Source organism: Myxine glutinosa, chromosome 4, assembly GCF_964187855.1.
Source record: "Myxine glutinosa chromosome 4, kmMyxGlut1.1, whole genome shotgun sequence".
In the NCBI taxonomy this organism is placed as follows: domain Eukaryota; kingdom Metazoa; phylum Chordata; class Myxini; order Myxiniformes; family Myxinidae; genus Myxine; species Myxine glutinosa.
This window is the reverse complement of record NC_136264.1, coordinates 187,581,049-187,646,002: the sequence shown is the minus strand read 5'-3', so window position 1 is coordinate 187,646,002 and position 64,954 is coordinate 187,581,049. Positions and strand designations below refer to the sequence as shown.

The 64,954-nt window shown below is 45.7% G+C and overlaps 1 protein-coding gene across 1 annotated transcript; it reads right to left on the bottom strand.

Moving 5' to 3' along the window:
* Window positions 1–14,017: 14,017 nt before the first annotated feature.
* Window positions 14,018–40,705, bottom strand: LOC137414172 (dual specificity protein phosphatase 6-like). Its single transcript, XM_068114127.2, has 4 exons — window positions 39,846–40,705; window positions 31,107–31,301; window positions 28,862–29,200; window positions 14,018–15,794 (listed from the first exon to the last, which is right to left on the bottom strand). Exons 1-4 carry the CDS (start codon window positions 40,309–40,311, stop codon window positions 15,490–15,492), a joined length of 1,305 nt encoding a protein of 434 aa, XP_067970228.1. The 5' UTR covers window positions 40,312–40,705; the 3' UTR covers window positions 14,018–15,489.
* Window positions 40,706–64,954: the final 24,249 nt, after the last annotated feature.

Sequence of the window (64,954 nt, the reverse complement as noted above, 5' to 3'; positions counted from 1 at the left end):
CACTACACCAATAGACACGAGACAGGCCCATTAGAAACACACACACATACTACTTAACCCCCCCCCCCCCCCCAACCCACCCAAATAAAATTCACTGGAAGAGCAGGCAAGAAGCGCCCACACATTGCGCCGGCATGGCGATGAAACATCGAGCAAGCAGGCAATAGACACGCCCACAGGGGCAGCGATTGGACAAGACACCACCAATCGGGAGACGAGGCAGGATGAAGCCCTCCGATTGGTAGAGGGAGGGGCTAGAAGCTTCCCGCGGATTGGTGGAGAGAAGGCCGAGAGGGAAGCAGAGGACTGATTGGCAGGGCACGCCATTGACGTCGAAAGGTGGCCTGCGGGCATTAGTGGGGAGCTGGACAATGAAGGGAATGGAGGATCGACAGAATGAAAACATGAAGGGAATGGAGGAGCGAATGAATAACAAAATGGATGGATTGAATAAAAAAATGGATTCCCAAAGGAATGAATTGAAGGACGAAATGAGGGGAATGAAAAGCGAATTGAAGGGAGATATGAAGGAAATGAGTGAGCCTGCGGGCATTGGTGGAGAGCTGGACAATGTAGCGGTGGCCTGCGGGGGTTGGTAAAAAGGACCAATGACATAACACCACGAGCGATAAAATAAGTTGCTGGCCGGCATTTTGTCTTCTCGTTTTGGATCCCTTCGTGCCCGGACCTCTTTCCTCTGCTGCCTCGTGATTCCTCTCCCTCGACCTCTTGCTCCTCTCGCCCACCTATGCCCTCGACCTCTTGCTCCTGGTGCCTGCGTACGAGTGCTGTGGGTGAGACGGGCTGTACAGCGAGGCCTGCTTTTGCGCCAACGCTGGGTGGTTTTCCCACCAACCGGAGCTACAACCAGAGCCCGCTTGAGCTTGCAAAAAAGCACCTAAAGGACTCTCAGACTGTGAGAAACAAGATTCTGTGGGCTTTCATGTGTCTTTCACCAAGGAGAGGCTTCCGTCTGGCCACTCTGCCATAAAACCCAGATCGGTGGAGTGTTGCAGTGATGGTTGTCCTTCTGGAAGTTTCTCCCATCTCCACACAGGATCTCTGGAGCTCAGCCAGAGTGACCATCGGGTTCTTGGTCACCTCTATTACCAAGGCCCTTCTCCCCCGATTGCTCAGTTTGGCCCGGCGGCCAGCTCTAGGAAGAGTCCTGGTTGTTCCAAATTTCTTCCATTGAAGAATTATGGAGGCCACTGTGCTTTTGGGGACCTTAAATGCAGCAGAGATTTGTTTGTCGGCTTCCCCAGATCTGTGCCTCGACACAATCCTGTCTCTGAACTCTGCAGGCAGTTCCTTGGACCTCATGGCTTGGTTTTTGCTCTGATATGCTTTGTCAGCTGTGAGACCTTATAGAGACAGGTGTGTGCCTTTCCAAATCATGTCCAAACAATTGAATTTACCACAGGTGGACTCCAATCAAGGTGTAGAAACATCTCAAAGATGATCAAGAGAAATGGGAGGCACCTGAGCTAAATTTCAAGTGTCATAGCAAAGGGTATGAATACTTGTGTCAATGTGATATTTCAGTTTTTTCTTTTTAATAAATTTGCAAAACTTTCTAAAATCCTGTTTTCTCTTTGTCATTATGGGGTATTGAGTGCAGATTGATGAGGGGAAAAATGAATTTAAACGATTTCAGCATAAGGCTGCAACATAACAAAATGTGAAAAAAGTGAAGGGGTCTGAATACTTTCTGAATGCACTGTATATATGTTTGTGTACATGTGTATATATATATATGTATATGTATGTGTGTGTGCACCTGCGATGTGGTGTGTGAAGAGGTGGTGTGTGTGTGTGTGTGTGTGTGTGTGTGTGTCTACATGTGTATATATTGTTGCGGATATGGGATTTGCATCCATCCATATCCGCTTGTAAATATTCCCTTATTTCCTCAATACTTCCCAACTATCCCCAATCCCCCATTCCCTAGTCCCATTTTCTGTAAACAACACTCCGTAGACCCGACCTCCCCCTATTTCCACCATTAAATGTCGTGCCCAGGTTCACCGCATCTCATGTAAGACAACTATAGGACATCTTGCTAGTTATTCTTAGTCTATGTCAGTTAAGGAATCGTTTCCATTAATTCTGACCCTTCGTTGCACCAGAATGTGATTGTATGGCACCGTTAGGAAGTTTAGGACCTCCCAATACCTCCCCGCAGCTCTTCCTCACGGTTCAGCAACAACAACAACAACAACAACAACAGCAACGGCGTGCACAGGGAGTGCGCGTCCTCTCTCCGGCTTGGTTGGTAGGGGGTGTTGGGAGGGCATGAGGCCTTCCCAGCGAGCCGCCATCGAACATGTGCTCGACGGGGTTACCAAATAGGGGCTCCCTGTCAGCTCCTCGTCAAGGGCGGAGCCCGGTAACCCCCGCACCCAATGGAAGCGGCGGACCGGTCCCATCTGGGGCGGAGCCAACCAGCCGAGGGCGTGTCACTCCCCGCTGAGCATGCGCAGGAAGAGGGAGGTGACGTCAGATGCGCGCTGAGCTTGAAGCAAGAGAGACGTCCCTTCCGAGCGCTGTGACACCTCCCCGCATCTCTGGACTGGACCGTGCTTTATCCTGTCCCTGAGCCAAGGTGCATCTTGTGCTATCGACTGCCTGTCCCTTCCTGCCATCAATCCCTGTGTAAGTCAGCCTTGTTCTGTTTGTCTGTGGTCTGTCTGGGGTAAGATAAGATTGTATTTAAGTGCCCATCTCTTCTGTGTCTTTTACCTCACTCTACCTTGTAATCTACCCCTTTTCTCCACCACTAATTATACCCTCCTCCGGAGGTCTTGAGAACTGTACCCCTGGCGTCGTTTCATTTATCCCAGTCGTTGTGTCCTTTCCAATCATTGATTTAGCGTAGCGCGATTTGGCCAACGTTTGGGTGGAATCGGGTGAGTTGGGGAAGAATCGGGGGAACTGTTAGGTCGCGGCAATACCACCGCTCGGTAAATAACATCTAAACCGCGATCCGTAACAATTGGTGTCGAGGAGTGAGATACGAGGCCCGAAGCGCGCTTAACGCGCTCAAAATTACAAGCAGTTGGAAATTGTTTTGTTTTACAAAAAACCCGAATTTTGAAAGTCGCGCTATGGCAGATCAAGACGGCTGGGTTCCGGTAGAGGAGAGTGAGGCAGGGTCGATCCAGGACCAAATTGAGGGACAAGAGGAGAGCGAAGCAGTGAGGGCGGCAGGTTCGCAAAATGGCGTCCTCGCGCACGAGGTTTCGGGCGCACAAGATGGCGTCCTCGCGCACGTGGGTGTAGCGGCACCAAATTTTGCCGCGCCCGTGACCGTAGCAGTACCAAATTGCGCTGCGCCCATGGTCGCGGCAGCCGAGCCAGAGATGCCAGAGTACATGCGAGTCTTTATGATTCAAATGATGGCAAAAATGGATGCTCAGGGGGAGCGATTGGAGGGCCAAATGAGGGCTGATAGTGAGCAAATGAGGGCTGATAGTGAGCGATTGGGGGGCAGAATTGGGGGCAAAATGGGAGAAATGGGGGAACGGTTAGAACAAAGGATGGGGGCCCAGATCGGAGGGTTAGGGAGTAGAATAGAGGGATTAGACAATAGATTAGGGGAAACACAGGAGGGGTTAATGGGGGTAGAAAACAGAATGGCCGCTCAAGAGAATCAAATGGAGGGATGAAAAAGGGGTTAGAGGGGTTAGAAAACAGTATGGAAGGCAAATTGAGGGACATGAGGGACCAAGCGGAAAGGGAAGATTAAAAAATGGGGCAGCAGATAGAGGGGGTCAGAATGGGGGTAGAAACTAAATTGGATGCTCACAGGGAGGAAATGGAGCAGATGAGGGTGGCATCTGGGCAGGAGATGCAAGTGATGGGAGAAGAGATCAGAAGTGGTGTGAGTGAGGAGGTCGGAGGAGTGCGCGAGGAGGTGAGGCACTGTAAGGAGCGCATGGAGAAGGAGGTGAGAAAGGGGACTGTAAAATTGCAAGGTGGTATAGAGGAGTTGACGCTGGGAGTAGAACAACTGACAGTGGGACAAAAGGAGTTGGGGGACCAGGTAAAGAAGAACACAGCGGTAATAGAGGGTTTAAAATCGACACAGAAGGAGATGAAAAAGGACGTAGGGGTAATTAAAAAAGAGTGTCAGACGGTACATGAGGACCTGACGAGGAAAATGAACAAGGTGGTAGAGGTGATGGAGGTTAAAGAGCGGGAGGTGCGGGAGCATATAGAAAAAAATAAGGTGGAGTTAGAGGAAGAACTTAAGGGGGCGCACGAGGAGATGAAGGAGGTGAAGCAGAAATTAGAAGAAGTGGAAGAAGGGGTGAGCGAAATTAAGAAGCGACGGAGAGAGGATAAGAAAGAGATAAAGGAGGAAGTTAAAGAATTGGTCCAAAGTCTGTGTTCGGATCGTGATGATGTGCTCATTAACCGGATGAGGGATTCGCAGGTGATGGAGGAGAAGCGAAGAGAAAGAGGACCCGGTGTAAGTGGTGACCAATATGGTCGTGCGTATGATGCGCCAGGTGATTTAATAAGCTTGGGGGTCGAGATGGACCCGGATGTTCGTGAGAGGCCAAGAGTGAGGTGTATGGCTGGTCCGGAGGGTATGGAACGAGGGTGCGAGCGAGAGGGTCCGGTGATGGGAGAGGTGCGAGGTGTGAGTGAGCAAGGTTGTGGTGGTATGGAATGGGTAGCGGGTTGCGGAAGTGTGACCCATGCATCGACACCAACAGGGGTAGTTTTTAGAGGGACAGGGGAGGCACGAGAGCCCCTTGGGGGTAATGTACTGTGGGGGCCCGGCCGGTTCGGCCCTGCACTGACCCCGCAAGGGGCGACGCACGGGGTCCGGCAGGCGGGCAACGACTCACATACGAGGTGGTCCCACAAGGTCCCACTCGCGCCGTATGACGGTGGGTAAGGGTGGCATCCCTGCCACCCTTCCCATGAAGTGGGGGGCAAAGGAGCACTAGTTTATGGGGTTTATGGCAGTGAAAACTAGCCCGGGTGGGTTAGGATATTGTGTGTAGGGATCTAGCGAAGATGACATTAGGTAACGTTAAGGTTAGTTAGTGACAAGGATACCTGTAGAGGGGACGCAGGTAGATTAGAGTGGATGATAATGACGAGGGAACGCAATAGTTTAAAGGGACGACTGGGAAGCGCAAGTTTCAGAGGGGAGAAGTTAGATGAGATGATGCTGTGTGAGAACTGGACAGGTGTGTGGAGCAGTGTATGAGTAGTGAGTGTTGTGGATCAGCGCGAATGCGCTTGGGGGAGAGAAGGGTGCAGGCGGCACCAAGTATGAGAGCACAGGTGTGCAAGTACAGGTGTGTGGAATATATGGAGCAGAGAATGAGTGGTGTGGAGGGAGTTGGAGTAAGTGGTACGGAGTGGTGTGCATGGTGCGAAGGTGTGGATGGGGGAAGAGTGGACCCCTTTTCACGAGTACCCGGGGAGGGTAGTTTAAAGAATAGTTAGAAGGTATAGGTAAATTGTGGTTGGATATTGGCATTTGTGGTGCGGTTGCAGAATGGTATTGTGGATGGGTGCATTGGTGTGGTGAAATTGGCTGGTCGTGTGGCCTGTTAGTATGAGTGTGAATGGTTGGGCACTCCGCCACTGTTAGATGTCGGCCAGGTGAGGCCGCAGGTGGGCTCTGGGAGCCGTTAGTGTCAGTGGGTGCCTGAGGATCCCGGGTGTGGATCGGGTAGCTCGTGCCAGAGAGGGCACTGAGGGGGTGAGAGTGCGAGAGGGCCTTCCCCAGTTAGTTAGGTTAGGGTGAGGAGCAGGTGAGCTCGGTAGGCAACAACAGTGGTGGAGGTGTGCAGGTGGGCGGACCAGCTGGGAGCGTCACACGACCCAGCCACCGAAATTGTGCGGGGGCACCGAGTGATGAATCGGGGGAGTGAGACCCCAACTTGAGAAGCACCACAGTTTGGTCAATGGGAATTGGTTTTTAGAACCCATAGTGTAAGTTGGCCAATGGATTGGCAGGGAAAGACCCCGGGTAATGTAAAGTTGTTAAAGTCATTTAGGAAATAGTTAGGATTGATGAACCTGTCGCACCATACGCAGCCACTTACCTGAGGTGATGATGATGACTCCACACCTGTGTTCTTTTGTTCTGTGTTGCAGGAAAGGAGAATTGCTGTGTGGATTTGTGAGACGCATCACGACGTGGATGAGACATTGGGGTGATTCCATCTCTCCCTCCTTAGGAGGGACTGATGATGAATTGGTGATGGCAAATTTTGATGTTGAGTTGGAGATGGCAAATTTTGATGAGAGTTGGAAATGGCAAATTTGATTGGTTCGGAGGGAGAGAAGACGAATTTGGTTGATGGGAGGAACGGGGAAGACAGTAGGGACGTTTGTTGATGTGTAAAGTAGATGTTTATGGGTAGTGTTTTGTTTTGTGGATACAGTAAGGGGTAAGGGAGGGGCAATGTAGGTTACTTGGTGGGGGGGGGGGGGGGGCGTACGGTAGGAACGTACCTGTCTCACCTGGTTCCCATGTGCCCCCAGTGTGCATTACCTTGAATTGCGTGCACTTTTGCGCCCTTACCACCTTACTCACTTGTCTTCTTTTGTCTCCCACCTCCGAGGATCTGGCTTTGGGGCAGAGAGAGAGGAGAGAGAGGTGCTGGCTCCGCAGTTGTGGGCCTGTACTTCCGCTGCTTGCTGCCTGGATCGATACACCATATGGACCGCAATTTTGGTGGCCGCCCACAATGGACCGCAGTTCTTTTGCGGGCAAGCCCCACCCGTTGATGGACCTGGGTCAACGTGGCACCTATGCCATACAGGTGAACCACTTTTAGTTGGCCCCCCTGATGGCCACAATTTAGAAATGGACGCGGTTGGCGCCTTTCTTTATTTCTAAAGAAGCCAGAAGGCTAAGTGCACTCCATGAAGACAAGACCAGCGGCAGAACATCGGCCGGCTGCGACACCACCGGTGACCATGGACACTTGATTGTGCATTTATTATTGAACACTTTATTGGTGCACCGGATGGTGCAGACTGTGCATAATGGGGTGGTGCTTTTGATGCTTGGACGGGGTGCTCTGCACATTATTAAAGGCCGTAGGGCCACAGGGCACTCGTGGGTTGGTGTATCGATGCTGGCATGCGTGCTCTCTCGATGCATAACATCTGCATGTGTTCCTCAAAGAACAGGTCCTGGATCGGTGTAAATATCAGTCTTGTATAAATGATGCTCCCTACCGGCTGTATGTTTAGTTTGAGGATGCTTTCCGCGATTCGGTTATCCTGTGGGTGTGTTTCTGTTAGGAGAAGGGTGCAACGTCGCAGGGGGACATATTTACTCATTTGTGAACATCTGTAAAACTGTCGCACTCAGGGTTGAGTTAATAGTAGAGGGAACTACATCTGAGTGCCACACTAACGTAGGTAAAAATTTATTGGGTCGGGACGCCCCGAGGTAGTGAAGGGTGCAATGTTGCGGATATGGGATTTGCATCCATCCATATCCGCTTGTAAATATTCCCCTATTTCCTCAATACTTCCCAACTATCCCCATTCCCCCATTCCCTAGTCCCATTTTCTGTAAACAACACTCCGTAGACCCGACCTCCCCCTATTTCCCCCATTAAATGTCGTGCCCAGGTTCACCGCATCTCATGTAAGACAACTATAGGACATCTTGCTAGTTATTCTTAGTCTATGTCAGTTAAGGACTCGTTTCCATTAATTCTGACCCTTCGTTGCACCAGAATGTGATTGTATGGCACCGTTAGGAAGTTTAGGACCTCCCAATACCTCCCCGCAGCTCTTCCTCATGGTTCAGCAACAACAACAACAACAACAGCAACGGCGGCGGCGTGCACAGGGAGTGCGCGTCCTCACTCCGGCTTGGTTGGTAGGGGGTGTTGGGAGGGCATGAGGCCTTCCCAGCGAGCCGCCATCGAACATGTGCTCGACGGGGTTACCAAATAGGGGCTCCCTGTCAGCTCCTCGTCAAGGGCGGAGCCCGGTAACCCCCGCACCCAATGGAAGCGGCGGACCGGTCCCATCTGGGGCGGAGCCAACCAGCCGAGGGCGTGTCACTCCCCGCTGAGCATGCGCAGGAAGAGGGAGGTGACATCAGATGCGCGCTGAGCTTGAAGCAAGAGAGACGTCCCTTCCGAGCGCTGTGACACCTCCCCGCATCTCTGGACTGGACCGTGCTTTATCCTGTCCCTGAGCCAAGGTGCACCTTGTGCTATCGACTGCCTGTCCCTTCCTGCCATCAATCCCTGTGTAAGTCAGCCTTGTTCCGTTTGTCTGTGGTCTGTCTGGGATAAGATAAGATTGTATTTAACTGCCCATCTCTTCTGTGTCTTTTACCTCACTCTACCTTGTAATCTACCCCTTTTCTCCACCACTAATTATACCCTCCTCCGGAGGTCTTGAGAACTGTACCCCTGGCGTCGTTTCATTTGTCCCAGTCGTTGTGTCCTTTCCAATCATTGATTTAGCATAGCGCGATTTGGCCAACGTTCGGGTGGAATCGGGTGAGTTGGGGAAGAATCGGGGGAACTGTTAGGTCGCGGCAATACCACCGCTCGGTAAATAACATCTAAACCGCGATCCGTAACAATATGTATGTGTGTATATATGGATGTATATGTATATGTATGTGTGTGCGCACCTGCGAGGTGGTGTGTAAAGGTGATGTGTGTGTGTCTATATGTATGTGTGTGTGTACATGTTAATGTGTGTGTGTGTTTGTGTGTGTTTGTGTGTGTTTGTGTGTGTGTGTGTGTGTGTGTGTGTGTGTGTGTGTGTGTGTGTGTGTGTGTGTGTGTGTGTGTGTGTGTGTGTGTGTGTGATAGGAAAATGTTCTTCATTACTATTCACAATTTGTTCTTGTAAGTTTCAGAAAACACTTAATGTTCCCATAACGACTCGTTTCCTTTATGCCAAGGGACCATGGTTTGACCATCGGAGCGGATGGCGTGGGTGGTTTCCTGCTTCATCGTATTTGGGCCAAAGATGAGTCAACAATCTGTCACTTTGTCTCTTTCTTTAAACTCCCCAACCACCGATGAATCAATCACCAACCCTCAACCCATATACACTACTCATCAGCAAACAATCCTGCCTCTTGCTTTGTTTCTTTCACTCACCAACGCACTCTTACACGAATGCCCAGAGGATGATATATGGCGAGATCGTATATATATATATATATACACACAAGGATCGGTTACCGTTTGTTACACGTTGTACATCAATCACCATCAGGACATTATGAGACAGCAACGTACTTTTTCTGTCATGACAAGGTAGTCAGGAGACGATATATCTACTGTATGCGTATTTGTATTATGAAAAGGGTAAACAGTGGCACCACCATCAGAGTAGGACACGCGGGGAGTTCTCTGGAGCCATGACGGAGTGGTTGGTGTGGGCAGCAATAAGAGAGAAGCTCGACCGAGAGGGTCTTGTTGTGGTTCCCACGCTCGAGCGGAAATGGGCGTATCGTTGTGCGAGGTTCGGCCATGATATGAATCCCAGAGAAAGGGGAAAATTAACTGTTATTGTTTTTAATTAAATAATTCCTTTAGACTCTTGGTGTCCAACACCGTCCCGTCTGATTGCGTAAGCGCAGACAAACCTTTCAGGTGTGTCTGTGTGTGTCTCCTGTGTTGGGAGAGAGATCGATATCCCTTTGGCCGACTTTACCATAAGTGTGAATGCATGGTCTGCTTCCGCGCTCAGGCCTAGAACTCGCCGAGAGAGGTTGGGGGATCGAGGGTTGTGATCTGGGCGAAGTCGTTCTTTTTACCTCATCTGGAACGTAGTTCCGGGCAGCTTATGCGATGGCTCGTCGTCCATCCGTCAACACTTCAAACTTCTTCTTCAAAACCACTGATGGGATTGTGACCAAACTTGGCATAAATTATATTTGTTGTGTTGTGACTAATGTTTGTTCACGGCATTTTAAAAAGTCGGAGTCTAAAGGGGTTTTACCGGGGTCGAAGTGGATCCGGGTTTGACCCCCAAAATAGGAATTTGCTTTCTTCTCTGAAACTACACAAACAGTTCCGATGAAACTTCACCACAACCTTAACCCCCCACCAATGATGTACCGATGTTTGTTCAAGGCATTACAAAAATTGGGGTCAGCGGAGGTATACAGGGTTGGGGGAGAAACGGGGGCTGGGGGGAGGAACGGGGAGGTTGGCCCCCAAAATAGGTATTTTTTTGTTTGTTTAAAGTTTTATGATTATGTTAGTATCATTCTACATGCTGCCCTGTCTTCTAGAAACCATTCAAATCGGTTTAAAATACCTTTCGTCAGTTGTACTGTTTATTCTACCAGGTGAGCGACAGGGGTATATATATATTATATATTTTTAAATGCAGGATCGAGGCTCGTGAAAGAGCTAACATTTATCACACAAAAAATCAAACAGACATAGGGGGTATTGCCCCTATGTTTTAACTTTTGGGTTAGGGTTAAGGAGGAAGTCTTGACACAGGAGGTGGGGATTTGACACATCGATCTATCATGTATGCACTTTGTCTTTCGGCCTACTAATACCAAATTAACCAAATGTATCAGTCTATTTACTTAAGTGACTGGGGCGGGTGCAAGGAGAATAGTGTGCCAGGTGCGGAGACATAACCAAGGTCATACATGTGAATGCACATTTCTGGGGGAAGTTGGGGTTGATTAAGGGGGGTTGTAGGGTGAACAAATACCACCAGCACATCTACCTGTTAATGAGACCCTCTCACAGACATTACACGTGTACAACCACCCATCCATAACTAAGCTACCTGTGAGCCGTGCCAACATCTCTGTACCCCTCTATATCCCCGATGCTTCCAGGTACCTATTTATCTCAAATTTAAACTTGCCTGCAGTTTTTCTTGCCACTACCTTTCCATGCATTAAATAGTTTCTGAATGAGAGACCCCTCATTCCTGACTGCCACCTGAATTCTCTCCTCTTATAACATCAGGAGCTCCCTAACAAGGAACTTCAACACAGCAGGTGGCAATAGGCCAGGTCCATCAAATCCTGTACTACAGTAGATTATCCACGCTGTATCCTTTTAAAATGCTGGGCATCAAGCAAGGAAGGAGCACAAACAATTTTCAACTATTTGGTATGACTTGGATGGGGTTCGAACCACCAACCTCCCCCAATCAGAGCAGACCTAGCCTAACCTGCAAGTCTAGTTGAAGGTAGGTATAGACCCCTGTTCCTGTCACTGTCCATTTTGCTGAAAAACGTCTACATTTATTTTCTCTACCCTTCATTATATTAAGCATCTCCAGAAGATTCCCTGGCAATCACTCCTTTCTAATACACGGTACAAATTCCAATCTCCTTCAGCCGCTCCTCATAACTTAGCGAGGCCCTCCCACCTGTATGCACCAGCCTGAGGCCTTCTTACCTTCTCCCCCCATCCTCACCCTCATCCCAATATCAGGCACACATTGGAACTTTGTCTCCACAATTTAATACCCCACTACCATAGCAACCCCTACAATTGTTAAAGGGCAAACAGATCGTTTCTAATAGCAGCGCAGTTGAGCACAAGGTTATAACTTGGGAATTATGTTTTTAAAATATTTTAGCCTACAGAAAATAACACCATTGATGAAACAAAACCTTTCATTGTTCAATATGCAATTCAACAACCTCAAACATATTCCATAAATTGTGGTTTAAGGTAAGGCAGAATCACAACCTCCCCAAAATGAAATTTGCACAACCACAAAGGCACAACCACAACCTCCCCTCCCTCTTTCGTCCTTTCACACATGTATCGTATGCCACGGGTGTATTATGTTACACTAGGATGGACATTATGTGGAATGATGGGACCCAGATAAAAATTATAAAAATTGTCTATGTCAGTGTGGTGACAGAAGGTGAAGCAATCAGAGATTGCAGACCCTCGCCAGGACGTGTTTTATTTTTTTTTAAGGCTTTTGGGTTAAAACAAATATGGCGGCCAAACCACGTGACCGATGATGTCATCATTCTGTTTTTTTTTCTCTCCACCAATTTATCCATAGATGATGCTCAAGAAATTTCATCTTAATCGGATGAAGTTTTGTACTTGTCGAATTATGACGTCATAATGGATGCACATATGACATAATCATTAACATGTTATTTCCCATATAGAGTTCTTTACAATGAGCCATGTCTCAATGTTTTCTATGCAGCGCTTTCGGAGATATAGAGGTGCAAAGTTTTTCGTTTTTTCCAAGATGGCGCCTGTACCACGTGACCTATGATGTCATAATTATCACTAAAAAAATTATACAGGAGGAGGTGCACTTGTTGAAAATTTCCTGTCAATTGGATTGACGGTTGCAGAGAAAATCATATTTATTCTGTGCGGACAAACAGACAGACAAACGGACTCAAATGCAATACCCTCTCCTCTGGCGAGGGTAACAAGAAAATATATAGAGGGTTGAACTTGGAGTCACTTAGTATGAACCATGTGCAAGCCGATGAGACTTAAGATGAATCCATGGGACCTCAGATAGGTAATTGGTGGTTACAGCAGCAGCAAGTACAAGGCCAAGAAATGCAGATCAAACTAGAGCGAAGTCGATGACACGCCATCGCAAATCCCCACGTTTCCCACCTAAAGCAAAGTTGAAAAAAGGCAAAAAGTTCCACCAGGAATGACCCAATATGAAATTTTGAGTTAATAATTTTTCCCCCATTTTGACCCCTGCAACCCTAAGCCCCTACCCCTGGAGGCATGAACCGGGGACCAAATCCAAACAATCGTTACATATTTCATGTGTCTCCCAATGTTGATTGCATATACAAAGTTTCGTTTAAAAATGTTTAAAAACGTGCCCGTAATTTTACCTTTTGACCCTGCCCCATGGGGCGGGGCCAAGATTTTGCACCTTTATGCCATGTGATCATAACTCCAAAGTTTGGTGAATTTCTGCACAACCGTTTAGGTGGACACAGGTACAGAAGCCAATTCCAATATCCCAACATTTTTTTCAAAAAGCTTGGAGACAATAAAATACATCCATCTTTGTGATAACTTGGGTAAGTACAACAAAATAAAATAATGCAAATTATTGTTGCTTAGACATGGATAGAAGGACTCATTCAATAACGAAGGAAATCAAAGTTGAAGCTTTTTCACAACTGTTGAGAAACCGGGGAGTAAACTTTGGTTGAACTCATCCCACATTGGCCGTTTGTTTTAATTGTCGATACAATGTGACCATGAGAAGCCAGTTTGAATGACCGTGTCTGCCAACTGGAGGTTTCACAAATTAGTGTGGACAACAAGTTTTAAACAGAAAGGACAAAACGAAATCGATATACAAAACTTGATCAAATTTTTTGGAACAAAGGGTAACGTGAGTGGAGATTCATACCTACAGATGAATCATAACGCTATAACTACGACTACTACCTCTTTTTAATCTTTTTATTACTTCTTGAAGGGTCATCTGGGGAACGTATTTGGCCCAAATCTTTTACGAAACAGGTGATCAGGTCTGACGTTTCACTGAAGGGGATTTGGCCAGGAAGCCGGTGATAACTCACCTACTCTTCGCAAAAGACACGGTGGCATATTTAAGTTCTACCACCGAAGAGTACTGGCAGACAGGTCCTCCGGCTTAAAGTCCTTCCATGGACGGTGCAGTTATCGATACGTCAAAAAACCAGGGTGTTGGTTTATAGCTTTTGTAATACAAAGTTAAGACTCGTTGAGGAGCTACAACAGAACGGATCAGGATGCAACAGAACAAAAGGAACAGCAGGAAGTCAGGGGGAACACGTTCGACAACAAGGAGACTTGGAGAAATAAGGGATGTGGTGAACAGGGCTAGGAGAGGACACACAGTGTGGACAAGATGGAAACATCCGCAATCTCTCAGAGTTAACTGAAACTCTCAGCAAACTGGGTCAATATTTGAACCCTGTCTATACAGCTTCGAGGTGACAACGCATCCCTCTAAAGTCTAAACTATCCTCTCAGACCAGATGAATGACGACACAGGGAGAACATTCTATTTTAAAACCTCCTTTAATATTTACAAAATGCCATTCCATTCTGGCAAGTGAGCATTGAAAAGAGCAAATGCCTTCACACCGGTGACTTTTCCAACACCACGATGGGAAAAGGAAGGGAATTGAGGGACGCACAGGGAAGGTTAACAGTCTTCCACAAAGACAAAGCCATGAGCTCAAGACTTGTGTATAACGGCAGGCCGAAAAGTCATTAAAGAGAGGAATTTGGACGAAAACGGCCTTAAATGTGGCCCACAAACCAAAAAACATGAAATGAAGTGGAACAAAACCCCACTTTTCCCTATTCATCTGAAAATGGGGTTTATCATAGAAACACGACTGCTCGGAAATGGAGGCTGAAAAGCTGCCAGCAGCTTCTCGGCCTCGATTGTCCTGTATATAAAGCATTCAGTGCAGAACAAACATGGTGCGTGACAATGTGTGACGAGACTCAGCACCGAGAATGAACAAATCCATTTCAGATAAACTCACATAGCCAAGAAAGACAGGTACGAGGATAAAAACCGAAGTTACGTCAACCCCCATTTGAATAGGGCAAACATACGACCGCTTGGGCAGGAAAAAAAGGCTTTTCCAAAAGTCACTAAATATTTCATCAGCACGTCCCTTAGCGATTCATATATTACAAACATTTCAGAAAACGTTAACATGGTACGGGTAAAGGTAGCCTCTAAAAGTCCATTAGCAGAAAAAAAAAACGCTTGAAGATTTGGAGCATAAATTGTGAGCGAACGGACTACTTAAGAAATTCTTACTGTAAACATTCGCACAACTCAAACCTGCGTTCGTATTTTACAATATAAAAAAGAAACGGTTCGTTCCAGAGCTCTGACCCACAAATAAATAAAAGAAATGAAAATTTTTTTAAACCCCCCTGAGCTCTAGTCCACAAAAAATACAATTAATAATTATGGCACAGCCAATACGTGATCCACAATGGGTTCACCAAATCCACCTGTGACGGTACGACAGGAGTCCTTTAAAACTGCGCTGATCGCACTGCAGACAATAAATGAAGCGAATGTCGATGTTCTAGCCTTACTACCTTAGTAAGACGAGTAATGCAGCTTTGGCTGAAACAACACTGCGATATCACTAACACACCTGGTATATTCGATATAAAAAGAAAGCTGTACAGATAAAGAGCAAAAATGGCATCAAATCCTTAACACTATTGAAACTGTTTTTTTTGGAGAGAAACACCGTGTGCTCTACCCCGCCATATGTGGTGGAGAAATGGTGCCCGGAAAGGCGGAGACGGCAATCGTCGTTCCCTTTTCATGGGCAATGTGCTCCATCGGACACGCGCAGGGCGTTCGACAAGAAATGGTCCACTTTGATAAAGCTCTAAAAAAGAACAGGTGCTCAACTCCATGCCACACGAGGATGCCAGGAGCGTGAGGCTCAGAAGAGCCGTAGAAATGACATTGCTCTGTGGCCGTGGCGTATCAGGACCCGAGTCTGAACACGTTATGGTTCGTGGGAGTCGTAAAGAAAAGCGTCGAGGGCTGCTCGGCGGGTCGGTTATCGCATGGAGGTGAGCCGAGGCGCAGCGTGTGCTCAAAATCCATGAGTTGGCCGAGGAAGTTGAAGTTTGGCGAAATGTTTGCCTTCTTGCGACGCACAAGTTCATAGGCATCGTTGAGGGAGAGATTCAGAGTCTGCATGAGGTACGCGACTGTCACCGTGACCGAACGGCTGATCCCCGCCAGGCAATGTACAAGTACGCCACATTTCTTCTTACGAGCTTCATCTGCGGTAGATAAAAAGGAGAAAACCAAGAGCTTGTTCAGCAGGGAAAGAGAGTTAACATATAGGTTGGTTCATTCAAAAATAAGCTTATGGAATCATAATTTTAAAGTGAACCAAAAGTCAAATGTATATCTCGTAAAAATTGTTTGGGGTTATCATTTTACACAACTTCAAAATCGTATTAAGAAAAAAAACACTATTTTACAAGAAGAAAAAGACATAAAATGTCATAAGCTCCCGTGGTTTTAGTAATTTTGCTTTACGAAGTTAAAGGCCGTCGTCAGCCAGCCATTTTTGGTCAGATTACAAAGCAGAATTTTCTCCATATGTATACTCTCATGTATTGTCTTTGTGCCAAGGTTGAACTAAATCAGTCCATGCATGTCTGAGAAATGTCTGGGGACACGTTTAAGGAACAAAATGGCCGCCACCCGGCCATCTTGGATCTGATCTTGAAAAAAATGACATGCATATGTAAGCCATCATTAATTATCCGTGTGCCAAGTTTGGACAAGATCTGTAAATGCATGTCCGAGAAATGGTTGAGGACGTGTTCAATATCGGGTTTTTCACAAGTAAAATAGCCGCCAATCTATAAGTCAGCCATCTTTGATCAGACCACAAAATAAAGTGAGGCGCACGTGTATGCCGTCATGTGCTGCGATTGTGCCAAGTTTGAACAAAATCGGACCATTTATGTTAAATAAATGGTTGGGGGCACGTTTAAGTTCCAAAATAACTGTGAGTCGGCTATCTTAGATCTGATCTTTTCGAAAAAAAACACCATGACGTCCATACATAAGCCATCATTCATTATCTGTGTGCCAAGTATGAACAACATTGGTAAATGCATGTCCGATAAATGGTTGAGGATGTGTTGAACATCAGGTTGTTTTTTTGTAATTAAAATGGCCGCCAGTCATGCTGTGGGTTGCTGGCAACATCACCTCATGTCCTCTCGAGTGACCCTTTCCATTGGCTATTAGATAACCTTTATGGTATGGTGGAACATCTTGCGATCGACCCTACTTTCCAAATAAAACTGCTCAATTATACATAGATGTCCAGCATTCTTAACGGTCGTGCCAGAGGACTCTTCGGCTGATGGTTAGAGTGGGCAATTTCAAATGATGAATGTTCAGAGAATTTTGATCGATACAATCATGTATATAATTAGATGGTACAATGACAGACCACTTAAAGTGGTAGTCCAATGAACCGTGAGATGAAAAGAAACAATGGTGTCCATAGTGGAAGGTGTGGAGCAAGAACAGAAGGGCAATGCAAAATAAAAGGAGGAGGATAAAGAACATCCCTCTGATGGACCAATTAGGTCGAGGTGATCGCACACTAAAATACTTAATCAACTAGAACGGCACTAGGTAGAACACATACCTCCACCAGGCTGAACAGTTTACATTTTGAATCCCACTGATAGGCCGGACCTGGATTCGGACCTGAACTACAATCTAATCTCTTGTTGTTGTCGCCTAACCAACTCATCCACCCAGTTTTTTAGAAGTCGTCCACAACTTTTTGATATATCATGCTATTTATCGTTTATGGCCCTATCACTCAATGGTGAAGAATCACTTCAAAAATCCTCTGATCCAGATCAAGATTTGAATAGTCACCAAAATTGAATCAATTCTTCCTTGTCACACACCCAATCCATCTACCACATTTCGTCCAAATTCATCCACAACTTTTTGAGATATCCTGTTCACAAAAGACCAGACAAACAAACAAAAAACAGACAGGGGTGAAAACACAACCTCCATGTACCTTCGGTGGCGGAGGTAATGAGACTTTTTCAATGCAATGGCAAATGAACAAGACACTTTCAAAAATGTAATGTCTGATTGCCAATGACAAAATGCATTCCTGAACAACACCCCAACTCATACATTCATAGACACCGATATAGACGGCAAAGATTCATCCCCATCGTTTAACTTCGATGGCCAGACAGTGAAATTATGATTCGAACATCTGCTCTGACTCTGGCAGTTATAAGATTTGACCGCAGCCCAGACAGACATATCAAATAATTTTGACGTTCAGCATTTAAAAAGAGCATAGACAAGCCCCATGGGTTGCCCCCCTCCTCTCCCCCCTTTTGTATCCATAGTCAAGGCTGGTGGAGGAGGTAGTACACTGAACAGATCAGGATGTAACAGACAAAAACAGGATGCAAAACACGCATGTATGGGGTGGACAAGATGAATACAGAAAGAAACTCCAAGGAGGGGTAAATGGAGAATTGGAGGAGGGATTTCGGTGGTGTTAATAAGGGCAGAAAATATCATGGTATTGGATTGAGGATGATTTGAGATGGTGGTGAGCAGCTTGTCTTGATTGAAGAGGAAGGGAAGAATAAGGGAAGGGGAGAATAAGATTGAAGAGGATGTAAAAGTCGATTCCACAGGTGGGAAAAAGAGGAACAAATAAGTGCAGGTGAGCAGTGATCCTGGATTTAGGAAGCTTCACCAGAAGTGGGTTGACGGTGTACTGTGTGAGCACTGCAGAAGTCTGGGGGAACGGGGTAAGGGACAAAGCATGGAAAGAGTAGAGGGTGCAAGACCAGAAGAGAGCTGATAGAGGACAGAGACCACCGACCTGTCTGTGAGGTAAAATAATAGACCCATAAACTCAGCTTCATCGCGGGAGATTCCAATAATCTTAAAGGCCTTGTGTTCCATGGCATCAAGCTGAGCACGATGTGATGCAGGGGAGCTAACCCAGATGGGGGAACAGTACTCCATCAAGCATTGCATTACTCCATCAAGCATTGTGGATGAAGGCATTGTAGGTGAATAGGAGTTTAGGTGTGCCAAGGAAGGACTTTATGCGATGGAGGATGCCCAGTTGGTGGCTGGCATTGGAGGTCAACATTGAAATGTGGTTTGTCCAAGAAAGATCATGGCTGAAAGTGATACTCAAGAGTTTGAATGACTGAACCTCCTTAAGAGGATTGTTAAGAAAGTAGATGGGGTTAGGGGGAGGTGGGTTCCAGAACGCTCCCTTCAGGAAGAGATAGTGAGAGGGTGAGGATTTTCTGGATTTAAAGACATTTTCCAAGTGTTTGACTAGCTTGTGATTTTGTCAAGTTCTGAAGAGAGGGAAGAGGCTGCATCTTGCCTGTCTGAAGGATGAGGGATGTCACAGCAGAGGGTGGAGTCATCAGCAAATAGATAAGGATTTTCCAGAGAAAGTCAGAGAGATCATTGATGAAGATCACAAATAGGACTGGGCCCAGAACCCTGCCTTGACAGGGAGAGGAGATGAAAGGATTCTGTTGAGAACCACATGTTGGTTAAGAGAGTAGAGGAAGTCAATAAGCCATGTGAGGAATCAGCTTTGGATGCCATAGGCAGAGATTTTGGAGAGTAAGGTGGAATGTCAGACTGTATCAAAAGCATAATATATGTTCAGAGAGACGGCCCTGATCTCATGTCTGACATTGAGGGTCTCCATACATTGTTGGGTGAGTAGAAGCAGCATGCCCAAAACTTACAGTACTTTCAGGAAAAAATGAAACAATGAATGCTAGAGACCAAAATAAGTCCAGATAAAAAAAAAACAACCAGTTGATCGTCTCCATATGCTTCCTTTTTTGAAGCCACCACTTTTTTATTATTCATTACTTTGTCAAACATCCTGAAAAGAAATTCACATATTCATGTACGACTTTTGCACCATTCTTTGAATCGACCATTTTCCCGATGTCGATAATCCGTTTTTATAGCTTCAACTGCGCCGCAGCGCCGAGAGCTGTAGCTACTGCCGCTGTCCGTTCACTGTCCTGGCCTGATATGCGAACAATACTGACCTGTGTACATGTCCGTGTACGTAAGTTCCATTGCAGCTGCTGCAGTAAATTCAGTGCACCCTTCCGATTAAAATAATGCAAAATACGACTGGAAAAATAACCAGCAAATTGCACGACGAATGTAGACTGCAGAGCCACTCTTTGTTCCCGCAGTTCTGAGACATTTAAATTGGACATTTAAAAGGGGTCTTTATTTTCATGATTTAGCTTCATTTTAAAGATGGTTTTCATCTGTTTGCTAATTCAGACGGCAACTAAAATCCTGAAGCTGCGGTATGCGAGAACAGCTCTTGGTGGGCGATGCCCGCTCGGTGATGTTTTCTCCAATTTCACTAGTGTGGAGTTGGGCCAGGGAGAGGCCATGCAGGAGCATTACCAAACTACACTGGTGAGTCCGCATCCCACATATGCAAATCTGTGTAATGTTTACGATACATCTATATCGAAAGATGGCGTAGCCAATATTTTATGCACAAAGTAAGCAGTTTATTTGATATTTTGCCATACATTTATATTTTTGTTTAGAACTGTGGATTGTATTTTTAATAAGCCTCACGAGTGTGTAGGTGACATGTCGGTTAGAAGACCTACATCATGATATTTGTTTGGAGGTAGAAAATTCACATGCCTGGAACATAATTCATGTCTTTTGGGGCGGGGGTTGGGGAGGTAAAAAAAACTGCGGTGTGTGGTACACGATTTGTGATTTTTTTTTTTTGGAGCGGTAGAGAGGGGGTTAAAAAAGGCATGCCATGTACAATGTACATGGTAGCCATTTTGAAGGAAGAAAACAAAAAATTACTGGAGCAGCACTCGGTAGAGTCCATACCTCCGCCAGGCTGAACAATTTATCTTTTGTATCCCTCAGATAAGCCGGATCTGGATTCGGACCGGAACAAAAATACATTGGCTTGTTCTCGTCACCGAACCAACTTGTCCACCAAGTTTGGCCATAACTCGTCAATAAACTTTTAAAATATGATGTTATATATCGCTTTTCGCCCTATCACTCGATGGTGAAGAATCACTTAGGAATTAAATAATTATCATGTCCAAATCCATATTCAGATCTTCACAAAAATCGAATAGATTCGTCCTCGTCAAACACCTCACCTGTCTACCAAGATTCGTCCAAATCCGTCCACAACTTTTTGAGATATCCTGCTATATATAGTTTTTAGCATTATCTCTCAATGGTCTTACACTTAAAAAATTACACGAGCAGGATCCGAATCCGAATCTTCACCAAAATCACATACATTACCTCTCTGCCAAATTTCGTCTGAATCCGTCCACAACCTTTTGAGATATCTTGTTCACAAACAGTCAAACAGAAAGATGAAAAATCACTCATGGAGCGACACTGGCAAAAGAGAACAAAGTAGAATGGCACTCAGTAGAGCATCTAGTAGAGCACATCTAGTAGAGCATCTAGTTTATAGAGCACATCAGTAGAGCATTTGTGTTTTATACCTCTCCCCCCCCCTCCCCTTCCCACGCCTCCTGCCCGCCCCCAAGCCCTCTCCCTCCCACACTTCTCCCTGCTCTCAAATGTTGTGGTTGTGTGCTTCCCCTTCTCTCCCCATCTTGGCTTCCACTCCCTCTTTTGTATATTTTGTTTGTCTGGTTGATTTGTTTGTGAAATAAATGTTAGCTCTTTCACGAGCCTCGATTCAGTATACAAAAAAAAAAAAAAAAATCCTTTTGACCTCAAAGATAATTGGTGGTTCAATTAAATGACCTCATATGCAAATAGTCTTCAAATTTTAAATTAATCAGATGAAAATTGAGTATTTTAGGAATTTGAAAAAAGTAGTTGACCTTTGGCCTATGTTGACCTTTTAGCCAGTTGACCTCAAAAATAGTTGTTGGTTGAATTAAGTTCACTGATATGAAAATCCTATTCAAATTTCAAGTCAATCGGATGAAAATTGAGGATTTTAGAAATTTGAAGAAAAGTGGTTGACATTTGGCCTATGTTGACCTTTTGACCTTTTGACCTAGACATACATTGGATTCTGTCGGACCACCGTCCACCATTTGGTGAGGTTTCGTGAAGATCGGTTTAAAATTGTGACCTGTAGGCAAGCATAAGTGAGCGGACAGACAAACACACAAATGAAAAATCACTCATAGAGTGACACTTGGCAAAACAGAACAAAGTAGCATGGCACTCAGTAGAGTATCCATTTGACCTCAAAAATAATTAGTGGTTGAATTCAGTGACCTGATATGCAAACCGTCTTCAAAGTTTAAGTTAATCGGATGAAAATTGACAATTTTAGAAATTCAGCCTATGTTGACCTCAAAAGTTGTTGGTGGTTGCTTTCAGTAAGGTGATGTGAAAATCCTTTTCAAATTTCAAGCCAGTCGGATTGAAAATTGAGGATTTTAGGAATTTGAAAAAAGTGGTTGACCTTTGGCCTATTTTGACCTTTTGGCCTAAGCTGATCTCAAAAATAGTTGTTGGTTGAATTCAGTTCACTGACATGAAAATCCTATTCAAATTCCAAGTCAATCAGATGAAAATTGAGGATTTTAGAAATTTGAAAAAAGTAGTTGACCTTTGGCCTATTTTGACCTTTTGGCCTAAGCTGATCTCAAAAATAGTTGTTGGTTGAATTCAGTTAACTGATATGTAAATCCCATTCAAATTTCAAGTGAATCGAATGAAAATTGAGGAATTTAGAAATTTGAAATTGTTGTTGACCTTTGGCCTATGTTGACCTTTTGGCCTATGCTGATCTCAAAAATATTGGTGGTTGAATTCAGTTAGCTGAAATGAAAATCCTTTTCAAATTTCAAGTCAATCGGATGAAAATTAAGGATTTTAGAAACTTGAAAAAAGTGGTTGACATTTGGCCTATGTTGACCTTTTGGCCTATGTTGATCTAAAAAAATAGTTGGTGGTTGAATTCAGTTCACCGATATGTACTTCCTTTTCAAATTTCAAGTCAATCGGATGAAAATTGAGGGTTTTAGAAATTTGAAAAAGGTGGTTGACCTTTGGCCTATGTTGACCTTTTGGGCTATGTTGATCTCAAAAATAGTTGGTGGTTGAATTCAGTTCGCCTATATGTAAATCCTTTTCAAATTTCAAGTCAATCGGATGAAAATTGAGGATTTTAGAAATTTGAAAAAAGTCATGGCCCTTTTGGCCTATGTTGACCTCAAAAATAGTTTCTGGTTAAATTCATTTGGTTGATATGCAAATCATATTAAAATTTCAAGTCAATTGGACGAAAATTGTGGATTTTAGAAATTTGAAAAGTCATTGACCTTTGGCCTATGTTTACCTTTTGACCTAAAAATATATAGGATTTTGTTGGACGACGAACTCTACCGTTTGGTGAAGTTTTGTGAAGATTGGTTTAAAATTGTGACCTGAAGGCAAGTATAAGTGAGCGGACAGACAAACAAACACAAACACACACACAAAACGGAGTGATCAACATAATTGTCAAAAAAAATGCCAAATAACAAAGACAGACAGACAAACAGACAGACAGGGGTAACCTCCATCCACCTTTGTGGCGGAGGTAAAAAGGGCCTTCTCCTTCCTTTAAAAATAAAAAATCCAGACAATCAACTGGTATTTTTTAATGTGGACTCAGTTAATCAATGTCTCCCAATTGCCTAATAGGGTCATGTAAGTGAATTTGGGCTCAAAATCAGACAACTTGCGGATCATTATTTCGACTGCTTCATCCACACAATTGGGTTGGATGTTCGGTGTTGTACTCGTATTTCTTTTCATTTAACAATGCAAAGTGTAATTGAAGAACAATAAATGAGAAAAATCTCATAAAAGATGATAATATAATTAATTATCCTTGGTTTTTTTAAACTCAACTTTTGTTTCACTTTGAAGAGACTCTGATGAAACAATAAAGCATTTCATGCACTTTTTTCCAACCATGTTACAAATATCATTGAGAAATAAATCTTGCTTCTTGTTGACTGAAGAAATTCTCCTCATAAAGATGGTGTTTGTGGATCGGTGGAATAAAGTTAAATGCTGAAGGATGATAATTAAACTCTCTGCTCGCTTTAATATTACTAGTCTCGCCCCGAAGGGGTTGTGAGACTATTGCAATGACGTTGTCTGTCTGTCTGTCTGTGTCCACATCTATATATTTTCGCTTTAATCATTTTTCTCTGCAACCACTTGTCCGATCGATGCGAAACTTTAAGGATAGGAAGGACTGACTCCTCCAGTCCTCCATGGATAATATTTTGTGGTAGCTCTGACATCATAGGTCACATGGTATGGCAGCCATATTGGATTAAAGGAAAACGTTTGGACATCTTCTTCGAAACCACTCGATGAAAAAAAGAAATCGAATATAAAATGTGTAAAATCTTCTCCAGAACAGTTTTACAGATCAATGCAAAACCTCAAACATATGAATAATGAGCCATGGAGAATATAGTTTGAATTTTTTTTTCATATTCATCTTCATTGATGCAATTTAGCCTTAATGTGCACAAAAGTGGTCATTAAATATCCTAATAATCAATAAAGCTACGGATAATGGCAATGTGTGTGACATAATAAGTTGCATGGATGATACAGGTATCTGGGCTATGATAATAGCGTGTTCAGTTAACGATGGTATTTTTATTCAGAATGAGTGTGCATGGCGAGACGGTGTGCACTACCAAGTGCCATTCTAGTTCATTATTTATTTATTATCGGGTGGTAAAATGAAAAATTATCCGAAAAAAAAAAGTTATTTGGTAAAAAGTTATTTTAACGAGACAATTACAATACCACAAGACTCGATGTATATACGTTTAAATATACAAGTATACATATATAACTAGAACGACACTCAGTAGAGAGCATACCTATGCCAGGTGAACAATTTGCGTTTTGTATCCTAGAGTAGACCAGAAAATCACAATACAGAATCGCATTTCATCAAAATCATCCGTCCACAACTTTTTGAGATATCCTGCTATATATCGTTTTGGCCCGATCTCCCAATGGTGAAGAGTCATTGAAAAAATTATACTAGCTGGATACGGATCTTCACCAAAATTGAATCGATTCTTCCTTGTCACACACCCAACCGGACAACCAAGTTTCGTCCAAATCTGTCCATAACTTTTTGAGATATCCTGCTATATATCGTTTTGGGCCCCATCGCCCGATGGTGAAGAATCACTGAAAAAATTATAGTAACCGGATCTGAGTCCGGATATTCACGAACATCTAATCATTTCGTCCTTGTCACATACGCTACCTCTCTGCCAAATTTCGTACGAATCCGTCCATAACTTTTTGAGATATCTTGTTCACAAACAGACAGACAGACAGGGGTGAAAACATAACCTCCATCCACCTTTGGTGGTGGAGGTAAAAAATGAAAATAATAATAATGGACACCTGTACTCTCGTAAGAGCTTTAAGTCATCCATGACGCATTGAGAAATGTTACAAGGCTTGACCCAAACCTGGATGGGTCACCACTCCGAGGCAGTATACTCGACTGGAAATTTTAGTTTGTTCCGGGTGCTGGCGGTAACTCACCCACTCTTAATGGACTACACCGAGGGATCTTTAACATCTACCAACCACCAGCGTTGGCTGAATGATCCTCCCGTTTAACATTCATCCGAGGGATGGCACACATGCATGAATCACCTTGAATGTGCAACACCAGGATGACAGTTTAGAGCTGGGTCGGGATTCGAAACCAGGCTACTCAGAGGCGCGTGTGTTTACATATAAGCTATCCTGCCAGGCCATACATGATTAGTAAGAAAACATGTTACTTTTCATAAATACTTTTTTAATGAAAAATAGAGATGTTGGACCATTGTAATGACGAGTCTTGGACTATTGTACATATCTAGTGCACAGAATGTTGGAACGACCCTCATATGTATCCAAACCTCTTCCCTCGAACTTATTTTCCTTCTACTCTACACTGTTCTCTCACCATTCCATTTTTTCTCAATACATTTCTCATTATCCACTCCCCTCCGACTCCTCGTAGTTTTGATATTGGATGCCCTCTTATCTGAAACCATGATGTTCTCAACACTTTAAAAAGACATGCAAATAAACCTGAAAATCCAACACTACATTTATACATTTTAAGTGCAATTAATTAAAGAGTATTAATTAAATATTATTAGTATTAGTTTCGTCACGAAATGGCGGACGTGAACGGAATTGGAAGAGTGGCTGGAAAGGACCGAAGTGGAAGGAAGCGGGTCGCGGGTAGAGTTTTATGAGGATAGGACAGGAACTTCCCCCGTCCCGAGCGTTAGCCCCCAATGAGGGAGCCTGAGACGCAGGAAGCAGATCCGATGGCTTTCCAGGCCATGAAGATAAATTTTATTATCTTCATGGCTGGAGGATAAAATTAATGCTCAGAATGAGCGTAGTGAATGATTGGAAAGCAATATGAAACCCAAATGAATGAAATGAGGGTAATGAATGAACAATTGAAAGGAGAACTGAGGGGACAAATTAAGGGATTGAAGGGACAAATTGATGGAATGGAGGGAAAAATGAAGGGAATGAATGAACAAATGAATCTCGATGTAATAAGCAGGGACATGTCAGCTTAAGGATTGTCTGTTTGAATGTGCTCCATCCGGAGGGTGGTGCTCTGTAATAGATAGTGAGGGATTAAGTGAATTCAATGTGCATACAAACCTCCCTGTAAACATCTACCATTCCATCTCCTGTAACCCACCCATGTGTGGAGACAGCAGACAACAAAGCAACTTGTATGCATGCACACATGCATATATGTATATATATATATATCACCTTGTGTCACAGCACTTTCGTGTGTGCTTGAATGGAAAATATACACGCACACACATATAGGGGGATACTTCGAGATGTGGGAAGGCAACGTTCCCCCTTCTGAACCCCGCACATGGAGATGACAACCAACAACACACACACACACACACACACACACACACACACACACACACACACACACACACACACACACACACACACACAATGTGAACATTCACATGGCAGTACAATAAATACAAAATGTAATGAAAGACAATGTTGATTGTAATTTCTAACGTACAGAGTGGATTTGTTTTGTCATTATTTACAGTAAAAAAAAAGAAAAAAAGAAACTGCTTGCTTGCGGACGAGCACACAAATGTGATTTTAAATAGTTTATGAATAAATGTAATATTGCAGCATGCTTCACACACAACTCGCATAAAGAACCTGAGTGATCAGAAAGCTTTGATGAAAACCATTTATATGTCTAATTTGTTTTGCGTAATGAGTGTGCGTTCTAAACCAAATACAATAAATTATTTACACTGCAGTTGGAAGAAATATTGCCTCATCGTAAATTTACTCAAAACTCCTATCAGCACAACTTTGGACTAATAAAAGTGGAGCCAAGGCAGATGGGGAATTAGGGGCCTTGTCTCAGTGTGTTGAACTAACTGATACATTTCTAAAGCATTTTCTTTGTTTACAACTTAATGCAGGTGGGTGGGGTGGAGAGGGTTTGAGGAGGTGGAAGTAGGGGAGAAGGTAAGTCTGATAAGAAGATTGTTATTCAAGAAACACTAAGTAGCTGAAAGCAATTGTCCTTTCAAACAGTAGTTATCGGGCACAGGCTAAATGCATCAATCCATGAATGTGACCAATCAGAATCAAGTAATTTTGCCTTTCCAGCTTCAGTCAGACTTTAGAGACTCGATGTTCTTTATCACTCTTTTGCTCTGATTGGTTGCTCAATTAGCTTAGTGCATCTCAAAACAAGAAATAGAAGAATTTCCATGGTACAATTGCTTACCTTTCGTCCTCTAAAAGCACTCCTTCCAACACTGTACCAGGTTTACGCTCATGTATTTGCACGCACACACAAACTGAGGGGGATACATTGAGGCCTGGTATGTCTCTGTTCCACCTTCTGAAATCCACCCACATGTGGAGATAGGAGCTAACAACAGCAACTTACAATCCGATACAGACGCACATGCACATTTTATGATGGAAGCGTGTTCTCGGAACAGGCGTGTTCTGGACACATGACTTTTAAACCAAATGTGCATTGTGGCCTCGTAAGGCCCAGGAAGGAAGACAAATCTGCATCCGTACAGTATGCACCACCAACGAGGCGAGCATCGTGTCATGATTATTTTTTTAATGTTCAAGACATAATAATTGCTCGATGGTCCGACAGTCAGTGGAGGTACGAGCGGTGGCACAGGGGCTGCTGTAATAATGGAATCATATCTTGGGGTGTTTCCTAAGAGATCTGAGAAACACTTTTAAGCAAGATGAGACAAAAAAAGAGTGTGTGTGGTTTATCTCTGTATTAAAATGTGCAAAAAATGTTAAGGACAATCTATTTATTTATTTACAAATATTTGGATTTAGCACTAAAAGGTTCATTAAATAGTCAAAACAAGAGGGCACCACAGGGATTGTTAGGATTTTCTGAAACGTTATTGTTTTGATGAAGTTCAAAACAGAAAGCACAAATCGAAAACAGAAACCTTGGAGACTAAAAGACAAAGAACATAGGCCATTGAGTGTGGGTGAGTGTGTGTGTATTACTGCCATGAGGTGGCCCAATCAAAGAGATATGTAACAAGACAGTGGAATGCAGCTTTCTATACGCTTCAAGCAAACAAAAACAGCAGCAAGTATTGAAATATACCACTACCAAAGGAGATAAAGCAGTGGGTTATCTCAGGATAACCAAGCTGTTTGCACCTCGTATACGTCAACATGAAAGCACTTTCCCATATCTGCCGTGTTGTTGCTTTGAAACTTCCTGCCCTCCGAATTGTACTTTGACATTAATAAACTTCCTAAGGAAAGAATGATTCATATATTGTGGTCCAGGTTTACACCACACTCAAAGTTCAGCTCGTTTATCAGAGGACAATTCAATACGATCCCGATTAGGGTTAGGGTTAGGGTTAGGGTTGTTAGGGTTAGGGTTGTTAGGGTTGTTAGGTTAGGGCTGTTAGGGTTAGGGTTAGGGTCAGCGTTGTTTGGGTTAGGGTTAGGGTTAGGGTTGTTAGGGTTAGGGTTGTTAGGGTTAGGGTTGTTAGGGTTAGGGTTGTTAGGGTTAGGGTCAGCGTTGTTTGGGTTAGGGTTAGGGTTGTTAGGGTTGTTAGGGTTAGGGTTGTTAGGGTTAGGGTTGTTGGGGTTATGGTTGTTAGGAAACAAGACTTGTTGAAACCAAGGAATGCGGGCAAGACAGTACTTTACTCACCGATAAACGCAATGGCCTCGGGGAAGAACTGCGACAGGTTCTGACTCCAGTGATCAGGCACCGGAATCTGCTTGTACACGAATCCGCCGGCGCCTTCAAAAGCGTTGGGAACGTTAGGTGTCACGTTGAGGATGTAGCGAATTCCGTGAGCCGCCAGGGCCTCCAGATTTGTTGAGTCACGTGCACAGCCTAGGTAGAGGTACGGCAAGATCTCGACAGGAAATGAACGTGACGTTATGCCTCCACTGCCACTCCCGCCACCCAGACAGTCTTCAGGTGCAGTCAGATGGGACATTAGGTCTGGGCTGCGGTCGGCTGAACCAGGTACTACTGTATTGCCTACGAAGGAAAGTGCAAAGTTAGACGAAACTCCAATCCAACTGTATTTTGAGGTTGCAATACATAACGTGCAAAAAACATACAAAGTTATCAAAAACAGGAATCGTGTTTTTCCTGCAAATGATTTTGCAGCGAAATCAGATGATCCCATCCCAGTGCTTACAAAGTGAAAAACCAAGTGTAACTTGAACTGCATACATTAAGCACTCATTTAATCGCAAATCAATGCGGTGTGTGCAACCGAAGGAAATGGGTCACTGGTATCACCTTCTGACGACTTGAAACAATCGAAGCATAGGAGACATAAACCCTGCACGGGATCTTCGACGTTCACAGAGAAAATTATTAAATTTCTTGTTTTTGCAAATTACTAATCTTGTGGTGACTATGTAGCGGCTGAGATGACAAATTTGGTTGCTTTTTTTTTCTTTTCTCCGGCTACAAACTGGAATTTTACCCAGAGTGCTTTGCCAGCGAATGCCACAGGGACAGAGAGCAAGTTAGAGGGGCCTCGAGACAAAGAGTACGGGCATGTAAGGTCGAAGTGGTGTTAAACGTTATCTACATGTTACAATTTTGACCCTTTCTTGCCCCAATCCCCAAACCCGATATGGTTAATAAACCTACTTTCCTTCCCTTGCTCTCTCTTACCCTCCTGTTTTACCGCTTCCTCCTCATTTCCTTAATTTTCTCGATTATCCAACAACCCACCCAACTGGCAACGATCAGAGACGCCTCTTCGCGGTGGTTGAACTCCCCCCCCCCCCCCCCCCCCCGCCCTCAACGCAAGTCGGAGGCCAAATCCTCCCCATTTTTCACTGCTGTCCATATTCTTCAGGGCAGTGCGGCCATGGTCAGAGTGCCGATCGGCCCCAATGGACCGGCCCTTTTCCTCTTGTCTCTTTCCCTGTCTCTGTCTCTGTCTCTCTGTCTGTCTCTGTCTCTCTCTCTGTCTCTCTCTCTGTCTCTCTGTCTGTCTCTGTCTCTCTCTCTGTCTCTCTCTCTGTCTCTCTCTCTGTCTCTCTCTCTCTGTGTCTCTCTCTCTGTCTCTCTCTCTCTGTCTCTCTCTCTCTGTCTCTCTCTCTGTCTCTCTCTCTGTCTCTCTCTCTGTCTCTCTCTCTCTGTCTCTCTCTCTCTGTGTCTCTCTCTCTGTCTCTCTCTCTCTGTGTCTCTCTCTCTGTCTCTCTCTCTCTGTCTCTCTCTCTGTCTCTCTCTCTGTCTCTCTCTCTGTCTCTCTCTCTGTCTCTCTCTCTGTCTCTCTCTCTGTCTCTCTCTCTGTCTGTCTCTCTCTCTGTCTCTCTCTCTGTCTCTCTCTCTGTCTCTCTCTCTCTGTCTCTCTCTCTCTGTCTCTCTCTCTCTGTCTCTCTCTCTCTGTCTCTCTCTCTCTCTGTCTCTCTCTCTGTCTCTCTCTCTCTGTCTCTCTCTCTCTCTGTCTCTCTCTCTGTCTCTCTCTCTGTCTCTCTCTCTGTCTCAATCTGTCATGGCCCTGACTTAGTGAAGGCAGGGCTACAACATCCCGATAGCAGGGGGGGATCTCTGGGTCGCTCCTGCGAGATCAATCAGCTGTCTCAATGCTGCTGGCTTGCTTGAGAGAACTGTCCGTGGCTATACAACAACAAAATCCCACCCAACCTCCTCCGGCCCGCACACACGTGTCCCTTACTGCAACTTGATGATGACTATTATGAAACATTTTGGACTTTAATACTTGAGGATGCATGAGGTAAATGACATTTTCATAAATTCGAAATATTGTGCTTCAAAAGAAAAGTTCATCTTTCTTAGTTTTTTTAAATAATGACCAACGGTGGATTTTCCTTTCCTTTCCTTCCCTCCCCTCCCCCCCTCGCCCCCCACCAATTAACACTAAATTGTAATCCACAAATGACCAATGCAAGGCACATACCATCGTTAACCATACATGGCTTGCTCGAATCTGGGTCAGACTCGACATCCGAGCAGTCGGAAGAGCCGAGTCTCAGTGAGCCTAGACCGAGGATGGGCAGGTTCGCAGGAGGAGACGTTCCACTTCCTAGAGAACTCCCATCAGAGCCAACGTCACAATGATCAGGAAAAAGTGCTCGGAAACGAGTGAAACCACCTGGTGGAACAAGTAGCGATAAAGGTTACCGTTAAACATGTAATTACTGCAACGCTGAAATCTCTCACATGCGGAACAAGCACAAGCCCACAACTCGGGAGAAAACGAATGCATGATGGACCAGTTTGTAAAATGTGGGGCCTCCATTATGGGATAGGTGGACACCATGTTGAGAGTTATTACTAAAAATTCAACATTGCCAAGGCATCAGGATCTTTGTATAAAGGACTGGCAGTATTAGACTACTACTACAAGTACTTCTGCTTATTATTACTGAATCTATGAAAACATGACAGCTTACATCCAGACCTGGAGGTGTGATGGTTGAGTGTCTGTTCTGAGTCAAGGAGGTCGGTGGTTTAAACCCCAATTGAGTCATACCAGAAAGTTTTTAAATGGTGTGTGCTGCTTCCTTGTTTGCAAATACCTTTGCAAATATTCACAGGCAAATAACTATAGGTTGGCAATCAAATAACAGGCTTCGATGGGCGTAATGGCCTCCTCCTCCATTTAAGTTATTCGCAAGTAACACTTGTAAACACTCCCATTATTCCCACCTTTTTATGGGATTGGCCAAATAACGATTTTAGACCAAATCTCTCACAAACAGGCTCATCAGGCCTGACATGGGCCAGAAGGGAGTTGGAATTTGATCAGGACGTCGGCGACAACTCAGATACTCTTCGTGAAAGACACCATGGGATCTTTATTCAACAACTAATGCCAGCATACAGGAGATCCAGCTTCACAGCCACCCGACGGATGGTGCACTTTGTGATACAACACCCGATTGTGATTCATCAATCAGACAGTAAATAATCTGGGTGGGAATCAAACCCAGACGTGACGACTTAGATGTAAGCACGCCACCTCTGCACCATCTTGTCAAACACCGTCCCAAACCAATAATATTATCCTCATTTTCAACCGCAAAAGCAACAAATTGTCCTCGAGGGCGGACTGACTTCCGATACTGTGCAGCAAATCATTACTCCATCATGGTGGTGTGCAGTGTTCAATTTTCACTCTAAAAAGGGAAAGAGGCAACCTTATGCTGATGAATACATGAGAAATGTATTCGCAGTCGTGATCCCCACAATAAAGTCGCCCTGGAGATATTGTAAACCCCACTGGGATACATCATTCACATATTTCATGCAAATCAAATGGAATTTAAATGAATGAATATATATATACATGATTTGTTCAGGTATTTCTATTCAATGCATTCAATGGTTATACGGCGTGCCTTGTGGGATCAAGCAATTCCAAAATCACATAGGTCATACCAATAGTATGGGGACAGTAGTTTGTAAAAGTGCAAATGATGTAAAGGCAAAGTGCAGCATTCATATAGAAGTAGTATTGATGCAACTATGACGTCACTAGGTGTCCCCATTGACTTCACTAACCAAGTTAATGTTGCATTGTCCATCAACACTACAGCCATTTACCAATATCTACACCAGGTGTCTGAAGGAGTGGAAAAATACAACTTGGTTCGCTTGATGTGGTCTTCCTTTGTGAACTGTAATAATAATACTGCACACAAGTATCTAACGCTAAACTATGGATAGTATTGGTTTCACTGATAATATATTGAGAGCAGTCATGTTGGTCATAATTCCCACAAGAGCAATCTGGTAAGCCCAATTACAAACAGTTGGTAGGAATACGGTCTTCGCTCCTAATAGCTGACAATTTGTCTATAACTGTAATAGGTCTATAACCTGAGAACGGCTGAAGTGATCTAATTCAAACTTGGTACAGGTATGTATAATATTGTAAATATTAACTGATTAGAATTTGGGGTCACGAGGTCAAAGCTCAAAGTCTGTTATAGGTCTTTAACTTGAGAACGGCTGAAGTGATGTAATTCAAACTTGGTACAAGTATTATAATGATGTAATAATGTGGGTGGAGGCATAATCGGTCGACATCGTGATGTCGAAGCGTGTTGTTCTAGTTCACCCTTCCTTTTCGTTCACATTGCCATGCCTTCCCTATAAGTTTTCCTTTTCGTGTAAAACGACCAAAGTGATTGTTAAAATGATCATCAAATATTGAAAGGTTGGAGCCGATAGGCATCATGGGCCTGGCCTCTGAGATCGAGGCAGCGATCTGTTGTCTTTAAACTGCCCAAATAACTATGTGGCATTCTCTCAAGCAGGCCTTTTACCGTGGAGGTTCCGCAAGTTCTTGCTATTATTTCCAACTATTTTCTCTTAAATGACTTCAACATGGACCATAAAACCAATGTCATCAGAATGGTCATTGTCCGAGGACTTGCGGGAAATTCGGGACATTGCGAAAGAAAACATCCATCAATCATTGTTTAATCTTAACGACGTCAGGAAGAAGATAATTGGTTTCGGATCATATATGTTGTCATTCCATGGGGATTTCTGAATGTCTCATGGGATTCTGAGTTGGACAGGAGACCATGACATGTAGGAGTTGTTTTGATCGCAGTTTCTGTAAAGTCAGTGAAATAATTAAATATTCCGCTGTTTTGATGAGTTTAAAAAAATGCAATGATCGATGTGGGAATGCCAATTTGCTTTTAGGAGCAGGAGGAGAGGGCAGAGTTGGGGTTTGCAAGGGGGGGGGGTGGGAGGGGGGACGACGAGGTGGAGAGCAAATCAGACAGGTCGGTGGTCTCTCGATCTTCTATCTCCTCTTTTATCGTCTTGCACCCTCTGTTATTTCCATGATTTGACCCCCCCCCCCCAACCCCCCACCCCCCTTAGGTTTCAGCAGGGCACATAAGGTCCACCATTAACCCCCTTCTGGTGAAACAACCTAAGTCCAGAATCACTGCTCACCTCCACTGCTCATTTGTTCCTCTTTTTCCCCACCTGTGGAACAAACTTCCACAATCTCTTCAATCTCATCCTTCCCTCCATCTCTTCAGGACAGCTGTTCACCACCATCTCAGATCATCCAAAAGCATTATCTTTTCTGCCCTCGTTAACCCCACCCCAGGACTCCTCCTTCTTAATTTCCACTTTTTCCTTTGAGAGTTTCCTTCTGTATCTATCTTGTCCACACCACGTGTCCTTTCCTGTACCCCATTTCACCCCACACCCATTGTTTGTCAAAATCTTCCTCTGCCTTATTCTTGAACTCCACTGTTAGCATCTCCCTACCTCTCCCCTTTCTGTAATGCTCCTTTTGGCCTGTTACATCCTGATACATTCAGTGCACTCAACTTTTCTTTCAACTCTTCTACAAGCCTTGACTATGTAAAAAAAATATATATATATGGAACAGAGTTGGGAGGAGGGGAGCAAGGTTGGAGACTTCTGATGAGGGAGGGAGGTTGAGCAGTTGTGGTGTCTGAGGGGGGTAGTGGGGGTTTTAAGGCTTGAAGTGGAGAGGGGATTGATGCCTAAGGGTTGGCAGGGGGAGGCTGAGGACTTGGGGTTTGGGAGAGGAGGGAGGTTGATGGCTTGTGGTTTGTGAGGGAGTAGGGGAGTTTTAAGAACTTGAAGTTACATTTTACATTGCCCAGATGTTCCGAAGGCCTCTGCTAGTAATAACTATAAAGCAAAACAAATGACAAGAGGTATGAATCTGATGGGAATCAATATTAAGACACACAGAACATGTACTGAATGAATTATATAAAAACCTACCTCCAGCGCACATGGTGAGTGATAAGAGGCGAACGCAGTGAGTGTAGGGCGGCACACAAGGTAAGCGAAGGATGGCGCATGTGGTGAGCTGAGGGTGGTGCACACGGTGCGCGGCGCATGTAATAAGGGGTGAGGGTGGCACACGCGGTGAGAGGTGAGGGTGGGGAACATGGTGAGTGGTGTGGGTGGAGAACTTGGTGAGTGGCGAAAGCAACGCACACAGTGAGCGGTGCACACGTTGAGCAGCGAGTGAGGCGCATGTGGTGAGGGCAGCACACGTGGTGAGGATGGCACGCGTGGTGAGCGTTGAGAGCGACGCACGCTGTGAGTAGTGGCAGCAGTGGGCGTCACATGTGGTGAGCAGCAGTGGTGGCAATCCGTGTGGTGAGTGTCAGTGGCAAATTACCTTAGCATGGTTGAACTTGGAAATTGGCTTGAATATTATTCCAAAAAATTCTAGATACAGAACGGCAATCGATACCGCAGGATATTTAAAGCTTGCTGGCAATGCATGCAGCTTTATCGACCAGGTTAATAAATGGTGTTGTTCTTTGTGACACCACACCTATGATGTGCACTGTTGCAGGTGCAATGGTTAGTCGTGCCCGATTCTTTGGAAGATATAGTAGCAACGTGGATCGGCTGCTGTGCAGTAACCAGGCTGTTTGGAGATTGTAATTGATGAAACTTTGAAAAGCATTTTACTCTTTTATGAGATATTACATGGAGCTCTAATTGAGGTATTACTTTTCAGATAACAAAGGGGCTTGAGAAATTCAATTTAAAAAAATGACCAATGAGGAATAAACACAAGGCAACGTGGGTGTTTTACAATAGTCGCAGTTGTTAGGTAGAGTGTACATCAGGATCGTAGAACCGTTCACAGTTATAGACTTCTGGACTTGAGAGCCATCTCAGAAGACTCAGATGGCTGTGCTATGTGCACTCCAAATTTTCTTTTCCAAAAAATTCAAAAAAATCCCCCCCCCCAATTTTTTAATCCCCCAAAAATCCCCCAAAAAATTGCATCATGAGCTTACATGTTTTTTACTTTCAATATGAGGTGTGCGCGTGTGCGTGTGCGTGTGCATCTTTTTAACATGAGATATCTTGAGGACACAGTTAGGTACTTTGCTGAAGGTGAGACTACATTTCATGTGTCTGGTAACAATCCATCAGTATGGAACACAACAATGCATTTGTCGTATTCTGCATCAATTACAACACATCCACGGAACGTCTATCGATTAAACAAGAGGATGAGTCAAGGCCAAGATGGACGGAAGCAAGATACGCCTTGAGCCAATGCTGATCATCATATAACTTGCCAAATGCTTGTAGTTTTGTGGAAAACAAAAACAAAAAAGGTCCTCAAGGCTCACTGAAAACTACACTTAAGGTGTTTGGATGGTGACTTAAGGAAAAGGGAGCTTGCATTGTATCAGAGATACGGGTAAAGGTGATTACTGATTGCCCAACAATTTATAGGAAAGAACGACACGAAAAAGGGTAAGATTATTACTCTTCGATGAAACAACACAACAACTCTTCCATCTCCCTCAAAGCACTGCAATTAGGAGCGCGTGCAGTCCGCAAAATGTGATTACCAACAGCATAACAGGTGCAGTCTGCGGAGAACAGTTAACAACCGCGCAGCACGCTCATTCCATGAAGCGCGGTTGCCAACCACACAGCACGGACAATCTGTGGAGTGGGTTACGGGTGCAGACCGTGGAGTGCAGGTCACAACTGTGCAGTGTGCAGTATGGGTCCCAACCGCTCAGCACATGTAGTCTGTGGAGTGGGTTGCGTATGCAGCCCGCGGAGTGGGGCTACCAATCGCGTAGCACGTGCTCCGACAAGATGCTTATAATCAGCTTGCAGGTGCCGTTATCTTGGCGTGTTGCTTCTCCTGATCACGACATGTTTGTCTGTTCGACGCTAAATGCAAATCATCAATTCGACGACGATTCTCTCACATTTATGTTCAAGATTTTGAATACGTAGTCATTTTGAGGATCCAAAAATAAATAAATAAGCAGGAAGATGAAGTGTGTTGCCAGATGTGTTCTGGAAGCAATTTGGAAATGGCATTTGCGAAACCCTTGTGTGGTATGCTTGCGCTTGGTTACGATAACACACACTTGGGTTAATGGTAAACAACAAAAACCAGGATTCTAGGAGCTTTTCTTGTTCTCTACCTGGTAATTAATGAGCATAGTAAATCCCCCATATTAAAGTAACCATTTTACCATGATCGGGAGGTAGGTAGATCTGTATACCTTTGACAGAGCGCCGGGAAGCTCAAGGCAAGCGGTAAACGAATGAAATGAAGGTTAAGAACCAACCCGGGGCACGTCGACATTCCATCGTATGGAACCGATCATTTAACCCCCCCCTGCTCGTGGAGGACCTCAGTTCATACATCCAGTACAAGACAAAGACATTGGGAGACATCAACGCACTTCCACATTAATTACAAGGACAACAATACAAGGCAATGAACAACAAAAATAGGAAATCAACATGTATATGGGATTTGTATCGTGGAACCTGGGAAGTTTTGTGGAAGGAACAAAGAAAGGTCAATAAGTTACCGCAAGACTGGAAGTGATCGTGACCCCTCGGTGGCAGTTCAACGCTTATTGCACAGGCCATAAATCTTAGGGTTGCACTTGGTCGGTCCTCGGTTAAATTACGGATCTGCTTTCTCATGTTACGCGTTTGCTTCAATGACGATGGTCACAAACCGTTAGATGCTTGTGTTCGGACCACCGGACTGAAAGTGTGTATACCGCTCGAGGATCTTACACAAGCTATGTCGAGCACATACTAAGAAAAAAAAAAAGAAAAAAAAAAAGATCATTACAATCGTCAATTCCCTCCAAATGTCAAAATATAATAATTTGTAAATTGGAAAGTAAAATAGTTAATAAAGTCAATCAGTGGTGCAAAGCAACCCTGGGAATTGTACAGCTTGGAACACAACTACACACACACTACCTGCTTATGGGGCTACCTGTTTATTGCACAAGCCCAACTGGGCCGGTCTCCTTTACAACTTGTTGACTTAAAATGTACAGATGACACACAAAATGTGCTCAACACTGAACATACGTAGACACACATCATATATCGGAGGATTGTTATTCAAATAAAACGCACCGACCATTCAACGTATCTGTATTCTGGTTTGTCTTGTTCACGTTTTGTTGTGTTACAGGGAGATCACTGAGGAGCACACTGAGTGAGGACACTGTGTGGTGAGTGAGGGCACTGTGGTTTGAATGAGCAAATTGTGGGGTGAGTGAGGACAATGTGGGATGAGTGAGGGAGCGGTGGGGTGAATGAGGGCACTGTGTGGTGAGTGAGAACACTGTGGGGTGAGTGAGGGAACTGTGGTTTGAATGAGCAAATTGTGGGGTGAGTGAGGACAATGTGGGATGAGTGAGGGAGCGGTGGGGTGAATGAGGGCACTGTGTGGTGAGTGAGAACACTGTGGGGTGAGTGAGAACACTGTGGGGTGAGTGAGAACACTGTGGGGTGAGTGAGAACACTGTGGGGTGAGTGAGAACACTGTGGGGTGAGTGAGAACACTGTGGGGTGAGTGAGAACACTGTGGGGTGAGTGAGAACACTGTGGGGTGAGTGAGAACACTGTGGGGTGAGTGAGGACACTGTGGGTTAAATGAGGGAACTGTGGGGTGAGTGAGGATAATGTGGGTTGAGTGAGGACACTGTGGGTTGAGTGAGAACACTGTGGGGTGAGTGAGGCCACTGTGGGTTAAATGAGGGCACTGTGGGGTGAGTGAGGATAATGTGGGTTGAGTGAGGATAATGTGGGTTGAGTGAGGACACTGTGGGTTGAGTGATGGCACTTTGGGATGAGTGCGGACGTTGTGAGGTAAAGTCAGGCCACTGTTGGATGAGATGACGTTGTGAGGTAAAGTGAAAATGTTGTGAGATAAAGTGAGGCTGTTGTGAGGTAAAGATGAGGATGTTGTGAGGTAAAGTGAAAATGTTGTGAGGTAAAGTGAGGACATTGTGAGGTAAAGTGAAAATGTTGTGAGGTAAAGTGAGGGTGTTGTGAGCTAAAGTGAGGATGTTCTGAGGTAAAGTGAGGACATTGTGAGGTAAAGTGAGGACATTGTGAGGTAAAGTGAGGACATTGTGAGGTAAAGTGAAAATGTTGTGAGGTAAAGTGAGGATGTTGTGAGGTAAAGTGAGGCCACTGTTGGATGAGAGGACGTTGTGTGGTAAAGCGGGGATGCTGTGAGGTAAAGTGAGGTCACTGTGTGATGAGTGAGGACGTTGTGAGGTCACTGTGGGATGAGTGAGGACGTTGTGAGGTAAAGTGGGGATGTTGTGGGATGAGTGAGGGTACTGTGGAGGACGTTCCCATGACGAGGGATCATCTTATGTTTTAGTAAGGTAGTCGATATATACACGAGGTAGCAACACCGTGCTCCGTGCACGTACTACGTCGTCATCCTGTAGGCCTAAGCAATGGGAACGTTTTACCACAACAACTCAATTGAGGATCACGTAATGAGGAAAAGCCACAACAAGTTACACGTCCCCTGAAAATACAAGGATTCATCAAAAAGTTCGTGGAAACGAGAAGTTTCATCCGATTGTTACTGACACACAAACACCAAGGTCCAAGGACTGACCTAACCATCGTTTCCTCGAATCGTACAAACTCCCAACAAGGAGGCATAGACATAGACATAGACATAGACATAGACATAAAGACATCCTTAATGGACGAGGAAGCGGCATTTAGTGTTTGTGAACACCTGGTCTTTACCTGGTGAGCACGGGTTACCTGCGCGTGTAACATTTGAACGAGGGTTCTCTTTATAGAGCGCGGGGGCGCAGGGAATGCTGTCCGTGCAGGTAATTACCTTCCAGGTAGTGCGCCGAACATCCGTCGGCAACGAGCCGCTGTAAGAGCAGAGAGAGCAGCGCTCCGGGACTCGATTCGCTCTCGTCCCCCGAGTTGCCGTCGCTACCCACAACGTCCGCCGGTCCGGGCTCCCCGTCCCCGTCCCCGTACACGAGCACCGTGTCCGAGCGACAGCGCTGCGCAAACCGCTCCTTGTCGTCCAGGTCGCCGCCGGCGAGCAGCGCCCGCAACGGGAGGCTCCCGGTCCGGAGGCGGCGCAGCATGAGGCTCGGCAGGGACACGCTGATGGCGGAGTCGATCCGAGCCGACTCGAAACTCTCCCGGGCTCGGCAATCCAGGAGCAACAAGCCTCGGGAGTCGCAACCCGACTCGAGCTGCTCGCGAAGCCAGTCCGGGCTTTTCCCACGAACGGACATGGTCTCCGCGCGGGCTGCGGACACCCTCAACACGGGCTCCACCTGCATCGGCCTCGTGAGAGAGCGCGCCGAGCCGGTCGCTCCATCACGGGGCTTCGGGGGTCGTGCGCGGCTCCTTTAAAAATCCCCTCCACCGCGATCCTGGCGACCCCTCCGCTTCCCACTCTCCGGGCGAGCTTCGTTTCCGCTGCCCTCGGATCCCTTGAGCGTAACTTGGCGACTCGGTTCACGAATTGGTCACCGTTTTCGGGCGGATCGCGACCCTCGGGTCCTCAGGGACCTTGCGATCGGAGGCGCCACCGCATCCGCCGATCCCAATGCACACCGACTGGCTCCGATGGAGCTTCACCGGCAGCTTCTTCCTGCCCGCCTTCCAACCTCCCTCTGCTTCCCACCACTAACTATGCCCTGAGACACACACGCCTCCCTCTTTCTTTTCTCCCTCCACCTCCGAGCCCCTCCCTTTTACTCCCCCCACACCTCTCCCCCTCCTCTTCCTCTCCTCCCCCCAACACCTCTCCCCCTCCTCTTCCTAGTTCCTCTCCTCCCCCTACCTTCCATCCCATCCCGTGTTTCCGCCGCATCTTCCCACCTCCCAGCGACGCAATCCGCAAAACTCTTCCCACCGCCGGCGCGTGCACCACGTGCTCGTGCACAGCACGCACGGATTTACAGTGCACGTGCATTTTTGCACCAAACGACATTAACAACAAACGTTTCGCATATTCATCACTTCTCTTTTCGCCTTTAAGCGGATTATTACGTCATAAAATCGGCTTATTTAATAATTAAAAATTGCTTATTAATTTTTAGTTGCAAAAAATACCTGTGATTATGTTAAATTTAAACCTGAAATAGTTGATTCTCGTTTTATTCCACTAAACCTTCCTTGATACTGAGTGCGAGATGTGAATGAATTTGCGACTTTTTTTATGAATGTCCATCTCCATAGCGCGGACCAATCAGGCAAACGTAGGGGCGGAGCAAACCCTGGAGTTACCATGGCGACTCTCATCCGGTTTGGGCGTGGTCGGAAGCTGCGGGTGGGGAATTGATTCACGAGCGCATGCGCAGTTCCTCCGCTCGGCGTTCGTGAATGGGGCGGTTCGAATGAATGGGGCTCGGGCAGGTGAGACGCAGGGACTCGTCCGGGGATCTTTATTCACAAAGCGTGCGCCTCCTGCACTGCACCCGCTCTAGAGCCCCATTCACCTCCGTGCACAGTCCCCGGTGCCGTTTGGCAGTGAGTCGAGGATAGTTGTATCTACGATGTATACTCTGTTGTTTTGATCGTTCTCGAGCGTGTCCCATTGAGATTTTTTGGGAGAGACGCCCCCAGGCCCAAGGTAACTCTGCGGTGATTGCATGCGTGCCCCTGGGGCTATTTCCCCACAGTCCTCTCCCAACGAGTGTTTTGGAGTTTTTGTGGACATAAATGTAGGTCTGGAGAAGCTAAGCGACAGAACAGGTTCACAGACCGACAGGGAATCAAAGAGGGACAGGTAGACGAGGATGATTGACAGAAAGGGAAGGGCCAAAGGGGTGTTATGCTTTCAGAAAGAGTAGAGAGGAGAGGAGAGGAGTGGAGTGGAGTGAAGTGGAGAAGTGGAGGAGGAGTAGTGGAGGAGGAGTAGTGGAGGAGGAGGAGTAGTGGAGGAGGAGTAGTGGAGGAGTAGTAGTGGAGGAGTAGTAGTGGAGGAGGAGTAGTGGAGGAGGAGTAGTGGAGGCTTGAAAAGAAACCAGACGATGTGTAGTGCTCTAAAAACAATGATTTACATGTGTCCCACAAATGGGTGTGATTTGTCCTTTAATGACCACACCGAGCACTCAATTCACTCCTCACCATCAACCTGTTGTGTCCCCTCTTGTCTTGCACTATCGTCCATGCTATAGTGAATGTACCGCACATCCATTGCAATCCCAAGGACGACGCTTGACGGTCACAGTGCGGGACTCGGTCAGTTCATGATTTGGTTAAATTACCCCACATGTGAAGCGCAAAGTGGGGTTAAGTGGTTTATTGTCTGTCTACAGACGTCATTCGATGAGTGAGGAATTACCTGATTTCAAGTGAATTATATAATTTGAAACTGCAGAACGGAACACGAACCTGCAGTTTAGCAGTAATTTGGTTGTGCATTTGGCAAATTGTACAGAATCTCGTCCGATCAGCACAGAGGATAAAGGTTTTTATATTTTTTATATTTTTTAGTTTATCTACCTGTGTCTGGCAGTGAAACAAAATTGAAAATCATTCCAAACAGGAAACTTACTATTTCTAGGGACGTCATAAAGGACACAAACAAGCACGAAGAACGAATGTAACATGCTAAATAAGGTGGAGTGAATCAACAGCGGTAAACTTCCGAAAAAAATATTATTTTGTTTTTCTACAGCCTACTAAACCTTTATTTTATTTCAATTGAATTATATACTTGAACGCTGTAGAACACAAATCGACAAAACCTCCAATTTTGCAGTACCTGGGCAAACAAAATATGATGTCATTTTATGCCATCTCGACCAATCAAATTTGCAGCTCATGCTCTTTGCGTTGCGAAATATCGAGACTCAGACGAAGCTACAACGGCACTCGGTAGGGAGCATACATACCTCCACCTGGTTGGCCATATCACTCAATTGTGAAGAATCACTTTTTAAAAAATTATGAGCTGGATCCAGATCTGGATCTTCACCACAATTGAATCGATTATTCCTTGTCACACACACAACCTGTCCAACAAGTTTCGTCAAAATCCATTCATACCTTTTTGAGATATCCTACTATGTATCGTTTTGGCCCTATTTCCCAATGGTGAAGAATCACTGAAAATTTTAAAATAATTGTCATATTCAAATCCATATTCAGATCTTCACCAAAATCGAATCGAATCGTCCTTGTCAGACACCCAACCGGTCCATCAAGTTTCGTCCAAATCCGTTCACAACTTTTTGAGGTATCCTATGTATCGTTTTTGGCCCTATCTCCCAATGATGAAATAATTGGTGTCATGGAAACCGTTTTGTTTTTTTTTGTTTTTTTTTGTATACTGAATCGAGGCTCGTGAAAGAGCTAACATTTATTTCACAAACAAATCAACCAGACAAACAAAATATACAAAAAGAGGGAGCGGAGGACAAGATGGGGAGAGAAGGGGAAGCACACAACCACAACATTTGAGAGCAGGGAGAAGTGTGGGAGGGAGAGGGCTTGGGGGCAGGAGGCGTGGGAAGGGGGGCGGGGGGGGGGTGGGAGAAGTATAAAACACAAGGGGACCGAAATTAGTGGGGGTAGAAAAGATCAAGGTTTTGGAAGGGGGAGGATAAGAGATGGTGGTGAACAGCTGTTTTAAAGACCTGGAGGGTGGAGTGGGATTGAAGAGAGTGAGGGAGTTTGTTCCAGAGGCGGGAGAAAAGAGGAATGAAGGAGTGAAGGTGAGCAGAAAGTCTTGATTTTGGCAGTTTAACCATAAGAGGGTTGCAGGCAGATCTTGTGCGACCTGTAGGAATATTTGGGGGTCAGAGCCCAGAGAGGGCTGGGGGGGCAAGGCCAGAGAGGAGTCGGTAGACGACAGAAAGACCACCAACCTGCCTGTGGTGAGTGAGTGAAAGGCCCTTGGAGTTAGCTTCATCGCGGGAGATTCCAATGATTCTGAACGCTTTGGTTTCAACAGCGTGAAGACAGGCTAGGTGTGAGGCAGGAGCACCAGACCAGAGGGGAGAGCAGTATTCCATAGAGCTGCGGATGAAAGCCTTGTATGTGGTGAGGAGCTCAGGTGTACCAAGGAAGGACTTCGCACGACGGAGGATGCCCAGTCGGCGACTGGCTTTGGAGGCCAGATTTGAAATGTGGTTTTCCCAGGAAAGATCATGGCAAATAGTGAGACCCAAAAGCTTGAGTGACAGAACTTCTTGGAGAGGATTATTCAGAAAGTGGATGGGAGGGTTTTCCAGTCGGTCTTTTCGGAGAGACATCGTAAGAGTGTGAGATTTATCAGGATTGAAAGACATGTTCCATTTGTTTGCCCAGTCTGTGATTTTGTCCAGGTCTGCAGAGAGTGAGGAGGCTGCAGACTGCCGATCTGAGGGATGAGGAATGGAGCGACAGAGAGTAGAGTCGTCAGCAAAGAGATAGAGAGGATTTTCAAGAGAGTCAGAAAGATCATTGATGAAGACCAGAAAAAGCACAGGGCCCAGAACACTACCTTGGGGAACTCCAGCCTGAACAGGAAGAGGAGATGGGAGAAACCCATTCAGGGCCACACGTTGACTACGACCAGAGAGGAAGTCCGCCAGCCATGCGTGGAGATTTCCATGGATACCAAAGGAGGAGAGTTTGGTGAGCAGAGCAGGGTGCCAGACCATATCGAAGGCACATGAAATGTCAAGGGAGACGGCTCTAATTTCCTGTTTGGCGTTGAGGACCTCCATCCATTGTTGAGAAAGCAGAAGCAGCATGTCCAGAGTAGAGTGACCAGGTCTGAAACCAAATTGATGATCAGAGATCAAGCCATTGGAGAAGAGGAAAGATTTCATATCTGAAGCAATGATGGATTCCATGACTTTGCTGATAATTGGGAGAAGGCTGATTGGTCTGTAGTTGCTGGGATCTGTTTTTGCACCTTTTTGTGCAAAGCGGTGATGTTGGCCGATTTCCAAGCAGATGGCAGATGACCTTGAGCAAAAGAGAGGGTGAAGAGAACAGAAAGAGGGAGTGAAAGAGCGGAAGCACATGATTTTAGGACCCGTGGGCTGATGCCGTCAGGACCAGTTGCAGAATCAGAGTCGAGGGTTGACAGAAACTTTTCCACCTTGTCAGGAGGAAAGGACACAGAGTCCAGGAGCAGCCGGGCACGACTGGGTACGGTGGGTACAGAGAGGGATGGGTTTGGGACACAAGATTTAGAGGCAAACACAGAGTTGAGGCATTCAGCTTGTTCACGTGCGGAGTCTGCCGTTAAGCCGTTTGAGGTGAGGGAGGGGATGGAGGGGGAACAAACACCAGAAACAGAATTGACCAGACGCCACCAGGATTTGGAAGAGGGAGACAGATAAGAGAGTTCGGTCTTGAGAACGGTGAGATATTGTTTCCTGGCTCTCCTGAGGGTGGACACACACTTGTTTCGGGCTTTGTGAAAGGAAATGAGATTTCCTTCCCTTGGATTTGCTTTCCAGGAGACGATAGCAAGTTGTTTCAGGGCAACAGCCTCACCACAAGATTCCGTGTACCATGGACGGGAGGAAGGGTATGACAACTGAAGACGAGATGGGATATATCTGTGCATGAGAGAGAGCAATTTACTTTGAAAGAATTCCCAGGATGAGTTGATGTCAGAGGCGGTAGAGATGGGAGACCAGTCCAGATGATTGATGGCTGCTTGAAGACCGTGCCAGTTGGCCTGAGTGAAATGCCAGACTCGTCGACGCTGAGGAGGCTCTCTGAGAATGGTCAGAGAGATGTCCACTTTGACAAGCACATGATCAGATGAGCCGATTGGAGCAGAAGAAGAGCAGCAGACATTTTCAGGGAAGTTTGTCATAACCAAATCCAGAAGAGAAGATGCTCCGTTGACTGAGATCCGGGTCGGGAAATTGACATTGTGTCAGTCCCAGTGAGTCGCAGAAGTCCTTTGCTGAAGAGCCATGGCTGGTGAGAGAGGTACCCACTCCCAGCCAACTGGCATGGTGACAATTGAAATCACCACATATGAGGAAGAGAGAGTTGGGATGGGTAGATAGAAGTTGGTCCATATTATCAGACAGCGAGATGTAGATGGAGTCATCGCTGTTTGGTGGACGGTACAACACACATATGAACAAAAGGTGGGAGCGAAGGGGAAGCCGTAGCCAAAGGTATTCCTGGGGGTGAGGTGGAGAGAGGGCAGTGGAGGGCGAGTGAGGAAGAGAGTTTTTTATAAAGATAGCAACCTCACCTCCAGGACGAGGCTCAGGTCTATCATACCGGAGGAGGGAGTAACCTGGGAGAGATACCAAGGCATCAGAGACATCATGAAGGAGGAAAGTTTCTCTTAAGCAGATCACATCTGGTTTGTCAGAAGCAACCTGTATGGAGAGATCGGTCAAGTTTGAGCGAAGGCCCCGGATGTTTGAGGTCCATACCGTTAATGAAGAGGAACGGGGAGCATCGGGTCCAGAACCGGGGGGGGGGAGGGGTAGGGTAAGATGTGGAAGAGGAGGAAGAGGTAGGGAGAGCTGTTGAAGGTGTGTCAGAGATTTCAGAGATTTCAGAATAGCTTGGAGAAAGGGAAGAATGGGGTGGACAAAAGGTTTGATGGAGATTGGGTGAGGCACAGTGAGGTGTTATTTGAGGAGGGGGAAGAGCGAGGCAGAAGGTTGGGGGAGATGAAGGTGAAAGTTGGAAGGGGGAAGAAGCAGGGAGGATGCTTTGAGGAGGAGGGGTGAGAGGGGAGTCTAGGAGGGGAGGAGCGAGGGAGAGTCTCGGAGGGGAGGGGTGTGGGGGGAGTTTAGGAGGGAGGGGAGGGAAGGGGCAAGGGGGGGAGATTTGAAAGGGATGGGTGATGGGGAGGATTTGGAGGGGAGGGGTGCGATTGGATTTTGAAAAGTGTACGATTCATGGGAAACGAACATTTTTTGCAAAATGAGTTTGAGACCTTCGAGTCAAAAATACGTTTGAGGACACTGAAGGAGGGGTGGAGTTCTGGATAGTTTGAGGACACCGTTGAATCTAGTGTTCAATCTAGTGCCGTACTCACTCACCCTCAGGATGGGTTGAGATTGTGTATTACTTGCTCAAAAAGTATACTGTAGTCTGTGTATTGCAAGACGACTCTGTTTGTGTGCTATGCATCTAAAGGGGTCTAATCTAATGGGTAAAAGGTTTAAATTGTCTGAATAGCGCCAATTGGTCCATTGTGAAATCGACTTCCTAATTTTTTTTAAGCTTAATAGCTGATTTGGAAATTTGTTTTTGAATATCTATAACAATATTTTTGGTTCATCGCCTTGCTCTGTCATAAGGCGAGCAATTTCGGAAGATATTTGGCAAATCTCATATGCTCTTGGTGAAACTGTTATCGTTTTGTATCCACTTCCCATATTATAACTACACTCATCCTTTTTCTTTGTGATATTAAACAAGGTATTGTAAGTTTCCATAAACAATAAAGATGCTTTATATTATTTTGTAGGGTCAAGTTGTAGTGGGTATGGGAATGGAACGGTGTAATCACTCGTCGTGAAATTAAAACTAAGGATTGTGCTTCTCATTTTTGTGTACATAAATGTAAGTCCAAAAAACAAATACAACTCCAAAAGGTCTGGATATAATTATTAGAAATCTATTTATTTATTCTCTGAAACGCCACACTTGTTAAATAATCTAGAAAAGATAATACAATTCATTTTTCTTCCAACATTCACTGGTAACGTCATCATTATCCTATCTATAAATATAGATGTTTATCATATTTCAATAACAAAAAATAATTCTCATTAGCATCTACAATAGATATCATCTTTCAAATAGATGATTTTTTTCATCGTGAGAGAATTAAAACTAATTTGATATCTGATAAAATATCTTTGTATTGACATTTATTAATTATTTTCATATTCATTAACTGGTCTAAAATGGTTGAGGCTTTATTGAAACGATTGTTGTTTCCAGCCTTCCGACTATCTAGCAGCGATAAGTCTATTAACTAATTGTGATTAGTCATTTGGAAGAAAACTGACCAAGCTTTGACCAACCTGACCCAACCTTACTTGAAATTTCAATAATGTCTTTCCTTTTATTTCTCCTTACTTTTACCAGTTACACTAACCCTATAATCAATCGAGTTCAGCAAGTCAATATATACTCCATCATCATTTTTCATATCCAACGCTTATCAAAATAACTTGATCCTTGATATCCATCTTTTGTTCGAAGAAATATTAATCTGGTAGTTAATTTAACAGGTGGTTGGGCAGAACCTACTGTAAGAACATCAATTTGCCATTAAACATCAATGCCTTTTCTTTTACAAGATAGAAGTGTGCTGTTTATTCTGTTGGAATGAGACCTGCTATGGTTTTTGAAACTGTTGAATATTCATTGTTTTTAAGAACTTTAACAATATAATCAGGAGGTTGATTTACCTTTTCCAGTTGTTGGAATAATCCATCACATTCTAATTCTCCAATATCTCCTAATTCTTGCTCCGTTATTTGACTAAAATATTTTAACATCCGAAGTTTTTTTAGGGTATATTATATTGTGGGAATTCGAGAAACATCCATCATTTTTTGTTGAGTTTTTAACAGTGGTTTAAAAAAATGTATCTTGTTTTTTTTCGAACGCATCTTCACGCGTTAGTTTTTGCCTCTGTTTCTTCTTTATGTCTTCCTGTTGCTTTACAACTTATGAAACTAACTCCTGATGCTCCTTAAACCTTCTTGCTCTTTCTTGTGTATTCATTTTCTGTATTTATTTAAAATATCATTTGATATCTATCTTGTTTCATAACGATATATTTGTATCTTCAAGTCATGTGTTTCATATACTCCTCAAATTCCTTTTTACTACATAATGTCGAACAATTATTGTCTCTCCAAAAATTATTTATATCTCTTGAATTTAACTTAAATAAAATAGAAGTATGGGCATGGTTTCTTTCTTATTGAGTGACGAGGGAGTTGAAAGTATGATTGACTAAGATACTCGTAAATTCAATTACAAGAAGAATGTCGCCCTCTTGTGTAGTAGCTATCAATAACCGTTTGCTTCCTCTCATTATCACAATCATCAAAGATGATAAGGTACTTTTTTGATTTATCCAAACCTTGGGGTGAAGATATATCGTCCATATTATTGCTGAGAATGCAACTTATAGGTTTTGAATTACTTTAACATTCTTTGAGTATCACAAAATAGTTGTATTATATCTTCAATGTTAAAATCATTTAGTTTGTTTTGAAATTTAAATAAACTGGTTATGTCTTCTTTTTGAAGGTCCGCATTGAAACCTTGTGAGAGTAGTTGATACTCTGGTTGAAAGCTTGACTTTGTGAAAATTATAATAATCTATAAAGTTAGCTATTATTATTAAAGTAAGCAGGCTTTTTCCACATCTGCTTGAACCTACTATTAGACATCTTTATGAATCTGGTATATTTTTATGGTTGTTAAATTTTATGTTATTTTCCCAAATGGGTGAAAAACTAATTCATTTATATATTTAGAAAATAAATCATCTACTTTTTACAAGTTTTATTTTTTAGAAAGTGTATGTTTTATCCCAAGTTTAGGTTTAATTTCTAAACAATCCATTATTTTATTTGTACAATATTTTGCGTTGATATTCCCCTGAAAATGACAATCGTGAATAATAAATAACATCAAACCTTGAAACATTACCCCAATTTTATCAGTCTCTTCCGTTGTTACAAAAGGTGTATTTTCACCCTTTATATTTATTTATCTTATTAATCTTGTAAAGTAATTTATTTTTGGTGTAATTTTGAAGTAGTTATGGACCTTTAAATATTTAATTGTCATTAATTTTAATATAATATCATAATATACATTGTTCATAGGCTTTTTTGTGCTTAATCCTACTCCATCACACACAGGACAATTCATTAATTTATCGAAGGGAGTATCAGGGAATTAAAGAGGTTCAAACATCTGGCATAGCATTTCTATTCAACATCTTTTATATATATATATATATATATATATATATATATATATATGTATATATATATGTATATATATATGTATATATATATGTATATATATATGTATATATATATATGTATATATATATATATATTGTAACGATTTTGAGAAGTGTAACGGGTTTTGAGAAGTGTAACGGGTTTTGAGGAGTGTAACAATTTTGGAGGAAGGGTAACGGATGTGAAGAGTATGGTTTTGGTATGGTAACATCCTGGTAATGTAAATAATGGTCGCAGCCGTCCTCCTAATTAATTTCATAGAACATACACGCAGGTCACGATATATCTTTTAAATAGTGTATTTCCTTATTCCATGTAGGCTAAGTATGTGTTTTCCACTAGATTGACTTTGCATTGTATCAAACAAAATAAGCATAGGCCCTTCCAGTTTCCCCAAAACCTCCCTTCCAATTGCCTTCTGCATTTTGGCTGGTTTTCTTCAAACCACCATTGGCCACGAGGTAAGGTTGGGGAAGAAAGGCGTGTCTCCACCTCGTCGTAAGAGGGAAGGAGTGAACCAGCCCTAACAGCCAATCAACACTGCGGTGAGTGACCCGGTAGGCGGGCCCTCGGAGTCGGCGGCTTGATTTCGCTGGAGGTGATAAAAGCGACTGCAGGGGACTGCTTTACCAGTTGAGTCCGGATGAGAGATGACTGGAGAGAGGCCTTGAGAGATACGCTGGGGGAGGACCTGGAAGAGGAGCGCAATCCACCGCAAGCCCTACCTACCTACCTACCTGCCTGCCTGCAATACCCCCCTGTCGTTGGAGAGACGCGCTGAACGGAGGGAGACGGCTCCACCCCAGGAAGAGGAGCAGGTGTGCCGAGCCAGCGCGTGACGGCCGCGGATACGCGACGGAGGTTTTCCCGCCAAAACCGCGAGGGGTGCTGCGGCCTCCGACCTTGCCTTCCTCCACGCGTCCACCTCAGCTATTCCTTCCTGCAATATCCACCGTGTGAGTGTGAACGTCCTGTCCTACTCGTTTGTCTTGGGGATTAAGTAAATGAAATAGAATAAGTTAACAATGCACTGTGTGACTGCTCTTTTCCATCTATTGCTGTAAATAATATTGGTCGCTCTAAAATATTGCTTGTGTGTGTATAATAAATCTGTTCTTCCTCCGTATTCTTCTTCTTCTTTTTCATTCTCTTGCGATCGCTTTAGAGATTTCCCGATTGAATATCCGTGGGGCGATCTGGTCAACGTCGGGTGAAATCGGGTTTTAATCGGGGAGTAACTGTTCGGACGCGGTTAAATACACCACCGCTCGGTCCATATAACATCTAAAAGCCGCGTCAGTAACAATTGGTTGTCAGGAGGTGGGATTCGAACCTGGGACTAAATTTATTTAGCCCAAATTTTGGACACCAATTGTGTTAGTACCGTAACAATTGGTGTCGAGGAGTTGGATTCGAACCTGGGACTAAATTTGTTAGGCCCAAATTTTGGAACACCAATTGTACTATTAGAGTAACAATTGGTGTCGAGGAGGGAGATCGGACCCGAAGCGCGCTTAACGCGCTCAAAATTACAAGCTGCCGAAATTTATTTTGTTTTATAAAGCAAAACCCGAAGTTGGAGATCGCGCCATGGACAATCAAGGCGATCGGATGTCGGTGGGAGAGATAGACAGGGTGGAATCGACCCAGGACCTCGGGGAAATGTATGTGGAGGAAAGGGAGGAGGAGAAAAATGGCAATGTGGTTGCGGAGGTTTCAGACGCACAAAATGGCGCCCTCGCGCACGTGGTTGAGGAGGCCACGGTCGCGGAACCAATGAGCGCGACCCAAATGCAAGCCTTCATGACCCAATTCATGGTGGAAATGCAGAAAAATAACGATAGTGAGAAAATGGAAAGCAGAAAAATGGGGGCCCTTATGGACAGGCTAGAAGCCAAAATGGGACAAATGGGGAACCGGATGGATGCTCAGGGTGAGCGATTGGAGGGCCAAATGGGGGTAATGAGGGACGAAGCGAGGGGTACCGGTAAGGAGTTAGACAAGAAATTTGAGGGGTTAGACAATAATTTTAAGGAGTTAGACAAGAAATTTGAGGGATTAGACAATGGGATAGAAGGGGTGAAAAATGGGTTAATGGGGGTAGAAAACAGAATGGCCGCTCAAGAGAATCAGTTGGAGGGGGTGAAAAATGGGTTAATGGGGTTAGAAAATAGGATGGAGGACAAATTGCGGGAAATAGGGGAACAATCCGCCCGGGAAATCGAACAGATGGGGAACCAGATGGAGGAAATACGACGAGGGGTGAGTGAGGAGGTCTCGGGGCTGCGCGAGGAGGTAAAGCGAGGCGAAAAGCGTATAGAGAAAGAGGTGAGAAATAATACGGCAAAGTTACAGGGGGGAATAGAAGATCTGACGGAGGAGGTGGAGCAGCTGACAGAGGGACAAACTAAGTTAGTGGAGCAGGTTCAAAAGAACACTGCGGTACTAGGAGGGTTAAAGGCGACACAAAAAGAAATTAAAAACGAATTAATAGCGACGCAGAGGCAATGTCAGATGGTACGGGAGGAACTGACAATGAGGGTGGAAGAGGTGACAGAAGCAATGGAGACGAAGGACCGGGAGGTAAGGACGCACGTAGAAACGGTCACGGTAGCCTTAGAGGACGAACTTGAGGAGACGCACCGGGAAATAAAAGAGGTTAAACAAAAATTAGAGGAAGTGGGAGAAGAGGTGAGTGAAATTAAGAAGGGACGGACAGAAACTAAGAGAGAAATCCGGGAGGAGGTGATGGAATGTGTACAAGGTCTGTGTTCAAATCATGATGCGGTGCTCACTAACCAAATAAAAAGTTTGCAGGTGGCAGAGAAGGTGCGACGAGGTACGGAGGTGAGTGGCAATGTACATGATGTGAGGGGAGATTCAGTCGGCTTGGGGATTGGTTTGGATCCGGGTGTTCGTGAAAGGCCGTTGGTGAGGTGTGTGACAGGACAGGTGTGCGAAAAAAGGGGTGTGCGAGAATGTCCGACCATGGGGTGTGTGAGGAAAAAGTGCACGCCGAGGAGTGAGTGTGCCGTCAAGAGTGAATTGGTCGAAGCGCGTGTGCGAGGGAGCACAGGGAAGCGCGGTGTGGTGAGTGTTACGGAGGAAGTAACGAAAAAGTGTGCGCGGGAGGACGCGCGAGAAAGGTGTGTAACGGACGGGTGCATGGGGAAAGCGCATGCTGTCAAGAGTAAGGGTGAGTGTGCGACCGAGAGTGGAGGTGAGAGTAGTGAGAGTGACAAGGAGAGTGAGCTGGTTGTGACAGGTGGGCGAGGATGTACACCTGGGATGGAAGAATGCACACCTGGAATGGTAGAGCGTGTGTGGGAAGGCACATTTGAATTGGTAGTGAGACACGTGGTTGGGTGTGCGAATGAGGGCACACCTGTGATTGTCACAGAGGAGGTGACCGAGGAGGGGGCGCGAAGCGGTGTATTGGTGAGGTGTGCGAGCAACGAATGTGTGCCAAAGTGTTCGGTGGTCAGGTGTGTGACCAAGTCGGTGAGCGGAGTGAGTGTACCGAGGTGTGAAAGAAAAGGTACGAGGAGAATGGGAACGGCTGCATGTATGAGCAAGAAAGAGGTAGCGTATGCATGTAAGCCTGCAGGTGAGGCGTCGACGGTAACCGGGTTAAAGGTTAGGTCGACTTTTAGCCGGATCGGGCCCTCGGTGCGTGCCGGGCTTCGCGTGCCGCGAGAACCAGCGGAGATCCGAGCCACGGCGGGTTCGAAAGGACCGCCGTGCGCGATCCACGCTGGGCCTCGCGTGGAGCGGCCGCGTCCGGGCTCCACAAGGCGGAGCGGGCAGCTCGATAGGAAGGGTCGTCATGGCGACCACTTTCTATTGAGACGTGCCGGCAGGTCGAGATCGGGACATTGGATGGCTCCACGCCGAAGTGGTGCATGGGATCTCGGCCCGGGTAAGCCTCCGTCCCTGCCCCGAATGCGGGACGTATCCAGCCGCTGGCAAAAAAAAAAAAAAAAAAAAAAACGACCCGCGTTCATTGCTCGGCTGTACGAAGCCGGGCTGTAGATGTGAATTGGCGCACCGAGAGGATGTAATAAGTAGACGGGTGATGTGAATTGGCGCACCGAGAGGATGTAATAAGTAGACGGGTGATGGTGATAGTGATAGTAGTGATTTGAAACGAAATTTAGAAAAGTGAATAGAATTGGCAGTAAATGGAAAATTTTTGAATTGTTGGATTTGGACGAGCGAAATTGGTAGTGAGAGACCCCCGATGTGGTGGGATGGCAAATCCACCATCCCTCACAGGTGGGGGCAAATGCGCTATAGATTATGGGGTTTATGGCAGTGAAAACGAGCCAGGGAGGGCTTGGATAATGATAGGGATCTAGCGAAGATGACCTTAGGTAACGATAAGTTTAGTTAGTGACTGATACCTGTAGTGGGGACGCAGGTAGATTAGTGTGGATTATAATGACGTGGGAGCGCAATAGTTTAAAGGGACGACTGGGAAGCGCAAGTTTCAGAGGGGAGGAGTTAGCTGAGATGATGCCGTGTGTGGAAGAATGGAACAGGTGTGTGGAGCAGTGTATGAGGGAGTAGTGGTGATTGCGTGTTGTGTTGACCAAATGGTCCAGGAAGAAAGGAGGGTGCAGGTGGCACCAGGTATGATTGCACAGGTGTGCAACGACAGGTGAATGAAGAACAGGTGTATGTGGCTGTGTGGAATAAATGGTAGTGTGGAATATCTGGAGTATTGGAATGGATGGTCGTGGAGTGAGTATGGTGGAAATTGTGGAGTGGAGTGGATGGTGCGAAGGTGTGAATGGGGGAAGAGTGGACCCCCATCACGGATACCCGGGGCGGGTAGTGTAAGTGTTAGGTAGAGGGTATAGGTAAATTGTAGTTGGATATTGGCATCTGTGGTGCGGGTGACAGAATGGTATGTGGATGGGTGCGTTGGTGTTGTGGAAATGGCTGGGCGTGTAGCCTGTTAGTGTGTGTAGTTGGTTTGGGCACTCCACCACTGTAAGGATGTCGGCCAGGTGAGGCCGCAGGTGGGCTCTGGGAGCCGGTAGTAGTTGTGTGGATGGGGCCCGAGGATCCGGAGGACGGACCCGGGTAGCCCAGTGCCAGAGGGCACCAAGGGGTGACAGAGCCAGGAGAGGGGCTGCCCCCAGTTAGATAGGTTAGGGTGAGGAGCTAGGTAAGCTCGGGTGGCAACTACAGTGGTGGAGGTGTGCAGGTGGGTAGACCTGTTGGGAGAGGTACACGTCGCAGCCCAGAAATTGTGCTAGAGCACCGGGAGATGAATCGGGGGAGTGAGACCCCAAAATTGAGGAGCACCACAGTTTGGCCAATGGGAATTGGTTATTAGAACCCATAGTGTAAGTTGGCCAATGAATTGGCAGGGAAAGACCCCGGGTAGTGTAAAGTGTGTTAAAATCATTTAGAGGATAGTTAGGATGAAGGATCTCCTCACACCATCTGCATCCACTCACCTGAGGTGACAGGTACTCCACACCATGCCATGTTTTGATTATTTTTTATGATGCAAATGTTTGGATTGTGAGACGCATCATGACGTGGGTGTGACATTGTGCTTTGATGTTCCATCTCTGCCTCCTTATGAGGATTGATGATGAATTTGGTGATGGCAAATTTTGAAGTAGAGGGATTGTGGAGACGAATTTGGTATAGGGGAAATATGGGGAAGACGTGACAGTAGTGACGAATTTGTAAATGTGTAGATTTTTGTACATATGGGGTGGGAACAAGGGTAGGGTAGGTGACAGGGGGGTGACGTACGGTAGGGACGAGCTTTCTCACTTCGGCCTCCGTACGCATTTCACCTTGCATTGCCTTATTGACGTGTACCCTTGTGACCTTACCCCTCGCTCAATTGTCTTTCTTTTGTCTCCCACATGACCTGTGCGCCATTGGGTGCCGATGGGAGCGTGCGTGAGGTGGCCATTGTGCGCCCGAGATTCCCAGAACCAGCATGCATTGCGTTGATGTACCACTTTATGGACCGCTGTTCTGCGGCCAAGTACCACTTGATGGACCCCAGGTTCTGGGGCAGGGCACCTCTGTTGGAAACCGGCCATAGTGGCCAGGGAATCTTGCTTGCGGACCTCGGTAAGGTGGCACCTATGCCAAAGAGGTGGACCACCCTTAGTTGGCCCCTGAGGCCCTAAATAAAAATGGACACAAGTTGTGCTTTTTATTATGTCCAAATAGGCCGCATGAAGCCTGAAGACGTCGGGAAGAACATCGGCCCAGCAGATAAAGAGAAGACCACCACCAGTTGTTTTGTTGTGTTTATTATGAACCATGGTAACCGCACCGGATGGTGTTTTTGGGTGCTTTGTGGTGTTTGGGTGCTTTTGGGTGTTTTGGTGGTATTGGTACTGGTACTGGTGCATCGATGCAATGCGTGCTGTCTCCTCCCTCCCAACAGGAATTTCTTTCTCTTGTTCCCTAAAAAGAAAAGAAAAAACACACAGGTCCTGGGTTGCGTTGTAAATAAGAAATCACGTCATTGTAAATAATGCTCCCCACCGTAAATGTATAGTTTCAGAATAATTCCGTAATTCGGTTAGCTGTGGGCTTGAGTCTGTTAGACAGGATGCAATGCAATAGGGGGACATACTTATTTGTGTTTTAAAATTGTCACACTCAGGGTCAGGTTAATTGTAGAGGGAATTACACCTACATGTCACACTCAGTTAAGTCTAGTAGGCCCGAGGACGTGCCTGAAGAAAGGAGGGTGCAGTGTAACGATTTTGAGAAGTGTAACGGGTTTTGAGAAGTGTAACGGGTTTTGAGGAGTGTAACAATTTTGGAGGAAGGGTAACGGATGTGAAGAGTATGGTTTTGGTATGGTAACATCCTGGTAATGTAAATAATGGTCGCAGCCGTCCTCCTAATTAATTTCATAGAACATACACGCAGGTCACGATATATCTTTTAAATAGTGTATTTCCTTATTCCATGTAGGCTAAGTATGTGTTTTCCACTAGATTGACTTTGCATTGTATCAAACAAAATAAGCATAGGCCCTTCCAGTTTCCCCAAAACCTCCCTTCCAATTGCCTTCTGCATTTTGGCTGGTTTTCTTCAAACCACCATTGGCCACGAGGTAAGGTTGGGGAAGAAAGGCGTGTCTCCACCTCGTCGTAAGAGGGAAGGAGTGAACCAGCCCTAACAGCCAATCAACACTGCGGTGAGTGACCCGGTAGGCGGGCCCTCGGAGTCGGCGGCTTGATTTCGCTGGAGGTGATAAAAGCGACTGCAGGGGACTGCTTTACCAGTTGAGTCCGGATGAGAGATGACTGGAGAGAGGCCTTGAGAGATACGCTGGGGGAGGACCTGGAAGAGGAGCGCAATCCACCGCAAGCCCTACCTACCTACCTACCTGCCTGCCTGCAATACCCCCCTGTCGTTGGAGAGACGCGCTGAACGGAGGGAGACGGCTCCACCCCAGGAAGAGGAGCAGGTGTGCCGAGCCAGCGCGTGACGGCCGCGGATACGCGACGGAGGTTTTCCCGCCAAAACCGCGAGGGGTGCTGCGGCCTCCGACCTTGCCTTCCTCCACGCGTCCACCTCAGCTATTCCTTCCTGCAATATCCACCGTGTGAGTGTGAACGTCCTGTCCTACTCGTTTGTCTTGGGGATTAAGTAAATGAAATAGAATAAGTTAACAATGCACTGTGTGACTGCTCTTTTCCATCTATTGCTGTAAATAATATTGGTCGCTCTAAAATATTGCTTGTGTGTGTATAATAAATCTGTTCTTCCTCCGTATTCTTCTTCTTCTTTTTCATTCTCTTGCGATCGCTTTAGAGATTTCCCGATTGAATATCCGTGGGGCGATCTGGTCAACGTCGGGTGAAATCGGGTTTTAATCGGGGAGTAACTGTTCGGACGCGGTTAAATACACCACCGCTCGGTCCATATAACATCTAAAAGCCGCGTCTGTAACAATATATATATATATTGTTACGGAACCCAACGTCGGCCTCGGATCCCTTCTCGAGGGGGGATTAGTCCCCTCGTTTGTGACTGACCGACATGGTCCCTGAAGCTGCACAAGCTCCCTCCAGAGGCAGGTGAGCAGCTTCGTTCGCGACCGCGGATAAGATGTTAATTTGCCGAGCGGATGGCAGCCACGGCACGAACCATTAACAAAGACTAACCCGATCTTGAACGTTGGCCAAATCACGCCACAGGTATTCAATTTGGAAAAGACAAAGACGACGGATGTGAAGAAGAGGAAGACAGAAGTAGGAAATACGAATATAATTTATTACTACTATTTACAACCAAAATAAACCAAGGAAGAAGGAAGGATAATAAAATAAAAACAGAAGAAGAAGAAGCGGACACAGTGCACCTTAGCTTACCTATGCAGTCTTACTTAACCCAGGACAGAACAAACATAAGACAGACTCACACGAATGGGTAATGAAGGGTGGATTGGCTGGAGTGGTTTGGGACGGCAGAGAAGGGGAGGAAGGCACGGAGCTGGCTGGAGCTTGATACCGCACGGGACGTCGTGCTGGACCTCGATGGCCACCGATGCCACCGATCCTGGTTCCCGCAGGGTAACGGGTCAAAGCTGCCTGGTGGAGCCAACCTGCTGGTGGAGTCAAAGCTGCTGGTGGGGGGTCTGGCGTGACAGGTTCTCTCTCTCTCTCTCTTGAACTTAATCGTCTCTTCGTGCCGCCGTGGGGATGTCGCGTGCTTTCCCAGGACTCATCTGAGGTGGGGGCGTCTCTCGCGGGTTATATAGGCCACGCCCTTCAACCTTCGCGAACCTACTCGATGGTTCTCCCCATGCCCTCTCAAAGCCAAACCCCTCATTCTGGGTTGGTCGGCAAGGGCTGGCTCACTCCTCCCCTCTATGACGAGGTGGAGACACGCCTTTCTTCTCCGAGCCGACCGCGTGCTCAATGGAGGCAAATGCAGTTGGTAATAAAGGCTTTAGGAATGGGAATGAAAGGGAATCTACTCTATTTGAATTCGGTGCAATGGAGTATTAATTAATGGAAGACAAAGCCTTAACCTAATACACAGAATAAGGAAATAACTACCAACAAGGAGGAAATCTATGATTGGCTAACGTGATTGTATATGACCTAACTAAGGGACGCCATTTGACCTTTATACACAACTGGAGGAAGGAGGGTGATATTTTTTACAACAATAAAAAAACATAATTCTCATTTCCACAACACTGCACCCTCCTGCTCTTAGGCACTTGCCGGGCCTATTACCTTTACTTTTAGTGTGGCACGTAGGTGTAGCTCCCTCTACATTTAACCTGACCCTGAGTGTGACAGTTTTAAAACACAAATAAATATGTCCCGCTGCTCCATTGCACCCTACCTAACAGACTCACGCCCACAGCTAACCGAATTGCGGGATTGTCTTCAAACTATACATTTACGGGGGGGAGCATTATTTACAGTCACTCTATTTTATTTACAAAACTAACCCAGGACCTGTGATTGTTCTTTTTGGGGGGGAGACAGCTTGCCCTGCATCGACGCACCATGAAGCACCCAAAAACGCACCAAAACACCATCAAGCACCAATCGGTGCACAGTCACCACAGTTCAATAATAAAAAATGAACCCAACAAACCGTGGTGCTGGTCTTACTCTTCGGCTCCCTCTGCTGGCCATGGTTCTTCCAGATGTTGTCAACTTCTTTGCTGGCGGCCTATTTGGACATAATAAAAGTGCACAACCGTGTCCATTGTTCTTTTTTTTATTTATGGCCCACAGGGCCGACTATGTGTGGTTCACCTGTGTGGCATCGGTGCCCTGTGACCAAGGTCCGCCAGCAAGATCTCGGGCCTTCATGGCCGGTTCCAGCAGAGGGGCCATGCCCCAACCCATGGGGTCCATAAGTGGTGCTCAGCCACAGACATGTGGTCCATACGTGGTGCATCGATGCAGACAGCTGTGGTTGCGAGAGTTCGGGCGCACAATGGCGGACTCCCGCACGCTCCCCTCGGCGCCCAGTGGTGCACAGTCCTCGTGTGGGAGACAGGGGGGGGGGGGGGGGAGGAAAGACAGGTGAGCGAGGGGTAAGGTCACAAGGGTACACATCAATAAAGGCAATGCAAGACGAGGTGCGTACGGAGAGCGAAGTGAGAAAGCTCGTCCCTACCGTACGCCCCCCCACATGTGACCTACACAACCCTTGCCCTTACCCCATATGTACAAAATCTACACATTACAAATTCGTCACTACTGTCACGTCTTCCCCATATTTCTCCTATGCCAAATTCGTCACCACAATCCCTCTAACCAAAATTTGCCATCACCAACTCATCATCAATCCTCATAAGGAGGGAGAGATGGAACACAAAGCACAATGTCACACCCACGTCATGATGCTTCTCACATTCCAAACATTTGCACAATAAAAATAATCAAAACAACCATGGCATGGTGTGGAGTAGCGTCACCTCAGGTGAGTGGATGTAGATGGTGCGAGAAGATCTCCATCTTAACTACCTTCTAAATGACCTTAATACACTTTACACTACCCGGGGTCTTTCCCTGCCAAACCATTGGCCTTCTTACACTCTATGTGGTTTTAAGAACCAAATTCCCATTGATCAAACTGTGGTGCTTCCTCAATTTGGGGTCTCACTCCCCCGGTTCAACTCCCTGTGCCCTTGCACAATTTCAGGACTGGGGCGTGTGGCTCTCCCAGCAGGTCTACCCACCTGCACACCTCCACCACTGTAGTTGCCTCCGAGCTTACCTGCTCCTCACCTAACCTATCTAACTGGGGAAGGCCCCTCCTGGCTCTGTCACCCCTCGGTGCCCTCTGGCACTGGGCTACCCGGGTCCGTCCTCCGGATCATCGGGCCCCATCCACAACAACTCTAGCGGCTCCCAGAGCCCACCTGCGGCCTCACCTGGCCGACATCCTCACAGTGGTGGAGTGCCCAATCAACTACACACACTAACAGGCCACATGCCCAGCCATTTCCACGACACTAATGCACCCATTCAACCATCATTCTTCCACCACGCACCACAGATGCCAATATCCAACCACAATTTACCTGTACCCTCTACCTAACACTTACACTACCCTCCCCGGGTATTCGTGATGGGGGTCCATCCTTCCCCCGTTCACACCTTCGCATCATCCACTCCACTCCACAGTTTCCACCATACTCACTCCACGACCATCCATTCCATACTCCATATATTCCACACTCCATGTATTCCACACAACCATTCTCCATTCACCTGCAGTTGCACACCTGTGCAATCTCACCTTTTTTTTTTTTTTTTTTTTTTTTGTATGCAAGATCGAGGCTCGTGAAAGAGCGAACATTAATCACACAGAAAGACAAACCGACACATAAAACATATAACATAGGGAGCGGTAGACAAGATGGGGAGAGAGGGGGAAGGACACAAACACACATTTGAGAGCAGGGACCGAGAGACATGGAGACATCGAGAGATCTGAGAGAGGGCGAGGGCTTTGGGGGGGGGGGGGGGCGTGGGAAGGGGGCAGTGGGAGAGGTATAAAACATATGGACACTGCCAGGACTTCCAGGAAAGAAGTTGGAATTTCAAACAAGGTGGATCTGGGGTGAATTAGCGGGGGTAGAAAAGATCAAGGTTTTGGATGGGGGAAGAAAGGAGATGGTGGTGAACAGCTGTTTTAAAGACCTGGAGGGAGGAGTGGGATTGAAGGGAGTGAGGGAGTTTGTTCCAGAGGCGGGAGAAAAGAGGAATGAAAGAGTGAAGGTGAGCGGAGAGCCGAGATTTCGGCAGTTTAACCATCAGAGGGTTGCTGGCAGATCTTGTGCGACCTGTAGGAATATTTGGGGGACAGAGCACAGAGAGAGCTGGGGGTGCAAGGCCGGAGAGGAGTCGGTAGAAGACAGAAAGACCACCTACCTGCCTGCGGTGAGTGAGTGAAAGGCCCTCAGAGATAGCTTCATCGCGGGAGATTCCAATAATTCTGAAAGCTTTGGTTTCAACAGCGTGAAGCCGAGCTAGGTGTGAGGCAGGAGCACCGGCCCATAGGGGAGAACAGTATTCCATTGAGCTGCGGATGAAAGCCTTGTATGTGGTGAGGAGCTCAGGTGTGCCGAGGAAGGACTTCGCACGACGGAGGATGCCCAGTCGGCGACTGGCTTTGGAGGCCAGCTTGGAAATGTGGTTTTCCCAAGAAAGATCATGGCAGATAGTGAGACCCAAAATCTTGAGCGACAGAACTTCTTGGAGAGGATTGTTGAGAAAGTAGATGGGAGGGTTGTCCAGTCGAGCTTTTCGGAGAGACATAGTAAGAGTGTGAGATTTGTCAGGATTGAAAGACATGTTCCACTTGTTTGACCAGTCTGTGATTTTGTCCAGGTCTTCGGAGAGTGAGGAGGCAGCAGACTGCCGATCTGAGGGAAGAAGAATGGAGCGGCAGAGAGTGGAGTCATCAGCAAAGAGATAGAGAGGATTTTCGAGAGAGTCAGAGAGATCATTGATGAAGACCAGAAAAAGCACGGGGCCCAGAACACTGCCTTGGGGAACTCCAGCCTGAACAGGAAGAGGAGATGAGAGAAACCCATTCAGGGCCACACGTTGACGACGACTAGAGAGGAAGTCCGCCAGCCATGCGTGGAGATTTCCATGGATACCAAAGGAGGAGAGTTTGGTGAGCAGAGCGGGGTGCCAGACCGTGTCGAAGGCACGTGATATGTCGAGGGAGACAGCTCTAATTTCCTGTTTGGCATTGAGGACCTCCATCCATTGTTGAGACAGCAGAAGCAGCATGTCCAGAGTAGAGTGACCTGGTCTGAAACCAAATTGATGATCAGAGATCAAGCCATTGGAGAAGAGGAAAGATTTCATATCAGAAGCAATGATGGATTCCATGACTTTGCTGATAATTGGGAGAAGGCTGATTGGTCTGTAGTTGCTAGGATCTGTTTTTGCACCTTTTTTGTGCAAAGCGGTGATGTTGGCTGATTTCCAAGCAGATGGCAGTTGACCTTGAGCAAAAGAGAGGGTGAAGAGAACAGAGAGAGGGTGAGATAGAGCAGCAGAGCAGGATTTTTGGACCCGTGGGCTGATGCCGTCGGGTCCAGTTGCAGAATCAGAGTCGAGGGTTGACAGAAACTTTTCCACCTTGTCAGGAGGAAAGGACACGGAGTCCAGGAGCAGCAGGGTACGACTGGGTATGGTGGGTACAGAGAGGGATGGGTTTGGGACACAAGATTTAGAGGCAAACACAGAGTTGAGGCATTCAGCTTTTTCACGTGCGGAGTCAGCTGTGTAGCCGTTTGAGGTAAGGGAGGGGATGGAGGGGGAACAAACACCAGAAACGGATTTGACCAGACGCCACCAGGATTTGGAAGAGGGAGACAGATAAGAGAGTTCGGTCTTGAGAACGGAGAGATATTGTTTCCTGGCTCTCCTGAGGGTGGACACACACTTGTTTCGGGCTTTGTGAAAGGAAATGAGATTTCCTTCCGTTGGATTTGCTTTCCAGGAGACGAAGGCAAGTTGTTTCTGGGCAACAGCCTCACCACAAGATTCCGTGTACCATGGACGGGAGGAAGGGTATGACAACTGAAGACGAGATGGGATAAATCTGTGCATGAGAGAGAGCAATTTACTTTGGAAGAATTCCCAGGATGAGTTGATGTCAGAGGTGGTAGAGATGGGAGACCAGTCCAGATGATTGATGGCTGCTTGAAGACCGTGCCAGTTGGCCTGAGTGAAATGCCAGACTCGTCTACGCTGAGCAGGCTCCCTGAGGATGGTCAGAGAGATGTCCACTTTAACAAGGACATGATCAGATGATCCGATCGGAGCAGAAGAAGAGCAGCAGACATTTTCAGGGAAGTTAGTCATAACCAAGTCCAGAAGAGAAGATGTTCCGTTGACTGAGATCCGGGTCGGGAAATTGACAGATTGTGTCAGTCCCAGTGAGTCGCAGAAGTCCTTTGCTGAGGAGCCATGGCTGGTGAGAGAGGTACCCACACCCAGCCAACTGGCATGATGACAGTTGAAATCACCACATATGAGGAAGAGAGAGTTGGGATGAGTAGATAGAAGTTGGTCCATATCATCAGACAGCGAGATGTAGATGGAGTCATCACTGTTTGGTGGACGGTACAACACACATATGAACAAGAGGTGGGAGCGAAGGGGAAGCCGTAGCCAGAGGTATTCCTGGGGGTGAGGTGGAGAGAGTGCAGTGCAGGGCGAGTGAGGAAGAGAGTTTTTGATAAAGATAGCAACCCCGCCTCCAGGACGAGGCTCAGGTCTATCATACCGGAGGAGGGAGTAGCCCGGGAGAGATACTATGGAATCAGAGACATCATAAAGGAGGAAAGTTTCTGTTAAGCAGATCACGTCTGGTTTGACAGAAGCAACCTGTATGGAGAGATCAGTTAAGTTTGAACGAAGGCCCCGGATGTTTGAGGTCCATACCGTTAATGAAGAGGAAGGGGGAGCATCAGATACAGAACAGGGGGGAGGAGGGGTAGGGTAAGATGTGGAAGAGGTGGAAGAGGTAGGGAGAGCTGTTGAAGGTGTGTCAGAGATTTCAGAATAGCTCGGAGAAAGGGAAGGATGGGGCGGACAAAAGGTTTGATGGTGATTGGGTGAGCCACAATTACCTGGTGCCACCTGCACCCTCCTTCCTCCCTGGACCATTTGGTCAACACAACACACATCACCATCACTCACTCATACACTGCTCCATACACCTGTTCAGTTGCACACCTGTGCAATCTCACTTGTTCCTTACTCACTGCTCCATACACTTCCATGCTCAATACACTTTCGAATCTCAAACACACGGCATCATCTCATCTAACTACTTCCCTCTGGAACTCGCGCTTCCCAGTCGCCCCTTTAAACTATTGCGCTCCATCGTCATTATAATCCAAACTAATCCACCTGCGTCCCCACTGCAGGTATCGGTGTCACTACCTAACCTTACCGTTACCTATGGTCATCTTCTCTAGATCCCT

Bases quoted from the DNA above. Each gene is read 5' to 3' on its own strand.
- LOC137414172 (XM_068114127.2), bottom strand. From the start codon at position 40,311: ATGCAGGTGGAGCCCGTGTTGAGGGTGTCCGCAGCCCGCGCGGAGACC. The intron at 29,201-31,106 runs GTATGTGCCTTG...TTTCCTTCGTAG, and splicing joins GCCATGTATGGTTAACGATG to GCAATACAGTAGTACCTGGT. The intron at 15,795-28,861 runs GTGAGTAAAGTA...TATCTACCGCAG, and splicing joins CGAGGCCATTGCGTTTATCG to ATGAAGCTCGTAAGAAGAAA.